The sequence below is a fragment of the Artemia sp. Qi Xiang Cuo genome, chromosome 19 (genome assembly GCF_049724085.1).
Source record: "Artemia sp. Qi Xiang Cuo chromosome 19, ASM4972408v1, whole genome shotgun sequence".
NCBI lineage: Eukaryota > Metazoa > Arthropoda > Branchiopoda > Anostraca > Artemiidae > Artemia > Artemia sp. Qi Xiang Cuo.
The window spans coordinates 11,872,380-11,937,334 of NC_142812.1; the positions used below are offsets into that span (position 1 = coordinate 11,872,380).

The 64,955-nt window shown below is 35.0% G+C and overlaps 1 protein-coding gene across 2 annotated transcripts; it reads left to right on the top strand.

Annotated features, from left to right (window-relative positions):
* The first annotated feature begins 8,493 nt into the window (after positions 1 to 8,493).
* Positions 8,494 to 42,506, top strand: LOC148940504 (E3 ubiquitin-protein ligase NRDP1-like). 2 transcript variants are annotated; one of them, XM_089104893.1, is made up of 6 exons: positions 8,494 to 8,655; positions 25,876 to 26,018; positions 28,672 to 28,972; positions 33,228 to 33,347; positions 36,498 to 36,659; positions 42,356 to 42,506. In XM_089104893.1, the coding sequence occupies exons 1-6, from the start codon at positions 8,566 to 8,568 to the stop codon at positions 42,467 to 42,469; spliced, it is 930 nt and encodes a 309-aa protein (XP_088961019.1). In that variant the 5' UTR covers positions 8,494 to 8,565; the 3' UTR covers positions 42,470 to 42,506. The 2 variants fall into 2 exon arrangements, with proteins under 2 accessions (XP_088961019.1, XP_088961018.1); XM_089104892.1 differs by lacking the exon at positions 42,356 to 42,506 and having other exon boundaries at positions 36,498 to 37,028.
* Positions 42,507 to 64,955: the final 22,449 nt, after the last annotated feature.

Consider the following 64,955-nt stretch of genomic DNA (forward strand, 5'->3'; position numbering starts at 1 on the left):
CCACAGAGACACTAGTTATATTGTTTTAGTCTCTCGTATCTATTTTTGACGCAAGCAAATACCCACAAAACTTGATATTTGGTTTTTGAAAAATAGGGGAGAATTGGATTGAGCTGAAATTTTGAGGATAAGCTCCCAGGCCCCAGCAAAGCTTATCCTCTAAATTTCAACCCGATCGGACTACGTTGCAGAGGGGGTATGGTTGGAAAAATTAACATGGGCTCTTCTAGTACAATGAGGTTTTTCGTAAATATAGTTCGGGAGATAATTCTTTCGGTCTGAAAATATAAACAGGCCCTAACAGGCCGGATTCAACTTCAAATGAGTCCTCATTCACCCGGATCCGTTGCCAACTGTGGCCTGTAGGCGTGGCTGATAAAAAAAAGAGAAATGAACTTTAAGTGGCTATATTTGTTTTTTGGAAAACAGGGAAGGAGTGATCGGATTGAGCTGAAATTTCGAGGATAAGCTCCCGGGCCCTAGGAATACTTAACCTCTAAATTTCAGCCCAATCGGACAACGTTAAAGGGGGGATGTGGTTTGAGGGTCAAAACTTCCGGCCCACTTTTACCCATGAAGATAAAGTCTGGAGGGGGTGAAATTTTGCACGTTTCTTAGTTGGAGCTTGGGCTAAAAAAAGCGATCACTGCTGTCTCTCTGCGACCGCTAGGACCGGAAATCGCTTAACATTGTGGTGGGTCTCCTCTAGAGAGGCACAAGTGTGGATCCTTGATTTTCAATGTAGAAATAAATAAATAAAAATCTGAGAGTTCAAGCCTCAGAGATGAGGATAGAGATTTCGTGCATGGTGTACCAACCAAAGAAGAAACCCAAGTACTGGAACAGTTTTCAACAACAGTTGGAAGAAAACGCAGAAATTAAATTGGAATGAAATTAGAAGCATTGTAAAAAAGGCAATTTCTTATGGAAACAACTGAAGTCTAACTATTCACCAGAAGGCTCCGAATGTAATTATTTCTGTATGCCCTATAATATGGTATTCTGCAACAGTTTCTCTACTGAATAAAACAACATTAAAGGAAATAACAAGAATAATTTATCAATTTGTACGGAAAATAAAGTACCCAGCCAAATTAAAGAAAACAGATTTGAATAGTGGCCAAATTTTTGATGAAAGACAGGTTTTAGTTAGGTTTCTTTTATATATATATATATATATATATATATATATATATATATATATATATATATATATATATATATATATATATATATATATATATATATATATATATATATATATATATATATATATATATATATATATATATATATATAGGTTGAAAAAAGAATGCTTTTATTCGCAGGAACTCATAATCACATAATCAAAGGAACTCTGAATCACAAAAATAAAAGGAACTCAAAATACATTACTTCGACATTTCCGAAGTGTTGCTTCTGCAACATGGACCGTTACTGAAACTTGAGCGTCAACCAATCAGCGTCACGAAACAACTCAAACGTGTTCGCAAAGAAATTTTTTTCCGTAACTGGTGCCTGTGAGGGGTTCTCTTTCGTGGTTTCTGGATATGTCGAAAAGGTTTATCACATTAATCAAAGGACCTCAAATTACAGAAGCTCAGACAAGTATTCCAGATAATGTTGGAAATAGAAATCAGTCAGAGTTTTGACTTCATTTTCCCAAAAAACATTATCAAAAGGTATCCTTTGTATTATTATAACATTTTTTGTCCATAATACAAAGTCACACCATGATAGTCCAGTAATGCCAAGTTGCCCTTGGATCTGATAATAATAGTGGTGGTCTTTTCTCAAGCATGTGAGGTATGGGCATTCAGCTAAAAACTGTTCCTCAGTTTTTTCTCAAAGGCTATATGGGCACTTGACTTCAATAATGCCATTTGGGTCTCTTTTGCATGGGTCAAGCACACATCAATCAGGAGACGTGGCAAGCCAGTACTCAGCTGGTATCACAATCCCACAGTCCATAACCACAACGTCCCTTCCTCTTTTTTTCATAGTTTTTTGTAAATTCAAACAGCAGTTGCTTCATGTGTCCTGCCCCAATTTCCAGCTGTGTTTCTATCCAAATTTCTATCTGAAAATACAAAACTGAGTTTTTGCTCCAAGGAGTGACCCTTTTCACCACCAAACCAAATGTAATGGAGGTAAATTGAAACTCAAGTGCACGGACCAATGTTTCACTATCAATTTTTGTAAGACTTTTTTTTAATATCTTTGGCTTCTGATGCTGACACTCTTAAGGAGTCTATCACTTGCTGCTGTTTTGGATCAGGATTTGTCAACATGTAACTACCTGTACGCCCATACACAGGAAAATCAGCAGCCTTGAACAATGCACTGGTTACAACACTGAGATTGGTTATAGTACCACAAGTAAGATCATCTACTTGTAAATGGTTGGTCAATGTTGAGAACACTGGGCATTACAATAATCTATTCTGAACAAGCTTGGCCTGGAACTATTCTCCTCTTTCGATGCCATCTTTCAAAAGATCTGCAAGAAAATCCTTTTTTAAAGGTCTACCTAACACAAAAATACAAGTTTTAGCATGCCTTGGACTTCAAACTTAAAGTGCTTGCATCAACCTGGAAATGAGAGAGCCAGCAGCGTAGCCAGGATTTCGTTTGGGGGGGGAGGGGGTGTCAGTCTACATAATATAGTAGTCAAGAAAGCAAAAAATGGCATTAATTGGAGTGACGGATCCAGGATTTACGATGAAAGGAGGGGGGGAAGTAAACAGTACTTCCTGGTCTCGAGCAATTTTAATTATAGGCATGGTCATCCTAATTCCTTTGGACCTTAGGAAGGGGCGACGAAAATGTGCGGACTAAGTCAAATCTGTGCAGAAAATTTTGAGGTTTGAAGTGGTAAATATATCTATTTTGAGCGAGAAGATGGGTTAAAAGAAATTTGAAAGCAATGGTTCCTATCTCAAAGCAGCGGAAATTTTAGAACCATGTACAACTAAAAAGTGTACTATTCCATATATTTACTTCTTTTAAACCTATCTTAGAAGATTAAATTATCTTAAAACTAGTGTTGTGTAAAGATTCTAAGTTTTAAGAAAATGTCAAGTAAGAAATGTCATTTTCTATTTTTTTTCTGCTCATAATGAAGTTGGTGAATAGTCAAGGATAGAAAAGTATTTTCTGGCATGAAGCCCTACATTTTTGGATTTACCACTAAAGCGTGCATTTTTTTTTTCTATGAACAAGTAATTACTCTTTGGCTCCTTAATGCCTCCCGCCTACAGGACCTAATCTTCTGTACCAACCATACTATTTTGACGACCATTGGATGGTGACGATTGGAAATGAATTGTCCTTCTAGTGCGTAAAAGCTTAATTTTTCTGTCAAAAATGCATTTTCAAGTCTCTACTACAAAAATCCAGAAAGAAAAATTCCTCAGGTGCAATTTACCAACCTAAACTTAGTTATGCAACTGATGATAAGTTCCAGGGTTTTGGAAAAGTCTGGAATAAGCGATTTAAGGCATTACAAGAACGCCGTTGCCCCCTTTGGACTGGTAAAATTTCCAATTTTATGGCATTTATGACAAACTTTACCAGATTTCAGAGGGAGGGTGAACACCCTTATCCCCCCCCCTCATATACGCTTCGGAACTCGGTAAACAAAAAAGCAAAGTAAAAACATAAGTAAAATTTTAAGACAACCCTTTTTAGTTATTGGAAATTGTTATCTGTTTTATTATTCCTTTGCATTTGTCCTGGTAGTCCTGAAGCAAAACTTCTGAGATGCAAGTCAAAACAGCAACTCACAGCATGCTTCACACATGGAACAGTTCAGCTACTGCATTCCCCAGTTCAAAGCCCAGAAAGCTGCCCAAATGAAGAGCAGAGAAATGCAAAGAAAAAGGTTTTTCTCATCATCAAAATGTTCACATGAGAGCCATCTCAGGATCCTAAGTCCAGGTACAGCTTACATTTGAAGATATAATTTTTGAACAGAAGTTATTGTTTCTGAGAGTAAAATAAAATTGCTTTAGTGAATCAGATTTACCTTTATAAAAAAAAATTAACAAAAATAAACAAACATTATGTAACAGAAACTCTGTCCTATCTGAAAATGCAGATACAGTTGGGCTAAGGGAAGAACTAAGTTGCACAACTTGCAATCTCAGACTGAGACAATCATCTTTACTGACCCGCGGGTCATACAGCTGCACTGTTTTTGGAGTTGACGGTCTTCCTTCCCAAACTTGGCAAATATCAATGACCATCACCTTTTATGGCTCAAGTTCCTGCTTTCTCATGTAATTCCATTGTTGAGGCATCTCGGTGCAGCTCAGGGAGGCAGGGATTTCTTTGTACTCCAGACTTTGCATCAAATTGATAATTTTCAAGAGTAACACCAGGTGATTGCAAAAAACACTTCCAGCAATGCATGAACAAGCACTGTTGATAATCTGGCTGTTACAGGAAAGATAGACTTTGATTGAATGTGGCTTGTCCCTCTTTTTAAAACTGCGATAGCAACTCCCTTTTATCACTAACCCTTTATTTCCGAAAAGTCCTTCCACTTATAAAATATGCACGGTTTACGGGTCAATATATTGCTCCACCAAAAAGCTGTAGCTTCTCTTGAGTTGCTAGCTGGCTGAAATTGAAGCTTTGTAATAATCTCCAATAAGATTACCTGAGATAAGTGGGGCAATATCAAGATCTCTGCACCACTAGCCCTAAAAAATTTGAGAAAATTAGAGCTGACAAAGTTTGTTCTGACATTTTCTTCAAATAGACAGAGGCCTAGGCCTAACCAGTTAAACTGAGGAGATTTGAGCATGGTTTTTGGGTATCAAATTACTATATAAAGTTTCTGCGTGTTTTGGAAGAGTAAAACTACTATGGGCTGCTTTAAATCAGTGGTTGAGGGGGGGGGCCACCAGCTCAAGACTAATAAAAAAAAAATAAAAACTGAATTGGACTGGTATTTACAATCTTGGGAGATTTCAGGGGGGCCAGGCCCCTGGCCCCCCCTAAACATGCCACTACTTTAAATTATGTTTTTAGGAACTTTGGGATGCTTGTGAGTGACAGACATACAGCAAACTTTTTTTTGAAGATATGAGAACAGACAGCAGAGGCCAGATTGCTAAATATACAAACTTATGCTCTTGTGTTTGGTATAGCTTGAGGAAAAGTTAGAAAAAATGCAGGTATCCTGCTGCTGAAGGAAAAGTAGGAGAAAAACAGATTAGGATCAAGGTCCGTTTTCAGGAGAGGAAAAGGACTATTACCATGTGCTGAATTACTGGGAATGGACTTAAATCTCCCTGATAGCTGACCAAAACCAGGGCCAGAACTAGGGGGGCAAAGGGGGCAGCTGCCCTGGGCGCTGAGTTGTGGGGGCACCAAAGGTGTCCCCTGCAACCCTCCAAAGTTAACTAATGTTTCCAAAAAACATATTTCGATTCTGTTCTAGGGACAGAAAATGAGGGAGAGGGATCCTGAGCTCCTCAAAACCTCAAATGGCAACCTTCTCAGCTAGGTCAACTCATAAATTCTCAGTCACAACACAAACATAACTGATTATTTCATTAATATGTGCTCACTCTGCAAAACCCACTTGTACTTTTCATTAGATCCAATATGTTCATGGAACAAAAATCAATTCTGGTAATTGATTAATCAAATTTAATTTCACATTGAATTCATTAAATAAAATTAACTCGATTAATTGAATAATTAATTGGAATTCAGTTTCAAAATCAATTCCGAATAGCTTATATCCTATAAGTAAATCATTCTTTTGTATTCATATATTCAAAATCTAGTTATTGGTAATAGCAAGGCCCAGGAACATAGGCAGGGGCATCACCAAGGAGAGGGGCATGATATTTATTTTCAAATTATTTGCTTTCCTACAAAGAAATCTGAGATGCAAATGAAAAAAATAACCATTTTAGTAGGAAGTAAGAAAATTTTCCTGTACGTTGTACCAGAAAATACCATTTCAGACCATCCAATTATTTTATCTGCTGGCAAATAAGCAAGAAAACAAACTGACAATATCCTTGAACTAAATTTATAAAATTTGATTCTTTGCAGCACACTATTAGTTAATGATTATTATATTTGGATTCAGCATGAAATTCTAAATGGAGATGTAGGTCTATTTCTTAGCTATCTCAATATTCCATGAATGGAAAAATTTACCAAAATGTTACCACATGATGCCTGTGCAGTTGGAGCACAAAATATGAACCTGGCTGGACAGAGAGGAATTTCTAGAAGGGCACTGACACCAAAACCATCCAATTATCATCACCTTTGTAGCAGAATCTAGCCTAAGTTTTCTTGGTACTGATTCACAATGTTAATTTCTAAGGGTCAAATTTTCCTTAAAAACTGGAAAGTCAACCCAGGTTCTTAGGCAATAAACATGTTAGAATTATTGTAGAGACTATGGCGGATCTTTCTGTGTCACTTTTGTTAAGTTCTTTGCCTTTTTTGGCACCTAAATAAATGTTTGTAATTTTCAAGTTGGAGTCCATGATTGGCTGGGCAAAGATATAGCCTAGTACAGGCTAAACCTACCCAAGCTCAGGAAAAATCAATCCAATTGCCGGTGATGTACAGCCTTGCTATTAACAAGATTATCAACAAAACTAACTCACCTGTGCCTTCTGAATTTCAGGAAATTCCATGATAAATTCCACGTTTGCACAACAAACCTGCCAACAATATGGCCGATTTTCGCGCAGCGTTGCAATTCAGGCGGAAAAACGAATAAGGTCTATTATTGTAGGCTAGTTGCAGGGTTGCCACCGATGATAAAAAAATGGCACTTTTTGGGACACCTGACACTATTAGGACACTTTTTAGCAAAAGTGGCACTTTTTTTTGCTAAGTAGCACTATTTTACAAAAAAAGAATTTTTTCCGACAAAAAACCGGAAGGAAAACTCTCAATGTAGATATGCATCGATATCCTTTTTCTGTCAGTTAAGATTCTTATCTTAGCTCCGCGCTCGGCAATTATTGGATGCAAGAATCTTTCTTTGCGGCGAAAACATAAACGTGTTTGTCTCTATCTGTGTGTGAGAAATTTTTATATTCTTATTCTTATCACTGATTTTCGAAGATCATCCTGTGATCTTCGAGTACGAAATACTTGGCAATGGAGAGGACAGAGATAGACATTTAACTGCAATGTGGTGGAGAAGCCTTCAATTGTTTTCAGTTGTTTAGTTCAACTATTTTCTGTTGTTGAAATAATTTGTAGGCTCATAGACGATAAGTCAGTCAAGCAGTTGAGTGGGTCCGAATTCAATTTTTATGTTTTATTAGTTGAGTGTTGACTACAATTCAAAGAAGAAAACAGAAAGAAAAGCTAAGAGTGTATTTTTGCGCCACTATGTTAATAGCTGTTACTAATGTTAACCAGTCACTGGGCCAGTGACTGCTTAACTTTATGTGTCTTTTCATCGATTTCCGTCACCGGAGCTCTTGAAGCCCAGTGACTGAAAAGCTCACTGGTGACATTACATAACGACTCAGCAACGCAAAAACATCGACTGAGCTCACTGGTGTCTCACAAGAATATCTAGTGACCTCTTCAGTGACTGGGCCAGTGACGCAAAATGTGCTCTAACATTTCCGTTCATATTTTTCTTTGAAATCTTGGCAATGGACGAATGAATATTCATACATACCATCATACTAAAAACAAAATTGATACCAAATCTTCCATTATCTTTAATCCTATGCAATCATTAGCAAATTCACAATCTAATTTCACTTTTTTTTCTTACTTAAATTTTTGAATTTGGACGACTTCCTCATTTTAGTTATTATATTCCCACTAATATTTGATTGTAAATGTGCTTTCACACTGATACACTAAATGTTAATTTTTATTATAAAGGTGCTTTCATATTGATACTTAAAATGCTAGTTGACTGTTCCTATGCCCTAGTCCCTGGAGACATCGTAAAGAAAAATTTACTGGGAGTGGCGAGAGTTCTCGTGAAACTTATTATATTCAGGTTGTGATAAATAAATTACATTATATAGCTGTCTTATAGTTTCTTCACTAGTTTTTGAAAAAAAAGAAAAGAAAGTACTCTGTGGGACGAGTTCCCATTTTATACAGTAAGCACCATTTGTGTTTTAGCGGGTTTTTAGGAGGGGGGCTGGAGAGTTGACAAGAGTGTAAGTGCTGCGTGAAGCCGGAAATCAGCACTGCCTCAGTAAAATCAAAAATTCTTTTTTATAGTTGATAGATGGCATTAGATCCGACATTTAATGTTGGAGAAGATAAAGATGAGGGAAACCACGCGGGGATGATCCCAAGCGGATTGGTATATATTTTCAATTTAAAAAGCTTGTTTATATGAGCGCGAGCAACGCGAAGCGTCGCGAGCTGCAAATTTTTGGAAAATGACACTTTTTACACAAAACTTACACTATTTCGCCACCCAAAGTGGCACCAAAAAAACCAGTCGAGTGACAACCCTGCTTTTAAGTGTATTTGGAGTAAAAACTTTATAAGTTTATCCAGACTAATCATTACACTATTGAAAAACAAGGACTTGGAATGGGAATAGATGTGGCTAGATTTTTTGGAGACGTTGATGGAGATCTCCTGTGTCCAATTTGCTCTTTTGTTATAGAAGATCCTATTCAGGTTTGTAGGTTGTGCATAATTAATTGGATACTTACACAGTATAGGTCACCGTTACGGTAAAATTCTACTTTTGGATGTCTTAGAAGGGGATTAGGTTAGAAAAATGAGACTCTCAGGCATGGGTCTACAGGCTAAATTATGTCCTGGGAAGGTATTTTGAAGTACTTACCTCCACTCCTTCTCTTTCCAGAGGGTCCTGACCTTTAAAAATATGTGTTGTAAAAGTGAGATCTTTCAAAATAGATCTTCTGCTTAAATGAAGTACAACAAAATTGTTTTCAGCTTCAAAACTTTGTTATGTCTCAATTTATAAGGTTTTAAAGATATGCAAATACAATTCCTAAATTTTAAAAAAAAACATGGATATGGCTTAAATTTGGTAAATATCTACCAAATCATGTTATTGACTTACGCATTAAGTGAATATACCACTTGATGCCTTTTTTATGCTGATTATGAATATAATAATCATTTCTATCAGAAATGAATTGTAGCCCCCCCTCCTCCCCTATATATGCCAATTCAGGGTATATATTTCTACATTAGGGGGTGGGGTAAAGTTTAAATGGTAAATTTATTCTAAATCATATTATTGACTTACACATAAAGTGAATATACCACTCAATGCCTTTTTTATGCTGATTATGAATATAGTAATCATTTCTATTGGAAATGAATTTCAGCCCCCCCCTCCCCCTATATATGCCAATTCAGGGTATATATTTCTACAACCGAACCCTGAATTGGCAAGTATAGGGGGGGGGGGCGGAAATTCATTTCCAATAGAAATGATTATTTGTAATCAGCTTAAAAAAGGCATGGAATGGTGCATTCACTTTATTCCTAACTCAAAAATATGTTTTGGTAGAAATTTACCATTTAAACTTACCTCCCATTTACATCAGAAACAAAATTTGTTGACCCCCCCCCCCCCCATTAATGTAGAAATATATACCGTGAATTGGTATATATAGGGGGCTGAAATTTATTTCCAATAGAAATGATTATTATATTTGTAATCAGCATAAAAAAGGCATTGAGTGGTATATTCACTTTATGTGTAAGTCAGTAATATGATTTGGTAGATATTTACCTAAAATTCGACTCTAATAACAGGAATTGCTTTTTCAGAACTGAAGCCAGAGGATAAGAAACTGATGATTGAAAATTAAGATAAAAAATTTGTTTTGTCCAAATTCGAATAGGTATAGGCTAGACCTGCCATGTAGGTCAGGCAATTGTTTGGCTTATCTCATCCATTATGACAGTAAAAATAGGGATTACAATTTTGGAAGTTTTGCTGGCTTAAGCTGTCTTGATTGGCTTGAAATGACAACTGTAAACTATTTGAAACTAAATTTGTAGTTTTAGCTAAGCATTAAATTTTACTTGTGAATGGTTGTTGCCTAGACATTGAAGTCAGGCTAGACATGGGATTCTAGCTAGACATGCAGGTGAATGCTGCTTGATACTTTTCTTTGTATAGTAGCCTAATTGATCTCTTAACTTCATAACCTCCTTATTTAGAAAATGCTTATAACACTCAGCAAATGGGGCCTTATTACTTTTTAATCCTTTCAGTACTGATATTAATTCTTCTTTGGCAAATAGACAAAATGTTCTTTTACATTCCAAGTGTCCCAAACCTTTTCATTCTTCTCTATATTTTTCCCTGTAGCTTCATCATGCTTTAGCACATTCTCAATAAGGTTCTGCCTATCTCTTTCTTTATTGCTAGTTGTAGCCCCATTCTCATCTTTTACTGGGACAAGTGTAAAATTTTAGTTTAGCTACTTTTTGCTATTTTGGAAAGGGGTTAGGTTATGAAAATGAAGCTTCCCTCCACTCCTTCTCCCTCTAGAGGGCCCCAATCTTTGTCTTATAAAAGTGAAACCTTGCAAAATTGATGTTCTGCTTAAATGAAGTACAGCAAAAGTGTTTTTAGCTTCACAACTGCTTTATTCTATGCATGAGGTTTCAAAGATCTGCAAATGCATTTTCTAAATTAAGAAAATACCCATTCATGTGACTAAAAAATTCTGCTCAAATGATTGGAATTGTATTTTCAGAGCTAAAACAAGAGGAAAAGAAACTGATACTAAAAATTAAGGTAAAATGTTGTTTTGTCAAGATTTCAATTGGTATAGACCTGTCAAGTAGGCAAATTTCTAAGACTTAGGAATCAGAAAAATATTTACATGGAAGCTTGACAATACCTTCCCAGAATATGTTTTTGGCCTTGATTCATTACTGAAAGTTTCATTTTCCTAACCTAACCCCTTTCCAAGATAGCAAAAGTAGCTAAACTAGAGTTTTACCAGGACAAGTCCAATTTACTGTTCCCTCTCAATTTATTAACATCCCAGTACAATATTTTGCTATTATGCTGTTTACTTATGTCTTCCTAATGTTCAGCAGTTTTACAAATGAAAGATCTAAACCCAAACTGGCCAGCCATGACAATTGCCTTAAATTTCAGCTTGGAGTAGTCTAAGGATTTCTCCTTGTTCAGCTCCAGAGTTGATGATTTGAGTTGTATTCAGGATTTTTTAGTGATCAGGTACACTCTGCTGATCCATAGTTTCCCAGTTAAGTTTACACTCCCATCAAGTCTTCCAGAAGGACCATTTCCATCCAGAAGAACCATGCAGCATCCTGTCTTTTGTTTGAAGATGTCTACAGATTCAGCAGTAAAAGTTGTTTCAGAGAGTTTATTCTTATGTTTGACAATTCTTAAGGAAAAGAATTGAATGTGGACTCTGGATAGGTAGGCTGCTTAACAAGTTTTGAGCGATGACCTCTAATTCTTGAGTCAGGACAAACAGTGAGAAATGATGCGGGGAGTGCATTAGCCCTCATTAACTTATAGGTTAAAATGGTATCACCTCCATTTTTCCTGTTTACAAGTGTTGGAAGTTTCAGCTTTGCTAGTCTTGCTGGGTATGGATAAAGAGAGAGAAATCTTATGAGGAAGAAACAAAAGGACTATGTCCAATAGAAGCAAAAGATTAAACTAAGGCAATACAGATATTTTGCCTGTATAACACAAGGCATTTTCAATGCTGATAAAATAAAAACTAAAAACATAATCCAAAACAAGGATCATTCAAAACATCAGTGATGACTGTGATGAAGTATTGGCCCAGAGTCTAAATTTTTAATAATACAAAATCACTGTTTTTTGGTCTGACCAAGTGTTTTATTTTTAAAGTTATAATACTTAATAGGTGTTTTTCCCAGCAATCTATCTAATTGGAGTTAGGAAGTTGTCAAGTTTGCTGTAAGTGTTAATTTTGGTTTTTAGCCTATCATTGGCTATGATGAAAGTGATAACACTGATAAATTTGAATTTGCTTTTGTGAAAGATAGTTCTGCTGTAATAGATGACTCTGTTGACTTATTTATTCAGATAAATTCTGTTTTTCAAATCTTCTGACTTGTTTACAATTGAATGTCCGTTTTTTGCAATTCATTCCAATATTTCAATTTTGACAGCTTGAGAAGTTACTGCAGAGAAGTATTTTTCTTTTTCTGTTGGATTTAGTAGATTTTAGAAGAGATCCTCTTTCAGGTAGTAGCCTAGCTCTGAGTAGTCTAGGTAGTAGCCTAGCATATAGCCTGATCCTGTTTGGTTTAATTTCTTGAGTTAGTTGCCTATATTATGTTCAGCAAAGCTAAGAGAAAACAGGTAAGCCCAAATAAAGGCAATGACAAATGTGGTGCCTGTTCTAGAGAACTGGATGAGGGTTCCTCTGCCATAGAGTGTGATATTTGTGAGAAGTGGATCTGTGGCAAATGTCTGGACCTGTCCCCTGGAGAATATAAGTTATTAAGCAAGATGATGCAATCCCTTACATGTTCCTGGTCTTGTCCAGCCTGCAAAGTTAACCCTCCCCCCTCTAGTGAGCAAGCTATGATAAATAAGCTAGTATCAGTTATGGATAATTCCTTGAAATCTTTCAGAGAAGATCTTGAGGAGGAGTTTACCACCACTAGTCAGTTGACCCAAACACTTCCGACTGAGGAGTGACATTTCTGCCCAGTTTAGTGATATTGCAAACAGGGTATCACTTATTGAAAATTCACTGCAATCAGTTTGTTCTGTTTCAACAGTTCAGGACCTAGTGGTTTTAACAGTGTCTTCTAACTTGTCTCAACGTCTGTCAGCCCAATTAACTGAATCTGATGTTTGTTGGATAGCATGTTCATAGCACCAGCATTTTGAAAGAAATCTTAAAATTGTTGCATATGGTATTCCCCCCCCCCCTAGACTGATGATGCAGTTTTCCTGTACAATTATCTGTTATGCAATTATGGAGTGGACATCTGTGCCCCCCCCCCCTCAGTCCAAGTAAATTGACTTTCTAATAGCCATCAACAATCTGGTATCCCCCCCTTCTCTTCTCTGTACCATCAACTGAATTTAGAAAGCAAATAATATGGAAATCCTTTGAGACAAAAGGATCAATCAGTTTCTGTGGTGATAGTCCTAAGGAAGATTGCATAAGTGCAAAGCTCCAGTTGAGAAGCTGTATTGCAGAAAAGCCAAGGTAGAGGCAGATTTGATAATTTGTAATGGTGCCATCATTAAAAAAAACTTGCCAGTTGGAGTACTCCCCCCAACCACTTAAATGTCCCACTAATGTCTGTGACTCCATCTACCTCTTATAATTGTTTAAATGTTTATGGACTTGCATCACCTAATTCTGTCTCTCATTGCTCTAGGAGTGAACTTAGTAATAATAGTTCCCTTTCTGATGCTGACACTTCTCTTGTTTCTTCAACAACAACTTGCTTACCTTATGTTTCTTCTTTGTTGTTTCATAGTGCTGTACCCAACCATCTTACCAGTCCTTTTGTGCCTGTATCCTCTCAGATTCCTACCTCTCAGGGAATGAGATTCCTTAGCTCCAATGTTGATAGCCTCCCTAATAAGCTTTCTGAACTTTCCTTTTGTATGAAATCTGAAGGAGTAGATGTTGCAGCAATTACAGAAGTTTCACCAAAAATACATTGTCAGTTTTAACTCCTGACGAAATCAAAATCAATGATTACCAACTATCTTCTAATCTGAAATCCCCGCTTTGACACCAAGGAGTTTGCCTTTATATAAGAGAGGGACTAAATGTTTGTCTCATTCAATTCAATTCTCTGAAAACTGATGGAATTGAGTCTGGATTAAATTACACAATCAAATAATTTCAATTGTAGTGGGTGTTGTTTATAGAAGCCCCAGTGCTTTGTGTGTTATGGACTCTGAATCTAATTTGGCTGCCATGTTGTCTCACAGGATGACCAATTTTGCCAGCTATGATCTTGTCCCTATGGGGGACTTTAATCTTCCTGAACTCCAATGGATTGGTGAATCTGGTTTTTGTAATAAGAAATTCTCCTTTTTTGTCTGCCCTTTCTGATAATTCCCTCTGTCAAACAATCTCACAACCAACTCGTCACAGGGAAGGTCAAGTCTTCAGCATTCTTGCTCTGGTTATACTCAGTAACCCTGACCTTCTTATTGAGAATGCTATAGCCACACCTGTTGGTAATAGTGACCATTTAGTAATTATTTCAGAGTTATGTCTATGTACCAAACAGCCTTCCTCTAATCAACAAAAGTGTTCAAACTACAAAATAGTCTCTGAAAAACTTGCCAAACTCAACTGGAAGGAGCTTATTACTGATGATATTGAGGAGAGTCAGTCAAATGTGAAAACAGAAACTCTGAACATTGAAGTCATGCACCAGAATTTTTCAGGTAAAACAGGCAAAAATTTCTCTTTTTAACTACTAAAGTTAGCAAGCTAATCAATTGAAAACACAGAGCATGGAACTGCTAAAGAAAAAATAAGACCCCAGAAAATTATCTAGTAGTCAAACAACAAATCCTTTTGTAATCAAACAACAAACCAAATAAAGGTGTTGGAGAGAAGGTTTGAGAAAAACCTGGCAGAGGAAGTTAAGGATAACCCTAAATCCTTCCGGCATTATGCCACTCAAAAATGTAGCAGTAGATGCACAATCCCATATCCTGCATGATAGTAAATCAGTTGCTGATCCTGAACTGAAAGTTGAAATTTTCAGTCAATATTTCTCTTCTTTTTTTCTTTTTTTTTTGTCCAACTCCAGTATTGTATATCCTATACCTCCCTTAAATGATGTATCACATAATATGGAACCAATTCTGATTACAGATACTTTGGTTCTAAAGGAACTGACATCCCTCAAACTGAATAAATCTGCTGGTCCAGATGGCATTCACCCATGTATTCTACACAAATGTCATGCAGTTTTGTGTCAACCTCTTTCCCTGCTGTCGAAATTATCATTAAATCTTCTAGACTACCTCAGGATTGGAAAACTGCACATATCATTCCTATTTTTTTAAAAGGTTGAAAGGACCTTACTGAAAATTATTGACCCATCAGCAGATGTTAAGGTTCTTGAAAGAATAATCAATTTTACAGTTGTTAAACACCTTGATGCAAACAATGTTTTACACAGTTCACAACGTGGCTTTTGTTCTGGAAGATCTGTTGACACTAATCTCCTTGAATCATATGATCACATCGCAAAGTTGCTTGATATTGGGGTCCCTGCTTACAGGATTCTGCTTGGCTTTTCTAAAGCTGTTGACAAAGTGTGTCACAATTGACTTGCAATTAAATTGCACGCACTTAAGCTTCAAGAGAAACCCCTGCTCTGGATCCTTGATTTTCTTTATTTGCAAAACCAATGTGTTCAGTTGTTTATGACTCTGGAGAGTGTATTCTTTTTTCCTCAACGCATGTTCTGAGTGGTGTTCCTCAGGGAAGTGTCTTGGGTCCTACACTATCTAATATTTTCATCAATGATGCTCCTTTCATTATCAGCAGTAAATCAGTTCTTTATGCAGATGACCTGAAGCTTCTTGGACCAGCTTTGTCCATTGAAGATCATGCCCTGCTACAAAATAATCTTCAACTGCTGGGTCAATGGGCTGAGCCCTGGCTTCCTGAATTCAATGTTGCCAAGTGTCATATCATTCACTTTGGCAAACAGAATCCTTGCCGCTCCACCCACTCTCGACCACTTTTTCTTAGACCAAACCTTGGGTTTGATTAAGCATACCATTTCCACTTGTTCTTCAAAAGTCATCAGTCTTCTTTATAAGGGACTTTTACGTCCTAAGCTTGAAGTTGGAATGTCACTTGCCTCTCCATATCTTAAAAAAGATATAAAAGTTCTTAAAGATGTGCAGAGACGTGCCACTAAAGTGATATCTGGCATGCAAGAGCTTTCCTACCCTGTAAGACTATCAAAGCTGAATCTCCCTACACTTGTATACAGGAGAAATAGAGGGGATGCCATTTTAGCCTTTAAGTTATTGAAGGCTAATATTCTCCCAGCATTATTCCCTACTGTTAGTACCAATTCAAGAACTAGAGGCCATCACCTGAAACTTGTCAAGCAGTCTACAACATCTAGAGTCCATACTCAATTTTTCTCTACCCATATTGTCAACAATTGGAACAAATTATCTAATAATACAGCTAGTACTAAATCTGTTGATGTTTTTAAACAAAGGCTAGATGCTGAGTGGTCCTCCTGAGAATGTAAATTCAATTGGGATGCTACCAAAGATGGAGCAGCATCTGGTCACCAGGGATCCTTGCATACAACTAGTCATCATTCCAGAGCTCTACAAGGAGAAATCCTTAGATTGCTCCTAGCTGCAATTTAAGGTAAAACAAAGATATAAAAACAACAAATAGACTATCAACATGTACAATTGTCTCAAAAGTGACTGAGTGTCATTGAAGCTAATAGAGTAGCTTCAATGAGAGCACCAAAGCAACAGAATAAAATGAATTTAAAATTAATTATGCTGTTGCAAAATAATCCAGTATGAGTCTAGATAACTCCACATATGGAAACATGCTAAGAAAGCAATTCATGCTTTATAACATGCAGAATAATCGTAATTAGCACATTTTGCATGAAACTTTTTTCTTTACCCCCCCCCCCCTCCTAATTTTACAGTAAATCTAGTTTCATAGTATTTTCAATTTGACTAAAAGTTATATTGCTGTACCATGTGTACCTGGTCTAGGTGAAAAGCTTTAACAGATTTTATGCAGATATAATATTGACGCATGCTTTCAGTCAACTAGACTATTAAGCAGTTTCCTAAATTCTGGGAAGGATTTAACTTGTGGCAATTTGGTTTGTTGAGGTGTATAGAATCTTTTTATGTGTGGCGAGTTTTACATTGGTCAAACTGACCCAAAATTTGTTGAACAATTTATTAAGCCCTGCAACTCATTAGATAAAGGTATGAAATTTAGTAAGCCTTCTAAAACTTTTGTTAAATTTTTGACATAACACATTTTCTATCACACTGTTCATAACATGCAATGCCACAACCATTTCTAACAATAGAGGGTTCACACAGTGGATTAGGGAGGCAATTAAAAAAAAAAAAAAAAAAAAAAACTTCTTACTAATATTTCAATAAACAGAGATAGAGGATACAGGTAATTTGAATATTGATCTGATATATAACGCTCTCCTTATAAGTGAAGATAATTTCTTAAACCACATTGGCCTGACATCACATAAAGAAATAAAAACGAGCAAAAATGGGGTTTTTATAGGCCAAATGAAGATACTGAAAAAACGAAGCGAATATTTCGAGAGGACAAACGCCTCTCTTCTTCAGCGCGAAACGAAACGATGTATTAATAAAAGCCAAAAATTAAAAGAATTAAAACCAACTACCTAACAACCATAAAAGCGAGTTATTCGCCAATATCCGCGATTTGCACAAAATCCAAAAAATATGAACTGCCATCGACGGATACTAGCAAACAACACAAGCAAGCAAGTTGTTTGCTAGTATCCGTCGATGGCAGTTGATATTTTTTGGATTTTGTGCAAATCGCGGATATTGGCGAATAACTCGCTTTTATGGTTGTTAGGTAGTTGGTTTTAATTCTTTTAATTTTGGCTTTTATTGATACATCGTTTCGTTTCGCGCTGAAGAAGAGAGGCGTTTGTCCTCTCGAAATATTCGCTTCGTTTTTTCAGTATCTTCATTTGGCCTATAAAAACCCCATTTTTGCTCGTTTTTCTTTCCTTAAAAGTGAACCATTAGCTAATGCAGGTTTTAAAGTTTTTACAAAATCTCCCGTGGACTAGATCAAATACAATACATGGGAGAATTAAAGCAGTAGTCGCAAGCAATAGGCTAATTATGTAACAGGATAAATAGTTTTATTTTATCCAGTTGCTTTAGTGTTCTCATTGGAGCAACTCTATTAGCTTCTGCAACACTCAGTCACAGTAGCAAAAATTGTAGATATTGATATTTTTTGTTTCTATTTCTTAGTTTTTGGATTTTGTTTGAATTTTGGTTATTTGAGTTTTTATCCTAAGTTTTCTCAGCATTGAAGACACCGTCTTTTGTACAGCCAAAATATTTGTTGTGCTTTAGTTTTATTCTTTTCATTCTACTAGCCACATTCCTGTTTGTATCTTCACTTTTATATTCCTTTCCCTCCCTTTGTTGTTTTTTCAGCAATTTTATCCATAGCCTCTTAATCTATATTTTAGTATAGTCTTCATACTATAGAAAAAAAAAATAGCTAACTAATTTAAAAGCTTAATTTTAAAGCTTTAAAAGCTAATTATTTAATTAGAATAATTGCGTCTTTCGTCTCTAACAGAACGCAAGTCGTGAAATACCTGAATGGATATTCTGATCCCCTCCCAATTTATAATGGTGTGCCCCTAGGAACCCTCTTAGGTCCAATTTTATTTCTTAAAATGATAAACAACCTTGGTGTTTATTTCCCGGATAGATGGAAATTCGTTGATGATCTAACTGTCTTAGAGACATGTTCCAAAAATTCCAAAAGCAACCTAATGTACATCTTGGAATCGATATCAGCCGAAGCTCTTACTGATGATATGAAAGTCAACCCTTTAAAGTCAACTGTTCTTACTATTAATTTCCTTAAAACTCCTCCTTCTTTCTCCTGTCCAATCCCCCCTGAAAATCCCGTTACCACTATGAAATTACTGGGCGTTACCATCTCTAGCGACTTAAAATGGGATTGGCATATTAATGACATCTTAAAACGTGCAAATGCCGCAATTTCCCTCTTGAAACACCTTTAAAACTTTAAATGCCCTAAATTGCACTGTTTGAGGATTTTCCTGTCGTTTGTACGCCCAACCCTTGAGTACGCCTGTCCTGTTTGGCATCCTGGCATTTCCATTGAATTGTCGGACAGAATAGAAGCAGTACAAAAAGGTGCCTATGACTTATCTTCAATGAGGGTAAAGTACCTTATGTTTCCCTTCTTAGGAGAGCTAACCTTGTCTCTGTCACCCTTAAGGAAAGGAGAGCAAAAATTACCTTGCGTTTTGCTAACAATGCCCTTCATAACCCTCGAACAACTCCCCTTTTCCCCGGTCAATATTCACCCCTTCGACCCCGCCTCCCGCATTCTGTGTCAACAAAAATCCCCCTTCTCGCCCCAATACGGGTTTGCACGGAAATATATAGAAGAACCTTTATCCCTTACATATTGGACTTTTTCAACCCCGGCATCTCCGCGGCCTCCCCCCCCCCATCACTTACACGTTCCCTCCAAGTTATTAATTTTAATGCCCATTTTGCAAATTTGGAGGTTTTATATTTATGTGTTTTAGTCACCAACTAACTTATGTTTTTGTTTTAATTCTATTTTATCCCCTTGTTAATTTTACGAGTTTTTGTTTTGTTTTGTTTTTTGGGCATTTTTGCTGACTTGACATTGGCCTTCTAATTTTACTTTACTTTGTACTTTGTTTTTGTTTTTAACGTTTTTACGTATTTGACATTGACCCTTTTATAATTTTCTGTTGTTGTTTGATTGTTTGTTTTTGTTGTTCTTTCTTCGCTGTATTTGACGCTAAAGTGCGAATTGGGCCCTTTTGGGCTTGTGATAGCCATTTTTCAGCAATAAATCTTATCTTATCTTACCTTCTTCCCTGTATATATCCCATTTATAAAGCCTTGTGTCACTCTTATTTCAACCCATATACCTTTAAATTGAATCAGTAGCTATTTTGTTTCAGGAGTTGTTCTTAAAGAATTTGTACAGAAGTCAAACTTAAGTTAATGAGGGAAGGGGTAGCTTTTTTGTATGTTAATTAAAAAAAAATTCCACAAAATAAGTTTTTCAAAGAAAGGTAAAGAACTCCATTAAACAAAAAATGAGCAAAAATAAATTCAAATAATCGACCAAGCGTGAAACTACCACAAATCAGCATCAATAAATAAATGAAAACCAAAACGAACAGAAATTACAATAAATAACCGAGTCAAACTCAAAACGAGCAGAAATTAACTTGAGTGGGGCTCAAAACTCCTATGCCTTCCCAAGGCCAGAACGAAATTTGCCCTTTACTAAAAAAATATATATGGTTTTACTTTTATAACTTTAATAAATCAAATAATATTAACATTTTGATTACTAAATATCAGTATATGTATATTAAACTGACAATGTGCATTCATTTGTATTTTTTTTTCAGTAAAGTGCAAATTTTGTTCTTGCCTTGGGAAGCCATAGGGGTTTTGCGCCCAACTTATGTTAATTTCTGCTCGTTTTGAGTTTGACTCGGTTATTTATTGTAATTTCTGTTCGTTTTGGGTTTCATTTATTTATTGATGCTGATCGGTGGTAATTTCACGCTTGATAGATTATTTGATTTTATTTTTGCTCATTTTTTGTTTAATGGAGTTCTTTAGTTTTCTTTGAAAAACTTATTTTGTGGAAAAAGTTTTTTTAATTAATTTCTGTTTCTTTTAAATTGACAGTCTTTTCAGGGGAAAAGAAAATAAAGTTTAAATTTTTTTTTTCAAGACTTAATAGTTTGGCCTGCCTTTTGTATGGTGGAGAAAAAATTTCAGCAATTTTTAACAATATACACCCTTTTAAAATCTGGACACAAATAGTAGTGTTTAATTTAGTTTCATACCTCCTCTAGTTGACCTGAAATGGAAAACTTGATACCATTTGGAAAAAATATGTTTACTTCCTTTGATAGTCTGAATGCACTTACGCTATTTTGATTTGGTCAAATTTTAAGAGCAGTAGTAGCCCCGAAAGTCTGAACATAATACCCTCAGTCGTTCTTGGGATACTGCTGAGATGCTTTATTGGGTAATACAGTGTAATTTGATTTAATGTTAAGGCAACATTTAGTTTTTAAGCATAATGTGCAAATGGGAGGCTGGGCGTGGAGGGGGATTAGTTGCCCTCCAATCACTTTTGACTGTTAAAAAGGGCGTCAGCCCTATCTATTTTCAATCAAATGAGCCCTTTTCGAAGTTCCCACGACAACTCCCTCGATACGAAGTGTCCTGGTCTAAACAACAAAAAATAATGCATTATACCCACATCGATCTTCACTAAAATAATGTCAAGCCTTCCATTCATTTTCGACTATTAAAAAGGGCACTAGGCCTTTCGATTTCCTATCGAATGAGCCCATTTTGAAACGACAACGCTTTCTATAAACACCTTATATGCCCCCAGGGCATAAATTACAACTTGAAGTTAAGAGAGGAAAGGAGATAATATAGGAAAAATAAAACCAAAAAAGGGTGAGAAAACGAGGATTTTGTCAGCCAGCTTCAAAAACATGAAGGCGAAAAAAAGCAAATATTTCGACAAGGGCCTCAGCCAACTCGTCTTCAGTGCTAAACAAAAAAAAAAAAAGAAATAAAACTAACCTTTTGGAGTTTACTGTAAAAGATACAAACAGAAACCCACCCCTAAGATTGTAATAAATTACAACCCTTACCCTAAGGGCTGTTAGGGTGGTCATCATCTTCTAAGACCTAAGTTCCAAAACTTTCAACTACGTTAATCAAAATGCCTATCTAGTAATTTTGATTGGATGTGTTTGGCGAAATGGTGGGCGTGAGAAGGGCGATAGTCACTCCGATCACTTTTCAACTATTAAAAATGGTAGTAGCCCTTTCAATTTCCGATCAAATGAGCCCTTTTGAAGTTTCTACGATAACACTTTCAATAAAAATCTTATATGCCCCCAGGGCATAACTTACAACCCTTGCCCTGAGGGCTGTGGGGGGTGTCATTCTCAAAGACATAAATTTCAGAACTTTCTACTACGTTGAACCAAATGGCTATCTGAAGATTTTGATTGGATGTGTTTGGAGGAATGATGAGCAGGAGAGGGGGGTCAGTTACCCTCCAAACACTTTCGATTAATAAAAAAGGCACTAGCGCTTTCAATTTCCAATCGAATGAGCCCTTTTGAAGTTTCATCAACAACGCTTACAATAAAAACCTTTTATGCCCCTAGGGCATGACTTACAAACCTTGCCCTGAGGGCTGTGTGGGGGGGGGGTGTCATCCTTAAAGACCTAATTTCCAAAACTTTCAACTACGTTGAACAAAATGGCTATCTGAAAATGTTGATTGGATGTGTTTGGGGAAAAAGTGGGCGTGAGGGGGGGGGATCAATTACTCTCCAGTCACTTTCAACTATTAAAAAGGGTAATTTCAATTTCCAAACAAATGAGCCCTGTTTGAAATTTTTACAACAACTTTCTATATAAACCTTATATGCCCCAAGGTCATAACTTGCGCTGAGCTGAGGGGGTTATCATCCTGAAAAACCTAATTTCTCGAACTTCCGTCTATGTTGAACAAAATGGATATCTCAAAATTTTGATTGGATGTGTTTGGGGAAATGGTGGGCGTGAGAGGGGGGTTAGTTGCTCTTAAATCGCTTTCGACCAATAAAACGGCACTAGCCATTTCAAGTTTCAATGGAATGAGCCCTTTTTAGTGTTCTTACAACATCGCTTTCTATAAAAACATTACCGGCTCCCCGGGCATAAATAACAACCCGTCCCCGGTGGATTGTGGGGGGGGGGGGTTGTCATCTTTAAAGACCTAATTTCCAAAACTTTCAATTACGTTGAATAAAATGGCTATGTAAAAATTTTGATTGGATGTGTTTGGGGAAAAATGGGCGTGAAGTTAGTTGCCATCAAATCATTTTCGACTATTAAAATGGGCAGTAGCCCTTTAAATTTTCAATTGAATGAACCCTTTTTCAAGTTTCTACAACAAAGATCAAGGAGGCACACTTGTGCCTCTTTAAAGAGACGACCCACCACAATGTTAAGCGATTTCCGGTCCTAGCGGTCGCAGAGAGACAGTGGTGATCACATTTTTTAGCCCAAGCTCCAACTAAGAAACGTGCAAAATTTCACCCCCCCCCCCCTCTGACTTTATCTTCATGGGTAAAAGTGGGCCGGAAGTTCCGACCCTCCGACCACAGCCCCCCTTCTGAAATTTAAAGGTTAAGTTTTCCTAGGGCCCGGGAGCTTATCTTCGAAATTTCAGCTCAATACGATCACTCCTTTCCTATTTTCCAAAAAACAAATATAGCCACACACTGTTCATTTCTCTTTTTTTATCAGCCACGCCTACAGGCCACAGTTGGCAACGGATCCAAGTATGAGGACTCATTCAAAGCGGAATTCGACCTGTTAGGGCCTTTTGATATTTTCAGACCGAAAAAAATTATCCCCCGAATTTACATTTACGAGAAACCTCGTTTTCCTATAAGAGCCCATGTTAATTTTTCCCACCACAGCCCCCTTTAACGTTGTCCGATCGGACTGAAATTTAGAGGATAAGCTTTCCTGGGGCCTGGGAGCTTATCCTCAAAATTTCAGCTCAATCCTATATTTCCTTCTCTATTTTCTAAAAACCAAATATCAAGTTTTGTGGGGATTTGCTTGCGTCAAAAATAGATACGGGAGACTAAAATAATATTTCGGTAAGTGTCTCTGAGGTACAATGGTCGCTGTTCCTTACTGTCAGGCGGAAGATCCGGGTTCGATTCCCTGTCAGAGAAAATTTTTTATATAGTGAATTTAAAGTTTAAAAAAGAAACTCAGTTTCTTGGGTTTGGGAGGCGACAGCCCCACATCTTTAACTCCTGAAAAGATCAGCTAACAGTTAGTCAAGCAATAATAAGTAATAAACTGTACAAAAACGTGCAAAAATTATTTGAAAAAAACTACGTTTTGTAAAGAGTTAAAGAGACTGAGTCACAAGTTCGAACCTTAAAACGTACAGGGATTAGGAGGTGCAGTTGGGGGGCTGCCGCCCCCAAACCCCCACTTCGGTATATGAAAGGGGCTGTGCCCTCCTCAACGCCTCGCTCTTTACGCTAAAGTTTGACTTTCTCGCAACTCTTTTTTTAAACAATAAAAACTTTAGCGTAAAGAGCGAGGTGTTGAGGAGGGTGTTCGTATCAAACTCCTTTGATACGAAGTGCCCAGGTATGGAGGGAAAAAATAAAAATTGTGACCACATCGTTCTTTACTTAGGCAGCGCAAAATATTTCTACTTATTTTCAGTTAAAAAAAACTTTTATTTTATTTCTGACTTTTTTTTTAAACCATACTAGGAGATCCCTTTCCCACCCTGGTAAAAAGTGTTAGAAAACAGAGCTGGGATGTTTTGGCCATAAAATGCACCGTTTGAAGTATCTCCCTCCATCTCTAACTTCAAAACAATCAGAGAACCCTGTTGCTGAAGTTTTAGGGCCTTTTTAAATTTTGCAATTTGTCCATTACTGGCACTATAATATCCAAGGTGCCCCCCCCCCCCCAAAAAAAAGGATTTTTTTTATGCCCTCTTTCCCTATTTTTTCGTTTTTTTACTCTTTTTTAAAATAAATTTGTCAGTTATTGGCATCTGTCACATTGCTCCCCTCCCCAAGATTTTTCTCACATTCGCCCTAGTCACAATGGGCCTCCCCTAAGTGTTTGCTCTTGATCCGCCCCTGCCTACATGTAGTATTTGTTATTGGGAACACTCAAACATTGTTTGCAGGGGAGTTTTCAGCAGGGATCAACTTATCTGGCAGGAATTTTATCTATATACTTTCCTTAACACTTATCAACTAAACTAAAAAAAACTACACACAACTCAAATAAAATTCTCAAGTTTCAAAAACCCTAAATTCTGTGGAAATAGATGTCTAGAACCATGTTTGGGAATATTAAGGGGTAAAGGTTGTATGCATAATAAGCAAAGTAATGATAATATTTTACAATTTATGTTTATTTATTCTTTCTCCTCTTGATCTGGTTTCCCAGCAATGGAGCCTTTTGGCAGGAGAAGGGATGTGCTTTTTGTGATAAGTAAAAAAGTAAGTAAGTATGACGACACTAGACCCTTAAGGTCCAAACCGGCGGTGCTGATCTCCGTTTCGTGGCCCTCAGCAAGGAAGTGCAATGGGGGGCTGGGGGCCAGCCATCCTGTAAACATGCAAAAAAACAAATATGTATACAAAGCAAAAAGAAAAAAATTACAATGCAATCCTTAATTTATACTTTGCAGCATGCTGCTATTGATAAGATTATTATGTTTTCATCCAGTATTATCTACATTTCAAATAGTGCTAATTGGTAAATAACTGGAGTTCCATCTTCACTCGCTACATCAAATTATAAGAGCAAGTTCCAACTTTTATCCCCACAAATAGACCATAAGTTGCCAGTCCTACAGTCTTTCTAAGGCTATAGTCCAGCCTGTTTTAAATTTTGGAATATGTCTTACACCCTTCTTTGGAGAAGGATAGTAGCCTAATCAAAGGAGTTCCATATAACAGGAGGCTGGGATGTTTGTAGCTGCCAACACTTGTCTTTCAACTTTGTCATGGAGGCATTATGCTGACCTACAAGAATGATGTACAACTAAATAACCCCCTTTACCAAACATTCAAGTCAACACCATTCAAGAGGCTATACCAAAAAAAATGCTAAAATGTCCTGATAATAATCCATAAATGCGGCAATATATCTTCTCTGAGCATGTTCTCACCAACTAAAATAGTATCAAAACTGAAACCAACCTTTTGCTCAGACTGCTGCTGTCAGGGCAGGTATTGAAACGTGCTATAAAAAATTTGAAATAAATGGAACTCACACTCATAACCTCCTATAAACTCGAAGCACAAACTTCTCCATCATCCCATCAAAAACCTTCATAGGCAATTTATCCAATTTTTGTCACTTTGCTGCTTATAATAGCAACAGTCTTTTTTATCATTGGGAAAAACGATTAAACTTTACTTCAGTTCTGAATGTGTCCAAATATGCCTCTACACATTTTTTTTTTTTTTTTATTCAAGGCTCCAACATGTGAACATGCGTTTTGTAATAGATGCATTTGTGAGTGGTTAACAAGAAACCAGACTTGTCCTATAGATAGGACATATATAACAATTGATGCTCTAAAGCCAGCTCCAAGGATCCTGAGGAATTTTCTTTCAAGGTATATATTTATTTCTCTATATTTCAAATAGATGAAAACTGATTTATGAGAGACCAGAGACAGGATGAGTTTTGCAAAGTTCGTTTTCGTTTTCTTCCTTGCTGCTACCAGCAGTTTCCTAAGGCATTATTTTCATGTGTCAAAAGCAGTTGATACAGGTGCAAAGTATTCAATTCTAATTGTATAAACTCATTGATTCCATAATCTTTGATATTTGTTGGATGTATGCCTGCCTGTGCATTGCCATGTTTTTCAATAATATCTGACATTTGTAGATAATGAATTCATGATCTAAAATCAAGATTATACTAGGTCTGTTGTGAAATTGTAGCCATCATTCTTTAAATGGTAATCAGTGACTTTCGCCATATTTGGAGTTAATTGTTTCCCTACATTCCAAGCTATCATAACCATTATTGTGGAGTATTTTTCAAGAACTAACTAAAGAAGAATAGTTTTTGAGATGGAAGTAAAGAGCAAAGATGTAGCCAAAGATAAAAATAATTGTTTTGCAGTTTATGTAAGATTTATTTGCATAATCAGCTCAAATAATGTGGCTTGTCATATATCCTGAAATTTATGAAAAAACTAGCACTTTATTATGCAGTAACCCAATGTTAAAAACAGAATGTTTCCTTAGAAGTAAAAAGCCCTTAAGTAGCATTCAAAAGTAAGACTTATTTTTGTGGCTCTGCTTAGCCTCTCACAATGCCTTAACAACCTTGATGTTGGTACTTTTCAGTTAATACTTAAAATTTTCAAAAAGAGATGGCAGTTTCAGAAGTAGCGTTTGTTATTCCCAATTCAAATTCAAAACGTGCTTCTTAATTTTTGGATTCTAGAGGACAGGGATTCAGGAGATATTGTTAACCTTACCATGGTTATTATGGTTTTTGACCATGGTGATTATGTGGTATGCTTGTTTTGCTTCCCAGCCTTTCATATCCAGAAATGGAACTAAAAAGTGTTTTTTGCAACATATTACTTTACAATGATATTATCAAGAAGAACTCACAGAAGAGCATGCAGATATGATCAGTGTCTTTAACTGAGTCATTCAAAATCCCTTATGATACTGTGGTAGCCTGCTTGCCCTGGCGGGAAAAAAGGAGACCCGCAACTGCTAGCCATGCAAAAAAAATCTGTATTTTCAGGATGTGAGCTCGAAACCCAGAGTTAGGGGGTTTCAACAATGGGAAATACAATAGTGCACTTTTCATATTTATCTGCCGCCAGTTCAAGGGGATTTGATCTCTTTAAGTTCATGATAACTTCTGTATGCAGTGAATTTGATAAATGAATGAACCTATATAATTGTTATCATTTCTGTATTGCTTCTAAACAAAAAAAGAAATTTTTCATGGAATTTTTTTTCAAAGTGTGGTTTTAAACTTTTGGTTACTATGTACTGTGTTTTGCTGTGTACATGTTGCAGCTATTGGTACAATCATGATCTAATATATATGAGCAAACAAATCCATAACTTAGTCAATCATATTACAATCACATTGTCAATCCATAACCCATGTAGATAGTGAATTTATGGAGTATTTTGCAGTTACCAAAACCATAGTTAGACAACCACAACTATGATTGGAATACATTTGGGTGCTCAGGGTACTTCTGTCTGAAAAAGTAACTAACTAGATGTGTATATGAACGTCACTCTTAGGATCAAATAATTCTACCAAGATTCCGTGAGTATATTTTTGTCGGTAATAGTGATTATTTTGATGAATGTAACGGTATTTTTACCATTATGTCACTATTGAGTTATTATAAGGACTTCATTTCTGCTGGATTGATGTGGCTCTTTAATTAACTTCTTTCTCGGTAATTTTTTGTTAATTAATATCATATAGACCCATTTAAATGTGAGTTATTCTTTTGCTTTTCATTTTGATTTTGTTTGTGTAGCATTTTATGTTTTATACGACATAGGATTATATCCAATTTGAAAAAAAATGTGAAAAAAGGAGTTGCGAAACTCCGAATCAAAAGACTGCCGGAGGCATGCCCACCCACAGCTTTCATTATTCACGTACGTAAAGGACCTTGGGTGATTATTTTACGTCACGGATTCCTCGTGTGTATTTTTGTCGGTTATAGTGATTATTTTGATGAAGGTAATGGTATTTTTACTGATACACTACACATTAGCCTTGACCCTCTATTCCACGTATTATCAAGTCAAGAATTGTTGAAACCACACAAAAACCAAAAAAAGAATCTTGAATTTTTTTTGTTGCTTTTGAAGGGAGATGAGGGGAATGATTTTACATGAATGCGTCAATCAAAACTAGAAAAAGTTTTAAAGCCACAAGAACTATTCAAATATGCATTTTCTTTCAAGCAGGAATGGCTATTTTTCCAACATTTATGTTGATAAAAGAAATAAAATAAAATATTTAGTGGTATAAGACTTAGTAAGCTCCAAGTCAGTTCAACAGTAACTATACAAAATATTTGAAAGGTAATTTTGATAATATATAGGGCATGCAAAGCCAGAACTTTGAGGGGGAAGACTTTGCGATTATCATAAGTCATAAGTGGCTTTCAAAGTTAGATTTTTTGTTATTGTTCTAATGTAGTTAAACTTTGCTATCCTGAATAATATCATTCTACTTCTTAACATATATTTCTTTTAACATAGATTAACCTTGAGCTGTAGCAACCAGACACATGGATGTCCTGCCATTTTGACTTTGGAAAGACTTGATGCACATCTTTTACAATGTAATTTCGACCCCAAAAGACTTGTTACTTGCCAATCAGGATGTGGGTTTACTATACCCTTTGAAGAATTAGTTAATCATAGCTGTGTACAAAGTTTGAAGATCGAAATGGAATCAAAATTGGCAATAGTTAAAAAAAAAAATGAAGAAAATGAAGTAAAAATTTCAAAGTTGCTGTCAGAATTAGACTTGCTCAGAGAAAATCAGACAGTAAATCAGGTAATTGTTTATTGTTTGGTGGTGTAAGTTCGTGGAAGTTACGAGGGCAGGATTTTTTTATTTTTATTTTTCAATGTGGACAATTTCGTCTTTTTTTAATTTTTCTCTGGAAATATTAAAAAAAAACTGTTCAATGAAAATAATACAACAGGATTTTTATCAAAGTCTTATAGAGGGAATCTAGAGGGGTGAAAATTCCCCTTTTCTTCCTGAATTGAGCCCACTGTTACTGTTTGCCTCTGGATGTTTAATTACTTATTATAGTTGTCATGAAATTGAAAACCTATTGAAGAGTAACCTGTTTTCCATACTTATTGTAAGAAATTAAAATAAAAACACATATTTATTACAAGAAATTACAAAAAAAAGGCATAGGTGAAACAAATTTGTCTGTTATTACTGGCTAAAAGCAACAAATTCCGATGATGTTGCAATTATCAATCAATGCGACCACTACCTGCATTTACGCTTACATTTTACATTGAGTGCGTGAAAACGCGCATGAACTGATAAGTGGACTTTGTAAATATACTTTAGATACGCATGCAAGGATTGGTTCTAAAGTTCCTAGGGGTGAGCACTCGCCTACGAGGGACAGAAGGGTTTTCGAAAAAAATTGCATTGTTTTGAAAACACAAGAAATTTTCCATTTTGATCACTACAAATAATTTGCTCTTTTTATAATTTGCTCTTTTTACTTTAATATTTCTGATAAAATATATCTTTTTCAGTAATATATCTTTTGTAAAAATATACAGATTCCTCCCAACCCCCCGGCTAAAGGCATCGCATCAGGAAGTCGGTACCTGTGCAATGCAGACCATCAGTCAGCTTTTGAAACAGTTTTTTTAAGTGTATAAATACCTTTTGAATCAAGTTTTTCTCTGCTGCTATCAATGTCCTGTTATTCACTATAGAAGCAAATATAACATCCTTCTAACAATTATAAATATCGCAAAACTTTAGTGCAACATGACATAATAGGAAAGAGTGCCTTCAAGATGTTGGGTGGGGTAGATCCAAAGGCCCTACCTCACTTGCCCAGTCGGAACCATTGACTTGCCTCTGGCGCAAGTTCTATTCGTACATTTGTTCACAAACAATTTTAATTTTGCAATTATTATTATTTCTTTCTGTCTTCAATGAGGTACTCACATCCCTGCCTACATGGTCAACTTGGTTTGGGAAATTATGGACCAGTTTTTGGGTGTCATAATTATTTTAGTCTATGATTTTAAGAAAAATCAGTGTCCAGGAACCTTTTTTAGTCAGGGTTGAAAAATAACGGTACGAGTTCTAGTAAAGCAGGAAAGGGTTATGGGCGAAATAGAATAAAATTTTCAGTTAAAATTGAAAATTTACAGTAGTGGGATGTTGTAAAATTACCTTAAAATAAAAACTTGGTAATTAAAATTGGTAGAAATAAGGTAAAAAAAAAAGCTACTCCCTAGAAAATATAGGTTAAAATTCGTGTTTTAGAATTGGCCTGTAGCTACAAGACCAGTTGAGCATTTCTTTTTAAGCATGACTTTCAGCTTTTAATGAAATTTTGTAATGATTCTAATTTTCCGGGCTTAAAAAAAGATGATGCTCCTTCATCTGGAGTTTTATCAATTTAATTAACAGTCTAGTTTATCCTTTTGATTGGCACACATTTTTGATGCGTTTCTAAAAGCCTCCCCCCCTCCCTCCCAAACAAAAGTCCTGGATACGCCCTTGAGGGTTATATATCAATTTCTGCCTCCCTTCGTCTCTCCCTTAGAACTTTGGATTCCAAATTGACTGAACCCCCTCCAAAGTTTATTCGACCACACCTTCCACATGAAATGTCTCTGGGAAAATAAAATACATGAACTAATATTAATATATTAAGCCCTTATGGGTCTTTACTATAGGTAATGCTATACGATTGCCTCTGACTTAAAAAGGAGAGTAGAAATTTCAATGTTCCTTCTAATGAAGTGGAAGTATCCAAGGGGAAAATAGGGCGATGGTCAGTGGCGTGATTCCTTAAGCTTAGCCAGTCGACCCAGCTTTAAATGAGTACCTGGAGAAATCTGGGGAAGATAAGCAGGAAGGATATGCGAAAGCACAAGATGGCTGGTCCGTAACCCCCATTGCACTTCCTGGCTGAAGAGCCACGAAACGGAGAAAAGCAACACCGGTTTGGACCTTGAGGGTCTAGTGCCGTCATACTTACTAATGTATTCTATCGCCCGTCACTTATCTTTGTGGCTATGAAACCGGTTTTCTCAGATCTTACATTCAGATCAAAAACTTGAGTGTGTTCTGGAAAGTACCAAGAATTCTTACCCGATCTTGTATACGAACAGTCTTTCATTTAATCTAGCTTGGTTTGCTTGATTCAGGCTACGCTTTGCATTCCATTTCTCAATAGAGGTCCCTTGAGAATAACCAGTCTGGCGGGTTTCGTCTCTCGTTAGTATATAGCAGTGACCACATAAAGCACCAGTACATCTTTAATTCTTTATCTTGTCTGTCATATGTCAATCCTGCTTCTAGCCCTGTCTGTCTTCAACAGCTCACAGAACTAATATAATTTCATTTTAGCTAATATTTCACCATTCCAAAATTATAATTACCTGTCCTATAATCTATAATACACCTTATTGTTTTAACAAGAAAAGACTGAAATCACACGACGACCTTTCAATACAGTTGATGTAATACAGCTATTCACAAAGAATATCAATAAATCATATCCAAACCTGTTTTTATTTCCCTTTTAAAGAGAAATTATTAATGCACAGTATAGCATGTTTTGAAACTGTGGAAATCTCAAGGCGTCGTAAAATATGTCTGTAAAATATTAAGATACTGGTAAACTAAACTACGTAAAATAGGTAAAATACCAATTATACGGGGGTCCGTAAAATTACAGTAAAACACGTAGAATACCCAATTTTAATCAGGTGTATTTTAAGGTAGCATAGAAACAATGACTTTTTGCATTGGATTTATATCCAATGTTTTTGTAAAACATGGTTTTTATATGATTTTTTGTAAAAAAAAAAAAACAAAAAAAAGGGGCAGGTGGTGGAAAAATTAAAACCAAATTTTCAAATTAATTGTTTTAAGATTTATTCCTCATAGGGAGGGTTGCCCCCTCCTCATTACCTTACTCTTTGCGCTAAAGCTGTTTGCACTTTTAAAAAAAGCTTGATCAGGTGTGTAGGAATGAAGGTGAGTTTGAAGGTAACATTATTAAGATAGAAACAATGAATTTTCGCATTGGATTTATGTGTTTTCTTCCAGCTTACGCAAGACAGCATTTTTTTTTTAGTAATGAAACAAAATCCAAAAATGTTTGCAGAGGGGGGGGGATACTAGGGCCACTTCGTTGATACTAGGCGTTCATTTGTCTTTCTTTATACCAATTTTAATGGATGAAACTGCAGTTTGGAATTATCTGTTTGGAGTACAGTTTGGACTATGAATTGTCAAAAATTCAAACAAACCATGATAATGAGTGTGAACTAAGGAATTAAAAATTAGTATCTTTTTGTTGTAGCTACATTTCTCATTCTAGAGAGCTACATTTCTATAGCTTTACCCAATTTTCCATGCTTTATCTTCTCTTTGAACAGCATTGTCTTCTCAATTTGCATTCTTCAGCTAAATTTTTTCTAAAAAAAAAAATTGTACAAAAAAAGTTCTTTATTAGCCGAACTAAATTTATATTGTAAGTTCGTGATTTTTAAAAAATAATTAAAAAAGAGCCACGCTAAGGTATAAGGTGATTTGAGCCTATAAACATGCTAGACTCACCATTCTATGCAGAGCAAATACATTTACATTTGCTGAAAGAAAGTTCCAGTTAAAAAGATGCGTGCACTTGTGAACGAATGTTACTAAGTTAAAAAAAAATTATCATTTTAGGACACAGTTTTTACAGATGGTAAATTAGATTTTATTGGATATTTTAGTATTTTTTATAACTATTATAACTTCTCTGTCACCCATTTAAAAGCATCGTTCTTTTGCTTCTACCAAGTAATTGAACAAAATTCAAAATATTTGTTGAGGGTTAACAACCCTTAACAAAGCTACTTTATTGATTGCAGGTCTCCATCAAACTGAATTACAGTTTTAATTATCTAGATGGCAGGATGGCTTTACAGTTGTTTTTTTGTGGCCTGTAAGCATACTAGATTGATCAAATACATATACAAAAGTTTGCTTTTATTTTTTTAAAATAAAAAAAAGCAGCTAATGGACATTTTTATGTTTTCAGGGTACTGTATTTACAGACAGTAGATGGCTAACAAACTTTGAAATGGTTACCGAGAATTCAAACTTGTGTCTGACTTCAAGTTGGAGACTTGTGTCAAGACCTGTTCATTGGATGTTAGAGGTAATTTTGTTCCTTAATTATGTCAATAATTTTTCTAAATCTTCAACCATTTCTTCAGAAATCCCACATGCAAAACACGCATGTTCATTAAGTTCATGCCTGGCAAACACAATTTCAAAGACTATAACCTCTAAGATTGCTCCTATGAAACAAAGAAGAGAAAGTATAATAAATAAATAAAAAACAAACGAAAAAGCAGAGAAAAATGAGGGTAGTTTCAGACAGTGGAACAACATGAAGAGAAAATAAGCAAATATTTCGAGAAAGACCGCCGCCAAGTCGGCCTTAGTGCAAAAAAAATATTTGTAGACTTCACCTTTTGAAGACCTTTGAAGTAGACTTCATGAGAGACAAAAAGACACTAAATAAAAATATACCCGAATAAATCAAAGATTCGTTCACCAATTGGATTGCGGAAAATTCTCTGCTTAGCAATAGACTTTGCTTCCTTACAGACTCGATTTTCATTAAAAAATGCGTACAGTTGGTCTTACTTTACGAGTGGTTGTCAGCCAGTGGAACAACATAAAGACAACATAAGTAAATATTTCGAAAAAAACCTCCACCAAATCGTCCTCAGTGCAAAAAAAATTAACATTTTGAAGTAGACTTCACGAGAGACAAATAGACACTAAATAAAAATAAACCCGAATAAATGAAAGCCAATTCACCAATTGGATTGCGCCAAATTCTCTGCTTATCAATAGACTTAGCTTCCCTACAGGCTCGATTTTTTTTAAGAATACGTAGAGGTGCTTTTACTTTAAACTGAGGATGTCCAACTTAGAATAACTTAATTTTAAATGATTCAAATAAAAAATTTCCCAGTTTAAAGTAAAACCACCTGTGCGCATTTTTAGTGAAAATCGATTCTGTATGGAAGCTAAGTGAACCCCACTTCTAAAGGTTTTTTTTTTTTTTTTTTTTACTGAGGACGACTTGGGGAGGTCTTATTATCTCTTCATGTTGTTCCACTGGTTGACTCCCATGTTTTTTTCTGCTTTTTTATTTTTTTGACATAGATAATTTTGGAGACCACACTGCTTTTCCATGACGGTAAATAAAACTTCAAATAGGGACAAATAAATATATTTTTGTAGAGATTTGAATTTCCCAATTGGACTGAAGTGTAAATAATAGCTTAGATTAAGATTCTTAAATAAGAGAATATTGTTTCGTTCATCAGCAAATTAATCTGATTAATAACTTTAGTGAATTAAGATGTCTTCCTTCTTTATGTCATTCAGAGACATTGTTTTAATTTTTATTCCCTTAAGACCAATAAATAAGTAAATATAGGGCTGAGGAATTGGCTAGATAAATATTTCTTTTATTATTATTATGAATTTAAATGAATATATAAAACGATAATGTATTAAACTCACTGAAAAATAAAACATCTGAAACAAAAGCAAAAATGTATTCGAGACAGAAAAACCCTTCTGAAGCATAATCGGCAAATTCCAAAGAACAGATAATCATTCAAAATTCAAGAAAAAATTGATTATTTTTAACAAACTAATAAAGCAAGGCCGTATCAAGGAGGGGGGAGTTAGAGGGTTACAAAAGGATTATTTTGGGGGTTGCCGGGGTGGGGGGTAAAAACGCATCAAAAACGTGTTTGTATCTATTTTTGTGACGTTTTTACGAGTCGGACAAACATTTCGGGAGGTGGGGGGGGGTCAAACCCCCTAACCCCTTTTGATACGGGTTATAGCGCTATAAATCGAGATTGAACCACTTTTTGCACTGCTTAAGGTATGAGATAGGGTCGGTCAGTCTGGTATCAAAACAATCCGCAGGGTATGCAGTTTATCTGGAAAACACCAGTAGGAAGTTTGAAAAGGTCTGAGACTTAACTACACATAATTATTGAATGCTATAGCACAAATTACCTGGCAGCAAATATCAAATGTATATTTGAAAGACTAAAGACAAATAAAGATATCGAGGAGCTATTTACAGCCAATTATAATGCAACAGATGAAAGATACTTGTACAAAAGCGTAATTGATTTTCTCGTGGATACTAATATTGTTTGAGGAGAGCGAAGTGAGTGCAGAAGAGAGCGAGAACGAGTAGGAAGAGCCGTGTAGGTACCAGCCGGCCTACAAGCCTTAAATTGCTGGGAACAGGCGGCTTGAGTACTCGTACTTCCCACAAGCCATCCAATTCCATCGTTTACTCTTTTCCTTTTGTAATGTATTATTGTGTTTGTTATATGAAAAACAAGAGTATTTATTATATTCCTTAACAATTGTAGCAATATATATATATATATATATATATATATATATATATATCTTGACTCTTGAATCTATATATCAAGACTCTTGAATATATATATATATATATATATATATATATATATATATATATATATATGATAATGGTAATAAGCTTACCTTAAGCTACGGATGTCAGGTATTGTGTTATCTTGGAACGATAATTTCGACAGGACCTGTGCCTGTCATCATCAGGTTCAAATTCAAGACTGATGATGACAGGCACAGGTCCTGTCGAAATTATCGTTCCAAGATTACACAATACCCGACATCCATAGCTTAGGTAAGCTTATTACCATTATCATGTACAAGAGTCAGGTTGGCCTCAGAGAATATATTAATATATATATATATATATATATATATATATATATATATATATATATATATATATATATGATTGTCTTGATTTTCGATGCATTAATTGTGTATTTAGAAGAAACCTGTTGGAAGCAGAAAGGAGTCTATTATAGATTCCAAGGTTCTGTTTTCCGAAAGATGACAGGGAATTCATGGATATTATTTTTACCCTTATTTTTATAAGATGCGACATTTTTTAATGTTTTTTATAAGATGCTTGTTTTTATAAGATGCGACATTTTTTAATTGTCATATGAAAGTTAAAAGAAAAAATAAATTGCTTTGTATTCTATCGCTTTTTTATTTTTCGTTTGTTAATTTGCCTTAAATGAAATATACAAAGTTTTGAACTTGAGTTCGAAATTTCCTTATTCACATTGAATTTCACCTTCAACGACCTTTTTTATATATATGACTTTACAACTAACTGTGCGAGAATAGCAGTCAGGACTTGCTTCAAATGATTTATTTTTCCCAGAATCTCAACGGATTTTTCTTTTTCCAGGTAGCCAGAGAGTGTCTATCCAAATCTGGATGTCCTTTGGAGATGGTTAACACTCTGATTCAGAACTCATACGCAAATCGATGGCCTCCTGGGCTACGTTCCAAAAAAGCTCGAAGAGCAAACCGGGATCGATTAACAGCATATCGCTGTCGGTATCATTATGTATGCAGTCGGAAGTTCAATTTTGATTTAAATATTATAATGGCATCGGATAACACTCACATGGACCAACAGATTTTTGTTATAAATCCTGGATTTTTAGTCCTGTATTATAACATGTAGAAACGGGATTTTTGTGTCCGGGCCAATAAAACATGAGTAAAAACTTAGCATAAAGCTTTTGTGTTTCTCCAATTAGTTTAAATAAATATTCATAATTACTTTATTTTCTACAGTCAATGTAAACTATTCATGTAGAAGAAAGTATATGAACCTCCTTCCTGAATATGTATTAGGTGGATGGGGTTTGAAAAATCAAAAAGTATTCAGAAAATCACAATTTTCACAGGTTTAGAGATGAATCAGACGAAATTCTAGAAAACAGGAAGATAGTACTAAATAATTTAGTTGGAAAAACTGGCTTCCAAAATAAATTCTATTACCTGCTTTTTTATCACCTGCATATAGCTGCGGGAGGTGTTCCAGTCTACCTTTCAGTGTGTCAGTATTGTGACATGGAAAAGTGCGAAATACTTGTTTTCTAGATTTAACAACATTTAGAAAAGCATAAAGCAATACGTCTTTATCCTCCTTCTTCAGTACTCTCCCCCCCTCCCAATAAAAAAAGAACACAAAAAAAACTGTTTTTCAAACTTCTGACAGTACTCCAGTCGTCGTAAAATACAAATGGAATTTTCACTGTTGATATCTTTGTCACTTAAAGTTATTTGTTTGTCCTTCTTCTCCTTTTTTAACTTTAGAGAGAAAAAAAATCACTAGGGAAATAAGTTGCCAAAACTCAAGTGGTGTATACATCATCATTATTGAAAAAAAGTATACATGTCTTTCTAGGTGAAGTTCATTTTACGGTATTCAGGAGAGGAACTAGACCCTAGGGAAAAGCTTGAGATCCTGACTCGCAAATGCTTATTTGATAACAAGTGTCACCAAACAAATGAGAAAACAGAAAATTTTTAGAAGTGCCAATTTCCAAAAGTGCTTTTGACCATTGTTGAATTCCTTGGAGAAATGTTGTCTGGAGGTGATAAACGAATGTTGAACAACAGACTATGACATAGCATAGCTTCAATTTGGAAAGAAATGTATATTTCTAGTGGGAAACTTTAAAAACTTAAGAAAAAAAAAATTTGTTATGCTGGAGAGCAAAGGAAAATTTTTATGATCCATTTTTATTTTGGAAATCAGTAAGTAGGAAACGTCATCCTCAGCTTTCCCGGAATGTTTCATCCTTTTAGTCTCTAGCCTTTTAGAGACCCAGGGTTAAAAATGCCCCACTTTCACAATAATACAAGGCGTATGTAAAATTGCATAATTTACGGTCCTTGTCCCAGGGGATGTGGGGGGAGGGGAAAATTATCCCTGGAGGCATACTTATTTGACTTTTCGATTAATTTGAACCAAATGGCTATCTCAAATTTTAATCGGACGTCTCTTGGGATTGAGGTGGAGGACGCCTAGGAAGGGCCTAAGACGGAGGCTCATTGTTTTCCCATCATTTTTGATTCTTAAGAAAGGCACTATGACTTTCGATATTCAATCGAATGAGCCCCCTTCAACGTTTCGACAACAACACCTTCCAATCGAATTAGCCAAGTAATAAAACTTATTTTTTGAAGCAATATCGCTCTTTACTTAGGCAGTGCTATTACGCTGATTGACCTTCGCTGCACTAATGGCTGAAACTTAAGTTTGGCCTTTGCATCGTAACAGCGAAGATCGGACGCCCTTCTTACTCATTTTGTAGGGATTGACGTATACGACTTATTTTCACCTTCAGAGGGTTGTAGTTCAAACCAGTAGACATTATCGCTTGTGCTTCTCAGCAGTTGTGACCCACAGGTTACAGTTGCTGCAATGTTTCATAGGCCCTTGATACCAAAACTTGTTATTGGTTATCAAGTGTCTTCACTAGATAATCAAGTCTGTAGAGGCTAGGCTTATTAATTCTGGTATGTTCGTGAGGATAAGGCCTCTTCATCAAAGTTCACAAAAATCACATGGAATAAGAATTTCATGATATTTTTCTATTTCTAGGGATTTTTATTCACAGAATTCGAGATTTTTCTATTCTTTGTTTCTCTGAAAATACAAAGCGTCACAATATTTGACAAGTTTCGAAAGAAAAGTGTTCAACACATGATCCAATTTTACTGAGGATGGGTAAAAATAAAGCACCCAACTAAAAGATGGATAAGACTGCAAAATGACAAATTAATCCTGTTTTTCATCCTATTTTATGGAAGTTTCTCCATTTTTCTATTTCTTATGAGTCTATAGGTTTAAATTCCCCTTTAAAATGGCACCCCTCCTAAGAATACTTTTACTGCATTTGAACATTTTAATTATTTGTATTTTGATTTTCTATACAAGGATTGTTTAATAAAATATTAAATATTTGGCTCTATAGCAAAACTGGTCAACCATGAAAAAAAAACGAAAAAGTAAATACTGGAAGACAACCGGTCTATGCCCTGTAGGACGAAAAAGAAAACAATCATTCTACTATTTCGCCCGTACGCAGAAAGGCGTCATCACCGTTGAAAAATGGGAAGAATTAAATCATAAAAAGTAAAAAGAAATTTTAACTGAAAATAGAACAACAAGAATGTGTTTTAATCTTTTCTTTTTATCTGTCTTAATTTTAGATTCCTTACTTTTTTTTAAGTTATTACGATTTAGGTACTTTTCTTTTTTTAACGCTGAAAACACTTTTTGTATAATGAATATAGTTATAGAATTACTTTTCTTCAGGGGGTGAATCCAGGACCTGGATCCACCACTACTCTTCTTCTTCTTGTTGTTGGGTTTGTTGTTCTTCTTGTTTTTTTAAAAATTTTCCTATTGGATTTTGAAGAATCAAAGACTCACTGCTTTTTTGTTTTGTTTTTCAATATTCTTCTTTGACTGTGAAAAGCTTCTCACAAGAATCCCACTGTAAAATATCTATAAAGATTCTAAAAACGTTAATTCAACGTTAAAGACTAAAATAATTACTGATTAAAATCAAGATAAGAATTAGAAGCAAAGTAGAAGTCCCCGATGTTGAAAAAAGGGAAGAATCTAAATAAAAGAAACTAAAAAAGAAGACGGATTCTTAAATAAAAAAAGAATCACAAAAATGTGTTTAATCTTTTCTTTTCATTTGTCTTAATTCTAGATTTCTTACTTTTTTAAGTTATTACAATTTTGGTTCTTCTTTTTGTCAACACTTTGTTGCATATTGACTATAGTCGTATAACTGCTGTTTTTCTTCTTCTTTTTGGCCCTTGATTCACTTTTTTTAAATATTCTTCTTTGTGTAAAAAACTTCTCAAGCAACAAAACATGTGAAGGCCTATTGTAAATATTAGAAACATAAGAAAAAGAATTAAGTTCTGAATCGCATAAAGTATCAGTTTATTTCAGAAAATAAACCTTTTCCTTCAAAGCAATAAAGATTAATGAAGACACATATACGACTAATTGGACTAATGTTAAGAAAACTATCAGTCGTATAAACTTTTTCTCTCCCGAGCAAATGATGATACAGATGCATCATAAAGCGCCTATAAATGACGTTTTTATTATGACGTTCAACGCAATTTAGAAATCGTGGAAAAACTGACAGAAAATATATTCCTCGTTTCCCATGAAAAGGTTTATTTGATTTTCTAATTTTGATAAAATTGGTTGTGTAGAAGTAAAAAAAAAGCCCAAAATGTGGCCTGTTAAAATCTTTGAGGGGATAGATGGCTAAAAATTCGCACTTTTTTTTTCTTACTCTTTATTTACTAGCCGATGTTATGTTGGTTGAGCTAACACTAATCATTTTCTCATCAATGTAATACATTAGAAGGTTCTTTTTTTCTTAGAGATTTCAACAGAAATTAAATAGACATAGACATAGGTTTATTAAGATCGAACAGCGTAGCCATGGCTAATTTATGTCGTCTTTACAGCAATATGAAAAAAAAAAAATACAAATAACACTATAAAAACACTAACACGTGAATTCAAATAACACTAAGTCTTGTTGTATGCTTCAACGAAGAAGGGGACAAACGTGTTTTTGTAGCGGCTGGTCCTGCAGACAGGGGGTTAGGTTCTTCGACTGGGATCTGGTTCTTTGGTTAACAGGAGCATTAGGTGGGAGGATCAGTCTGTGATGGGGCGAAGATAGCAGTGACTTGCCGAGGGACATGATCAGTGATAATCGTCTGTCGCTGAGAGATTCAAGGTTCAGTTCTTGCAAGAGCCAAACTCCCTCTGCCTCCAAACTTTTCTAAATGCAAGCTTCCGTTTCAGAAGCCCTCTTGAGGAGGTTTATGACCTTGAAGCTTATGGATTAAAGCCCAGCTTTTTTTCATGCACTATTCATCGTAAAAATTCTTACCAAAAGTTTTTGAAATGTCTAATTGTGAATAATCCCTTTTTTTCATGTAGAATACAAAGACGAGAAAGTTTTTCATATTCCTACTGTGTATTTAATGACCCTCTCATAACAGAAAACCCTAAAATATTGCGACATTGGAGTTTTCATGCATTAAAACTGTCCTTTTTTACGACCTTAACTATTTTACACTGAGAAGATACTCAGAGCTTACACTGTCCGCGCATTACTATGTTGATGATTTGTAAAGTATATAAAATCATAAATCAACCCATGAAAAGAGGAGAGCGATGCTAGAAGAAATCTGGGAAGCTGATCAAGCCACAAAAAGTGTCAAAAGTGGCTATATAGCTCTCTTGGTTTATATATATGGCTCTTTATTGTTCAGATTTGTTCAGAGGTTGGCTGGCCCCCAGCCCCCCATTGCACTTCCTGGCTGAAGGGCCACGAAACGGAGATCAGCACCGCCGGTTTGGACCTTAAGGGTCTAGTGCCGCATCCTTTACCTTTACCTGAACAGAGCGTTGATTGTTCGGTAATTAGTACCCTATTCAAGTTGTCATATGGGAAAATGAAACTTATTCTCAATGCTCAATTATATATACAACGTGATGATAGTATTTGAGGGGGATTTTTACTAGATTTTAGGGGAGTATTGACAGTACAGAAAGGAATCGTTAGCAGAAACTGACATCAAAAGAAGGTACGTGTAACTGATGCAGCAGTTAGAGGCTGGAAGATTTGAGGGTTTTACCCAGGGACTCAGACTCGTGAGTTTTTTTGTAGTTTTACCAATCCACGAAAAGCGAGAGTTGCAGACCACGATTAAAAGCTGAGCCGTCACAATTATCAAATCATTCCATTTAACTACCAGAAATTGTACAATGGGTCTATTGGATAAAGGGGTACAAATTGAGTGGTTAGGGTGGCAAGGGCTATTTTGAGGAGGGTAATTACAATCCATTAAATTTAATCCCTGCCCTTAGACCTTGAAAATACCGTTTTTCGGTTTTTCATCAAAAATTTTATAAAGCAAAACTGCCCCCCCCCCCCCTCCTAGATTTGTAAAAATACATTTTTTGATATATTTATTTTTAGAAAATGACAAGGAATCTTTGACACCCCCAACACTCTCTAAAAATGGCACCCCTGGTTGGAGGTATCACTGATGGTGGATAAAAAAACTGAATGCAGCAATTTCCTGGCCTTCTTCTGTAGGCTAATCACATTCCCCGGTTGAATACTATATGTCAAGGTTTTTCAAACTTAATTTACCACAAGCCTCTCTTGACTTTAATTTATCTTTCAGGACTGCCATCACTATTACTGTACATGTATAGCAGCTAGAACCACACTATACGGTGAGCAGACCCCTGATGTGCAGCTCATAGACGTGTTTGAGGGTTCTGAGATTACAGTTTAAAAATCCCTCGAAAGTTACAGGATTTATTCGAAAGCTACGTGGCAAATCTTGGAAAATATTTTGGTAAACATGGGGAAAAGAAAACTTTTTGGCCAAAGCTGACCCCCCTCCTTTCCCTTCATAAGTGTTTGCCATGAACATTCATGCTTTGAGAACTAGAATAGGGCACGCCCTTATAACTCTAATCGACAGACTTTTCAAAATCAAGGTAAACCTCAATAATTTACCTATTTGATAATTTACCCTTTGGATCCCTTCCTTTTTTCATACGTGCGTATAATCGTTCTTATTTTTCTGATTGGTGGTGTGGCAGGGGTGGGGGGGTGGGTGGGAGAAGAGGTACAATTGTCCAAGGTTATAGTAATTGATAACACGCCAGTCAGATATTTTTCTTGCAAAATAGGTATCCTAGTATTGTTATGGGGGAGGGGATCAATAACGTTGCCTCCTGGCGTCGAAAAGCTTACCTATATCTTTGATTTTTATTTATCCCTTTTCTGATTCCGATCGCTTTTAGTTTTAATTTTCATAGAGACGAAATCTGGTTAGATAAGTGTTTGAAAACAATATACAAATTTAAGTTATTTGGTAGATTTAGAAATTTAGATTTGGAATTTTTTATATTCGGTAATTCATCATGAATTGGTTTAAACGCCTTATATGCTAATCTCTTTAAAGTGTCATACAAACTCAAATGAATAATTACATTGTTCGGGAACAAACTATCAGGAAAGATGAGGCCTCATAAACTTCTTGTGGCATAAGCTCTATCGACAGTGGCGGATCCAGGGGAGGGGCGAGGGGGGCGTGCGCCCACCTAAAATAGTCTAAAGTAGTGTAGTTTACTTAATTAACGCAAGTTTGCGTTAATTAAACTTGCTCCTAACGCAAGTTTATCAGAACGCAAGTTTATATTTTGCGCTCCCCTAAAAAAAAAACCTGGATCCGCCAATGTCTATCGATGTTCATAGCCATAGCTAAAGAGAAGGTCTGCCAGGCCTCCTCCTTCGCAATGGGATAAGTTTTTTAAAGTTCTTGAGAGGGGAAGTAGTAGCCAATTTTCCCAATTCAACTGAAAATGACAGTGAAAATGAGAAGTGAGCCATATAGCACTATAAAAGCAAATGTATGCTAAAGAGAACTGATCTGTTTTTGTGGATGCTTGAATTGTTCAGGCCCATCTCAGTTTCGATAAGATTTTTGAAGACGCTAAATTTCGGGAAGGGGGCAAACTGGGGTCTGGGGAGGCAGTCCCCCCTGCCCCATAGTAAATTGAGTCCCTGCTCCTCCAGTATTTAATGTGAAAAATTGTACCTTACTGTTACTTGATGGCAGAAATAATTCACGTGAGTTTTATCATAGTTGCCCCCCCCCCGCACTGCAAAAAAAAAGCATTTTCTGAATCACTATCCTGGGTTCAGTCTGTTCAGCTCATTAAAATTTTCTTTCAGTTGAACTGGAAATCAAACTAAATATAGAATGAAAGTATATAAAGATTCAGAACTGATTTATATATTCTTACACTTTCTTATAAGATACTCATCGTAACACAGGTTGTAATATACTGCATACAGGTATACTCGCCTGTATTGTCAAATGTAAATAACAAATGTTCAAACATAAATTCTAAACTTAATATCCATATTTTTAATTCTGAAAGTTTTTTTTGATTTTCCGACAAACTTTTTGTTACTTTCATGGAGAATATTGGCAATCCTGGACTTGGTCATATAAATAGGATAGCATCCTTATCTAACGTCAGAATTCAATCCGCACTCATAAAAATGTTCAAAGTTGTTCGTCCCATTTCACTCATTATGGCCAAATACTCTTGTTCTCATCTGCTATCACCTATCATTCCTAATTTCTAACTCGTAATTCTTCATAAGACTCTGCATTCATTTCATCAGTGAGCAACACCCCCTTATCACTTTTAATTACCGCTCGGATTCCAGAGTTTACACCTACAGCCATTTTTTTCTTTCAACGACTCTTTCGTTCAATGAACATAACGGTGACTGAAATTTTGCGTCATTAAGTTTATTTTTATCGCAAAGTTTTTTTGTTTTTTTTAGTGATTAGTAATTGCAAATAATATATTTTAGAATAATCATAGAAAGTAAGTAAGCCAAAAAACAGCACAACTTTGACCATTAACAATCCCTAAGTGGAAAAGAGAAAACGAAACAATATTAGGTAAATAAAGAACAGGCTTCCAATAGCCCAATTTTAAATAATGAAGTTTCTTTTTATTGCAACAATTTTGTTACTGAAAATTAATTACATAGATTATATTTTAAAGTGATTATAAGAAAGATACGTAAGCCAATCCACAGCATATCTTGCTCCAAGGGAAAAAAGAGACGAAGGAAAACTATTAGGTAAATAAAGAACAAGCTTCCGACAGCAAGGTTTTTCTTTCCCTTATTAGTCTGTTTTTGTTATGCTCTGAAATTCATTTTACGTATTTTGTGTACAATTATTTGTTCCTTGGTTTTTCACCTTTATCTTTTATTCCATGATACACAACTTTAAATTCGAGATTTTTGAAAGAAAGGCAAATTATAGAGAAATATAAGATTATTAAAGGAAAAGGGAAAAATCCGGTACTAGTGCATTAGATGGTCTCTTTTATATACTATACAAGGAAATCAGTCATGCAATGACAGACGAAACCCGCCAGAGACCCATAAATGACTATACATACATGACTGCAAAGCCGTGGGGTAGCTAGGTTAGGTTACGTATTTTATATATGCTATGCTTTACCCCCCACCCTAATGTGCAAATATATATCCCAAATTTGTTTCTAAACTTTTATATATTCAACCTATTTTATTTTATTTCATTAGCATTAACCAAACTTGACTTTTTAGAAGTGACCATCTAATGCATCAGTGCCAAAAATCCTTATATTTTTCAGGGTCTGACTGTCAGCTAATTGCCCGTCATAGAAAACAATGCATAGTTGTAAAATATCAACTAACCGAACCTTTACAAATGTTACAGTGCCATCTATTTAATAGTTAAATGAGCTAATCTTGCTCCAAGACTACCCTTCTAAACTTCCTACAATACCAGGAAAACTCTTACTTCATTCTTATCAGAGAAACTGTAATTAACTTATTTTTACGCTCCTTTCAGTTTAATTGCATCCCTCCCCAAATGCGTGGAAATAGAACTAGGCTGAACACCAAGTTTCCCGAATTATTTTTTCATTTTTTTAAAATAGCTTTACAAATCAACTGTTGATCAGAAATAAGCACAAACAAGAAAGCAAACGAATACAATCAGCAATCTTCATGATTAAGTCTAGGGCTATATCCATGTATTAGGGTAGGAGGAGGAGTATAAATAAACTATGCTTAAACCTCAGCCAAATAAAGTTTCGTACTGCACACGTTAACGGGCTGTATGTAAAGATCGATTCATGTTAATTGAAGTAAAAACTCTAAAAACAGAAATTTTGACAACAGTAGATATATTAAGCGTGGGATCCGGGAAAGGATCTCTCCTAGATATGATAATTACTGTTAATTTTAAATTGTAATGTCGTTCTCAAATTTCTTTCTGAAATTTTTTCTCATTTCATTACCTATTAAGACTTTTGTTAGAGTGGTAGTCTTGCAGCAAGGGGTACTATTGCATTATGCGTTAATACAAAGTCAAGTTTGGTTAATACTAATGGAATAAAATAAAATAGGATGAATATATAATAGTTTAGAAACAAATTTGGGCTATATATTTGCACATTCGGGGGGGGGGGGCGGTGTAGGATAAAGCATGACATATATTAAATACGTAACCAAACCCAACCTAGGTACCTTCCCCCCCCTAAACCCCCAAAAACACAGTTTAATAGTGTATACACAATGAAAACCGCCCTATTATTGCGTACTCTATAGCGGTTAACACGTCAAAACGGGTTTTATCATTGCCTACTCTATATCGCTTAACCCGAAAGGACCGCATAATGCAAGAGTACCCAGAAAGGTTACCGAAATGAAATATAATTCCTTAATATAAATGGCTTTACTGTCGTGCCTACTGTCGTGATGGAGATTATTATAGAAGGATTTAACAAACTGAATCAAGTCTTAAGCCATAAAGACAACATTGGTACACAATTTGCTTACCACAAGAGGCAATGACGATTTAAAAAGTCAATTGAGGCTATTCAATTACAATAACAATTACTCAACATATTGAATGCCGTGAATTCGATTAACAAAAGAAATAAAAATGATGGAGAGCAGTAATTTGAATACCGTAAACCTAAACTAGTTCACCCACCAAAATTATTAATTTTGTGAATTTGTGACCCAGACGAAGAGTCAGCAGGAGCAAGCAGAAGAAGCAGCTGAAGCTAAGTTTTGAATAGCACTATCTAACCTTATTGTTTACTGCTGAAGGCAGTGAAAAAGAACCCACACACTTTGGAAAAGCGATAAATTGCAAATATTGTATCAAACGGTTCGTGGTAACGAACTGTAAGGAAGGAGCGATGCGGCTCAACAGTAACCGAAACTTTAAGAAACAGAGTCTTGATAACAGTAGATACATTAAAAGAATCCAATTTTGATGATAACTTAAAATATATAAAAATAATCAAGTTTAATGTTATCCCTCAAAAGCTACGGGCCTTAGAAAATTTGCCCAATTTCTGAAAAGGGAGGAAACAGTCCAAAAACATCAAGTAATCTTATTAAAAATTAAACAATTAAATTCAGCATATCAGAGAACCCTACCGTAGAGGTTTCAAGCTCCTATACACAAAAATGTGGAATTTTGCATTTTTTTTTGCCAGAAGAAAGATCACGGATGGGTCACTGGATAGAGTATCCAGGTCACTTTCAGGGATGGGTCTATTGGATAGAGTATGTCCCAGGAAGGACATATTTTGAAGTACCTACATCCACCCCTTCTCCCTCTAGAGGGTCCTGACCTTTGATGACCTTTAAAATCTGTGTGTTATAAAAGTGAAACCTTGCAAAATAGATTATCTGCTTAAATGAAGTACAGCAATATTTGGTAGAATTCTACTTTAGCTACTTTTGACTATTTTGGAAAGGGGTTACGTTAGGAAAATGAAACTTTCAGGGATGGGTCTATGGGATAAAGTATGTCCCAGGAAGGTATTTTGAAGTACCTACTTCCACCCCTTCTCCCTCTAGAGGGTCCTGACCTTTGATGACCTTTAAAAATATGTGTGTTATAAAAGTGAAACCTTGCAATATAGCTCATCTGTTTAAATGAAGTACAGCAATAATTTTTTCCTCTTCATGCTCAAACCTAATTTATAAGGTTTTAAAGATATGTAAATATATTTCCTAAATTTAAAAAAAGAATAACATAAATTTGCCAACTAGTTGACTAATAACTTTTCCCCAGCAAAACTTTTCTTTTCCAACTAGTTGACTAATAACTTATCCGCAGCAACACTTAAATTTGCCAACTAGTTGACAATAAATGTTGCCCCAGCAAAACTTTCTTTTTTCAGCTAGTTGACTAATAACTTCTCTGCAGCAAAACTTACTTTTGCCAACTAGCTGACTTATAAATAACTTCCAGGGTTGCCACCAGACAAAAAATTTTTGTAACGTCCAACTATTAAAAACGTAACTTTTTCGTAACTTTTGATAGGAAAGTCTCTTTTCAAGGCAGGGTGCCTTAATTTCGCTATCAAGAATGGTACTTAAAGAGGGGATGGGACATTTGTTGCCTGAACAATTTTAAAAATATATTTTGACGTTTTCTCATTAAAAATTTTCCCTCCAACTCTTAAAAGGTTCCTAAACAGTATACAATCATAACAATGCATGCGTATTTCCCTTTAGTAACTTCTTAGGTACTAACGGGCCCGTGCTGCTGTCATTGTAACGTCAGAACATAAAGACCCCCCCCCCCCCTTTTGCCTGGATAAAATACCATCTACGGTTGTTCTGATCTTGTTGTTGTTGTTTTTACTTTTACTTATTTTATTTTTTAAAAAAATTGTTATGAGGTATAATTAAAAAATAAACTTAAAAAAAATAAAAAAAGTCTATTATGATTTTTTAAGAAAAGAAGAACAACAACTAGATTTTTTTATTGTTAAATTTCAATAAAAACAATCGTAATAAATTCAACTTTTTAAAAAGACCCAAAAAATCCTTCTTATCGCTCCCTTCCCGTCTAATATTTTAGATTGGCTCAGTTTCAGTCTCACCTCCTCTAGCTTCAAATTTGCATCGGTCGAACATGAAGATTTAAGCAATTCCGAGTGACAGAGTTTTTGTTTTGTTTTTATTTTATCGAACAAAAAATATTTTAATTGCTGTCTTCAGTTCCTATACGAAACAACAGTTATTTTGCATAATGCGAAAAACGAAACGATTTTTGCCCCGAATATGCAAAAAAATCGATTTTTTGCCCCGAATTTTCACTTATATTTAATATTTCCAAATTTTTAATTTTCACATTTAAAAAAATATTATGTCTCATCCAAGATTACAAACTAAGTTAAGACAGCCTCCGGTTGTGCTTTTACCGTTGTGCTATACTGATAAAAGAGTGAAGTAACTGAACATTCAAAAATGGTTGAAAAATAGTCCACTCCACAAATTAAAAAACAAATTGTGACAAAAAAACAAAAGGAAGTTGGAACAAAAACATCAGTGAGTAAAAAATAATGAACTGGAAATGATTTAATTAAGAAAATTAAGGGGGATAGTAAAAAAACCCTATAATTTAATAAAGAAATGCCGAGAAATTTACGTTTTCAGGGGGTTGGGGCCCCAGTCCAGCTTGCATGGTCCCTATGAATCAGTTTTTAAGTAAACTGTAATCCTACCCTATATAGATACAAGACTCTTATCTTCTTCATAAAAATGGGCATTACTCTAGTTGTCGTTTTCTAAAGTCAAGTATTTAGTGATAGTCCCTTTCTGAAAAAAAACATGCTATACACACAAGCAGTACCACTAAATTATTTATTTTGTACTATTTCCAGATATCATGGTCTCTTTTCTGAAAATACACCCCCCCCCCCCTTGATGGTCCGGGATATAGCCCTAGGAATACATTAAAAACAAATCGACCAAAAAATTCTTACTTTACCATATGAAAAAACACGAAAGAATGTAACAAGAAAGAATGTCATCACAAGATTTGCCACTACGATGAAATGTATTTATACAGTTATAAATGGGACCGCAGATTAGGAGGGGGGTATAACGTCAAAAAAGTTCCCATGATATTTGGAAAAAAGTTTAGCATAATATAGTTTTTAGCAAATGCACAGAATAGAGTGAAAGAAAAAAAATATATATGCTTGACTTTGAATAAATTAGATATCAATATAGTTTTTGCTTTTTATGATTTACGAACGATTCTTGTTTGATCTTGCAGCTTGCATAATCCAACAAATAGTAGTATATGCCTTCACAACGCCATAACAGTTTCCAGTAAACCTGGGAGGTAGACCTAAGCCGGTAAGAACACCTCCAATACTGCAATTTGATGATGTAACAAATGGGTAAGTTCCTGAAAGAAAATATATCACTTTAATGTATTTGTCTGGTATACCATACAAGGATAAAACCTTTACTAAAGCCCTTCTATCAACAGAATCGAACGCTTACTCATAATCTATAAAACTGAGGACCAAAGGTGTTTGAAAAATCAGGCAGTTCTCAATTATTAACCTAAGAGTGAAAATTAGGTCGACACATTCTCTACCTTTTCTAAAACTGCACTGCTCTTTTCTTAAATCTTTGTCTACAGCATCTCTCAGTCTAGAAACTATCATATTACTAAGTAATTTACTAACTACAGAGACCAGACTAATCCCTCGATAATTACCACAATCACTTTTATCACCTTTCTTATAAAGTGGTTTAATTAAAGGTTTCCTAATATCGTTAGGTATTTCCCCTTTTTGAAAATCATATTCATAATCTTCAATAACTTATTTCTAACCTCAGAGCCACCATATTTAAGAAACTCATTTACCACCCTATCAGCACCTGGAGCCTTATTATTTTTTAGTCCTTTTAGTACTGTCTCTAATTCCTCCTCACAAAACAAATCTTCCTTCACATCCAAGGTATCACAAACTTTTTCATTGTCCTCTATATCTCTTGCTTCAAGTCTATCTCGGTTAAGCAAATTCTCAAAATTTTCGGCCCATCTCTCTTTAGTTTTTTCCTTATCGTTAATTGCGGCCGCATTCCTATCTTTAACTGGGCCAAGTCCGCATTGACTACTCCCTCTCAATTTGTTAACATGCCAGTACAATGTTTAACTATTATGCCGTCTAGCTGCATCTTTCAGATCCTCGGCAATTTTATCCATGGCCTCTATTTCACACCTCTTTAGTTCATATTTTACTGCTTTCTCCATTTTCTTTACATTCCTTTTGTTGTCATATGATCTATCACTAAGGTATTTCTTGAACAAGTCCTTTCTCCTTTCTATCAAACATAAAGCTTTTTCACTAATATTCTTAGCTGCAGTTCTAGCTTTCTTCCCTAAGACACCTTCAGCAACTTCACAAATTATTTTTCTAAAATTATTCCAACGATCTTCCACATTATCAAATTTTAAAATCGCAAGTTTAGTATTCAACTGTTCCTGGGAAGTTTCTCTCAAATTCTTATCCTGGAGTCTACCAACATCATAACTTCCCGGCAGGTAGTTACCATCCGATACTTCAGCTTTATAATTAACCCTTGACACTACTAGATGTTGATCTTTAGTCTTAACATTAATAACGGCAACGGAGACGGTATTCTATCAAGGTGGTATCCAGAGGGGGAGGGGGGATAGGGAGGTTTTATATTTAGGTGATAATATTTCAAATTTATTAACTTTTTTAAGCAGAGATGCCAAAAGTTAATTATTTTTTTAATTTAAAGAAGAGACGGTATCCTATTAAGGTGGTATCCAGAGAGGGGGGTGGGGAGGTATTATATTTAAACGATAATATATTGAATTTTTATCGAAAGCAAGGATGCCAAAAAGTAAAGTATTTATTTTTCAATTTAAAGCAGGGACGGATCATACAGAACATTATATGGCTGCTTCAAAAACATACAAAAGGGAGTGTGAAGAGAGGTGAGAGACTTTTTCAAGAATATGACAGTTTGGTTGCTACCAGTAACTATTAGGTGGAATATTTTGTGAAAGTGTACTGTCAATGAGTAGAGAAAGTAAATTTTTAAATTTAAGCTGTGATTTGAGAAACACTGATGAAAACATTAATGTTTGCAGTCAACATTGACCGTGCCGGCGGCGCGCCTCTGACATATTACCGGCAGCGTGCCGTCGCTGCTGTTTTTGGCCCCGCTGTCGCCGGTCTTCCCTCATAAGCGCGGCGTTGGGGTCTATGTATATCCAAGATGTCAAACAATAGTCTGGAATCTTGGATTCTAGAAATCCTACTGATGAAGCCCAGGGTTAAGTTTATCAATGGACTTCAGGTCATAAAATTCTGATATATCGAAAATTAAAAAACAATTAACGAAGAAAAACAGCTGCACCTCATATTCACGAAGCAATTCAGGCGATGGAGTGCTTAGAATCTGAGATGTGTTTGAAAGTGAAGGCTTTTGAAATTTTCCCCCCAGTTTCTGTTTTTAAGTTTGAAATCTAAACCCTTCAATTTTGCATTTTTAAGAGGAAATTTGCCAGCATGGGCGCCCATAAGCTGGATTCCATGGGGAGGGGGTGGCAAACCTCTTCTAATTGGCACTTTTAATGCTGTATAATAGAAATCTCAAATAAAAATATAAAAATAAGACAGCATCATTCAGTCAGGGGGGGAGCCCAACCCCCTGCCCCCCCCTCCCATATGGTTACCCATGTTAGCCAGTTTCAAAATACTAATTGGGTGGTCTGTAAATATGGGATGAGCTGCTTACAATGAATTCTGGCAAATTTTAAAGCAATTAACTTAGGATTTTTTCGTTCGTATTCAAGGGAATCCAAAACCAATACAATCTACGTCACTTCAAAACGAAAATGACGTAATCGGCTACCGATTTAGTTATAGAATTATGTAAATTAAAAAGTGCACCTCAAGTTGGACTAGGGCTGCCAAGAAAAAGAAAACTTATATAACATACGATAATTAGTTTACAAAAAATAATATTGTGTTAGTAGTCTTCTTGTCAGGCAAATTATACAAATTGAAAAGTAAGAAGAAAAATATTAAAAAAAAGTCGCACTTAAAAGGCTATAATCGTCCTCGGCCCCATCCGAATTTAAAGTATTAACTAGTGTCAAATTCTGACTGAAGGGATCTACTTGTTTCCATTTCTTGATAGCCCGAGCCAGTCATGTACTCCACTTGACGACCTGAGAAGAAGCTGCTTTGTTTTCATCAGGGACGAAACACTAGAAACTTAACCTATTCCGGTTTTTAGTTTTGATGACTGACAAAATCAAGAACCGTCTCTCTGCTCCAGCACTTGAATAGGACAAGCTGCAGAGAGTCAGAAATAACTTGGGCAAGTATGGAAAAAGTTCGTTTCCAGCAGCGTCTTTAAAAAGAGACAAGGCTAACTAACAAATGTTGGAGCTGTTATAAGAGTCTGGGAAAATTTTCTGAAAATAAATTAAGCCGGCATACCAGTCCTGATTTTGAATATTTTGCCTTTCAAAACGAGTATCAAGAAGAAGCCGAGAGAAAAGTAGAGATTTTTAAGCGATAGGATTGACGTGAAATCGCAAAAAAGAGAGCAATAGTAGCAATATTATTTAACATAATCGAAATCAGATTTTGTAATGAATGGACCCTAGTTTTTTTCCCGGAATTCATGGAAAATAACAAAAGTTGGTTTAATACAAATCATGACTTTCTACTAGATTTCGGGAAATTTACTAGATCCTCTAAATTTTCTAGATTTTTTTGTTTTACTAGATCTAGTAAAATCCTACTGACCGTTGCAACCCTGCTAGTGACAGAAGAAGAAAAGCTGATTTCGTACTTTCTGGTTGGCTAGGCCTACTGATTTCTGCCTATTCAATGTTAAAATGAATACAATCAATTTGGTAGGGTTTTTAGAATTTTAATACTACTTTTGTGTTTCTAGAAGTTACCAGGATGCAATTATGGGTATATATTAGCAAATTAGGGGTTGGGGGTATATACTCTGTTAAGATCACAGTTTGGATATCCACTCTTTGACTATTGGAAAAAATTAGTTTATAAGCTTATATAGCATGGTACTATCCAATCTCCTTATAATAAAAATTATTTTAGTCATCTAGTTGGAAAATTTAACCCATCTGTATAGGAAAAATCTAAATTTGCCAACTAGTTGACTAATAACTTCTCCCCAGCAAAACTTTCATTTTCCAACTAGTTGACTAATAACTTCTCCCCAGCAACACTTAAATTTGCCAACTAGTTGACAATAAATGTTGCCCCAGCAAAACTTTCCTTTTCCAGCTAGTTGACTAATAACGTCTCCCAAGCAAAACTTACTTTTTTCAACTAGTTGACTAATAACTTCTCCCCAGCAACACTTAAATTTGCCAACTAGTTGACAATAAATGTTGCCCCAACACAACTTTCCTTTTCCAACTAGTTGACTAATAACTTCTCCCCAGCAAAACTTTCATTTTCCAACTAGTTGACTAATAACTTCTCCCATGCATACTCTTTCTCTCTCTCTCTCTATCTCTCTCTCTTTCACTATTTCTGTAACACTTTTCTCTTTTCAAACTACTGTCTTCCTATTAGTGGCTTATATTGTTTTTTTTTTTTTTTTTAGGCAAAGAAAACAGCTTCATCTGCTGCTAACTTAGCTGCGCGAGCAAAATCATCATTAAATGGCTCCATTAGCTCCAAATCTCCACTTTTGAATTAAAATCAAAGTAAAGAACCATTATCTCATTCAAATGGCGATTTTATTGACATTCCTGTCAATGATTACAATGAAGTTGGCACGGATTTACCCTCACCTAGAAGTATTTCTTCAAAAGATGTTGATAGAAATATGATTGTGAAAAGTAAATTTAGTAGTGATATTAAATTTTTACAAGAATAAAATTATATGTTTCAGTTTATTGCTGTAATTTTATCAAAGCTTCTTACTATTCCGCTACAACTTCTGTCTCTCTCCATGTCTCCTTCTTAATGGGAGATGTAATTTGAGTTATATATTGGGCTTTGAAGCCAGGGATTTTTTTTATTAATTCTCAGGATAATTAGTCTTTATGCTTTATTTGTATTCTAATGTGAATATTTATTTTAGATAAAGCCTGAGCTTTTTGGAAATCAAATTATTCATAACATCTTTTTGGATCCATTTTAAATTATTTTTTAACGCATTTTCGTAAAGTACCAAATTTCGAAGCCAGTTCAATTGTTTCCTGATACTAACAGCTCAAACCACCAGAATCGAAACCATAACTAGTCAACTAGTATTTTGGGGGCTGTATGGAGTATAAGACAACTTTGATACCAGTTCATCCTAAAGTGAGATAAAATCAGAACTTAAATTAGGCCTAAACAGTATCAAGGGAAGTGCTACGTAGCCTAAATGGCTTTACATTATTGAAAGAATATGTGAAAATGGTTTGTGTTTGAAAAATATATTAAAGTTTAAAAACCAAAATTGTTATGTATAATTTATTCAAGGCATTTCTAACCCCGGATAATAAATGTTAAATCAACCGTATCACCCCGATAAATTAAATTATTAATGGGAATTAAATTTCAACTCAATTAATCAAACAGTTTCTAATATAACTTTAAATCTAATTTAAGCAAAAACAATAATATAATACTTAAGCCACTGTGGGCCAAACTAAAATAGAAGATGCATATAAAAATGAGGGTGAAAAGAGAATTTTTTAGTCTTAAAGACAAAAGGAAAATAAGAGAATAGAAAGGATAAATTCCAAAAATTTATATCCTTGAAAGAAAGGCCATGGCATATATTTGGCCATAAATATGACCATAAAGAAAACAACTGAGAGTATATGCACAGAATGACTCAAAAATGGCAGTATAATAACCATGAACAAAATTAAAAAAAATTGTTGATTTAAAAGTAAAATATTTAGAGTTGGGGCAACTCTTCTCAAAATAGGAAGTATTGTGGTGACGCTTTCTAATTAAGTCGAATTTAGAATTTAGAAAAAAACATTAAGACGCAAAAATAAAGTTTAGAAATAACACTTTTTTTTAATATAAGGAACACGTCCTGGTAAGTGTATGCTTAATAAGGAATTGAGAAATCACCACTTCCTAGCTATTTGTGTCAGTTAGTCCCGATAAGATGTGGTTGATGAAATGTATAAGAGATACATTTTATGGAGACAGGCAGCCTGATACTAATTTTATGCCGGAATGACCTCTCGTCCGTTGATTTAAAAATACCTTCAAATAGTGTTGAATTAATGTAAGTGTTCAAGTATCTTATTGTATTGTACTTAATTGTAGATTTCTTATGTTTGTTTGACTCCCTGGGACAACCAGTCCCAGCGGAATATATATTATCAAACCTTGTACTGGTGTATGTTAGCTGAATAAAAGTATTGTATTATAGCCAACCACTCTACAGTCTAAATTTAATACCCCGAATATTTTCCAGCTGGTACGCCTGATTATTAAGGTCAGAGCCTAAGGCACGCTACCAAAGTTTAATTACCTTAGGGCCATAATTATCTCCCCTATAAAGGGAGAAATATGGTATAAACTACTGTCTCACCTTACAATCATAAAATCACTTCACCACACTATTATTCTATTATAAAATATATTCAACTTTCACTCTAAACCATAATTGTAGTATTTGCAGTATTGATTGTACGGGACAGGGCGGGCAAAATTTATATTTATCCCCCCCCCCCCCTGAGAAAAAATAATGCAAGCTAACAAGATCGAAAAGAATGTGTATATAGCCTGTATCGCTATCCATGCATTATGAGGTGGGTTCGGAAACAGTTGTTACAGTGGTAAAGATTAGGCATAAACTTAAGAAAAGAGTTCAATATGAAACTATATTGGGGAAATAAAATTACTTGCTTGTTGTTATTTTAGCTACTATGGAAAAGGTATCTTGGAACAAAACTGTTACACTGCACACTCTGTGTCCGTTTTTGCAAGCTTCAACGACCCAACTAATTTAAATTTCATTATGGAAAAATCAAAGGCTTACCCATTTTCTACCTTCTAGTAACCTCAATTTTGCCATACAGTTATACCACACTTTTTATTGTTCGCAAGTTTATAAGGTATTTTAATATATATATTTTGTTTACTTCATTTACTGTTAGGTCTTAGAGACAGACCCATAATTACGGCATTTTCATATTCTTTAACAGTTATTCCAGTACCTTAGCTACACTTTATAACCACTAACTCATTTCACTACTTTCTTGAAAGACAAGGATTGCTGAACAGAACTTACAATACAAGGGCTGCAATGACACTAACTGAATTGTGATGCACATAGGCCTACCACCCAAGATTAAAAAAAACCTTCTTGGTAATTTTACAAAAAAAGAAATTTTTCGGTATGTTCATAAGAATGTGCCCTTTAGGTTTTAAAAACACAATCCTACCCCTACGCCATCATGGCTTAAATATTCCAGAGTTGAAGCCCTTGCGCAATTTCTTTTTTAAGCCCTTCTGATTAATTTATCGCAGCTCGAGCCGCATAAAACTCGAGCTTGTTTCAAGTGGTGAAATAAATCCTCTCCTTTTCAGTTCCATTTATACCGCACATTTTTAATAACTCCTCATATATATGAAAGTTTTCATCAATCCCTCGTACAAATATTATGAATTGTTCCGTATCCCACACGTCTGTACTTTTATCCATCACAAGAGAAAAGTACGTAAAAGACTTGTTTTATCCTCAAGTTAGCATCCAAGTCTTCGGTGCAGCGGATGCAAGTTCTAGCAGAGAGATTAAAGTTTTCAAATATTTTTCTTTTCCGGGCATACTTCCTCCGCAGAAAGCTAAGACAAATCAATAGACTCATTGACAAGTTCACTGTCGGTAAATGGGCGACCATTCTTGGATATTATTTCTGCCCCTTTGTAGCTTGCACGTACAGCTGATTTGCTTTTGTCTGTCACAACTTTGAAGATTTTCTGCTGATTTTTGAGTGACGATTTCAAGTTGCTGATTTTGTTTTTTCGAGATTCACATTCAAGACCACCAAATTAAGTTTTGTGTTCAATATCGTAATGTTGCTTCAAGTTATATTCCTTCACTACGGAAATACTCTTTTGAGATATTCAACACAAAAGTTTTTCTTTCTTCAATAAAAAAAAAAATATAAATTTGTCCATGCTTCATTAAAAATCCGTCTTTCATCAATGATCTTTCTGTTTTTAGAAGCCGTCTTGGGCGTGCAAAAGCAAAAATAAGAAATAAAATATAGGCCTAGGTGTATCTATTCGTTTTTCTGGAGCCTACCAGCCAGTTTATCCCTATCTCTTTGGCATAGCTCTAGTTCTGAGTGATTGTCTTGTTGTTAGCTGTAGCAAAGTAGTTGATGCAGTCAATGTTACATGCACTGGCAATTGTAGGTACAAGTTCTTGGGGTTTCAGTCGCAATCAGTCACAGTCAGAAGTATCTGCAGTTGCAAGTAGTCACATATTCAAACAGTTAAAAGAAGTTACAACTTGAAAATTCACATTAGCAGTAATACTAAGTGCATAAGTAGTAGTTGCAGTAGTAGTAGAAAAAAATGACCTTCGATTTTGTAGATGGGTGTCATCTGGTACATACTGGGATATTTTCCAGTGTGTACCATTTTTTACAGTCACACTATATACCAGATGGCACCAATCTACAAAATCGAGCGTTATTTTTCTTTTGAATATTTTGCCACAAGATGGCAACATAACATGACCAGGTAATTTGGCTTTCATTTCGTACCACAAGCACTAAATTCTACTGAACTGAAAAAGAATAAACAAAGAAAATCAAAGGCAAAATGTTTTTTGGGGGTGTTTCCAAAACTTTGAGGTAGGTTTACTCCAAAAAAAGATTTGTAATATACCAAATTAATTGCTCTGGGGGGTTGAACATCAAACTAACTATGCTAGATGGTGTTTACGGATTTATTTCGAGAATGCAAGATGGCGCCCCCCTTCCACTTCGTTGTGTATTGATATGGTATGTAATGTGGTCCACCAGGTGCGGTTCGGCGACAATCTTGCCGGCCGCACCAAGACGCCCGCGGGTTGCCGACCCATGGTCTATAGTTACGAATGACCAACCTGTCTTATTTAAAAATATTATCTTCTCAACTTGTTTGGTGCTATCTGTTTTTGCCTCAAGTTTGTTATCATGTCCCAAAATGAAACAAAAATACTAAAATGTACAATTTTTTGGATATTATAAATAAACAGGGGGGAAAGTAAGCTTCACAACCTATATGCAAGAATGATTGTATATTTTAGACAAAGGAGATTAAATAAAAAGAGGCCACAGCTTGCTTATTTAAGTTTTAAATATTACATTATATTTTATAAATTTTTAAATTATATATTAAAGGCTATCGTACTGTTTGAGTTTTAGCTTCTTTTATAATTTAAATTTTTTTCAGATAGGATCAATAAGTGCCCTTTGAAGTTTGAACAACCCAAGCTTGTCATACTATTCATCACTAAACAACCCAAAACACTGACCGATAGATATTTTCAAAAATATAAAAAATTAATATAAAGAAATACATATATATTTTTTTTTTTTTTGAAGACTATATAAGAAACTAAAGACTAAAAATATTATTTAAGACTTGAAAAGACGAAAAAAAGAAGACAATAAGACGAAGACAAGAAAAAATGAAAAAAATTCTAATAATGAATAGACGAATAGACTTCAATACTGATCTTCTTGACGTCTTGACTTGAACATTAAAAGAACAATAACAGAACATAGTACACAGAACAATTCAGATAGGAAGAATTAAAAAACCTAACAAAGAAAAAACCAACAACAGATAAATTGAATTTAACCTGGAGTCAAACTATAAGTTAGAACTTAATAAATTTAAAATAGACAGAACTTCTTATACCGAATAAGCAAGCAATAGTTTAATAAAAAAAAAAGAATAAGAAACTTAAGAAAAGAAAATCGAGAATGGGTTAAAAGGCTTATGAAAATGCTGGAAGAAACAAAAAGAATATTTCGGGAGGACAACCGCTCCCCTCCCCCCGTAGAGAATCCCCCGGAAAAAATGTCCGTATCTTTCTCAATAACATCTGCTATGTGTAAAAAGTGACAAATTGCAAAATTTAAAGCCCTAGGACCAGTGGAGGTCACATCATCCCCAGAAGCGTATTTATTGAATCTGACCTTTCAACAATGCTGAACCAAATGGCTATCTCAAAATTTCCGTCTGACGTCTTTGGGGAAAAAGAGCGTGGGAACGAGGTTAGTTTCCCTCCAATCTGTCTGGTTACTTAAAAGGGGACTAAAACATTTAGGTTTGTTCGAATGAGCCCTCTCCGGATCTTCTAGGATTCTAGGCTTTTGATGCAATTTCAGGTTTTCCAAAACCTGGTGGTTCTGGGCTGCGTTTATTAGATCATCCTTTGCCATTCTCCGTTGATAATCTAGCATTTTATATTCATAATAGCTCGATGTACCGTATTTTCTAGCATCGTTATTTCTAACAAATTCTGCCCCTTTTAAAGTTTTGCTGTAAGTACAATTCTGACAAATTTCTGGAGAAACACTTTTGAACTGCTCTGCAATTTGACTGAGGAATAAATTTCCCTCTATGTAGACAATAGCGACACCTGTTATTGCCCTACTTATGGCTTCCAGTAGATCATGAGTTTATATACTCGACCGATGACTTTCAATTTCCGTCCGATTGAAGTGAAACTATATTTGTCTTTAACAACTTTAAAAAGAGCTAATAAATTAAACTGAATATTTGATGATAATGATAGTAATTGCTGAAAGCTCAAAGCTCATCAGTTCAAAATGTTACTATAATTTTAATGTTTATTTCAATATTAAGTACAAAAGAAAATATTTGTGATAAAACTGGTCTTCAGTAAAGCGCCAATGACGCAGTAGGTTTTAGACTTTTACAGTGGGAGAAGGTGGTCACACCCAAACTCTTGTTTGTCGTGATTTTTGTTCGTTTCAAGCTTTATTTGCATATTCAATTTAAGTTTCAAATTATTAAGTTAGTGAAGAAAGCTCTACCAGGGACTGGGAAAACTTATTGCTTAATATTGATGATGGTCAATGTGTTTTTGGAACTTTTGCAGTTGCACAGGGATCAACCAAACAGATCAAAAGAACTAATAATTGTTTTTCAGGTTAGTAAGAATACAATACATTGGATTAGAGAAATGTTTCGGCAAACCCTCAACAAACAAATAGAACGACAAAGTAACAACGGAAAATAAAAAGCTAGTTTGAGGGAAATTCTGAAACTAATAAAATTTATTGGTGGCAGTGACTTTATTGATATTGAGACACAAGAGGTTTTTCAGGCTGCAGAATATGATGTGGAGACAAGATTTAAAGTGTTTCGTGATGATTTATTGGGATTAATTGGGATTTTGTAGTGGTTGATGACAAAAGTAGAATATTTGAAATTCGTAACATAATTGCCAGGTCTAATTTCTGCTGGTTGACATCATATTCGGACTTCCCAGTACAGTATATGGCTGGAAACTACATACCCCTACACATACACTACATATATATGATACTTGTCACTTTGTAAATCTTACAGATAGCCTGAGATATACAGGCAGCATACACAGACTTTTAAAGCAAGTTTTAGCAACAGACGATATGAAGAAAGGGTGGATTTATGGAATTGATTTTAATCCAGGAACTCGAGTTGTTGGAGAAAAACCGCAGTTTATTTGTGTAAAAGACTGTAACGCAATGAAAGATAAAGTACATGAGCTGCTTCGAAAATTGAATGAAGAGGGAATTAAGAGAAATGAAATAGCTGTTATCAAAACTGGGCTGTCAAAGGATGTGATAAGGGATCTGTTGCAAAAAGATTGGAAAAGCAAAAAGAAAAGCAAAAATATGTGATAAATATACTCACTAATTTTTATATTAAGCTTTGAAGATTTTATAATGAAGAATATGAAGAATTTTTTCTCATCTATGATGAGTAAAAGGGAATCGTCATAGGACAATAGTTCGTCATAGGGTTGTTGTATGATATTCAATAAATTATCAACTAAACTTCTCTCCATTTCCGTAGCGGAGGCAGTGCTAAGCAGAATTGATCTCTGCATAGAATCTTAGAATTTTTTAATTCTAAAATTCATTAGCAGCAAAGTGATGAATTTTTTCTAGAAAGCGTTTCGCACTTGAACAGACCTCGAATATCTGTTTCATCAGGAGATTATCTCAAACAAAACTGTTATTTATCGCTTGAAAAATATAGCAATCGTATATATCGTATTTTATAAAAAATTCTTCCCTTTTATTTGTTTTGCTGTAAGCACAATTCTGACAAATTTCTGGAGAAACACCTTTAAATTTTTCTGCTATCTGCTGAGGAATAAATCTCCCTCTGTATAGACAATAGTGACACCTATTATTGCCCTACTTATGGCTTCCATCAGATCATGAGCCCTATAGAATTCCCAACATCTGCAATATCTTTTTAGAATCCTTTGAATGAAAAACTCTGTCCTCCAGAATTCTTTGTTTCTCATTTCTTCTCTGATAGCTTTTAATTTGTGTTTGTCTGTAAACGAATTAGGCAGCTGGGTAACACATACAATAACATGGGACAATTCTATCCCTCGCAGTGAAAACCCCATTTGTTGATCAGCTTCATGAACAAAACACAAAGAGTGAATATCTTCTATGTCAAGAATGTCATCACCAACTTCTAAATTACTCAACAGATTACTTGCCTCGCTCTGGAAAGCTGCTGTCCTGGTCCTAGAATAGACAATGATATAGAGCATTAGATTCTTACAATATATATTTATATACCATAGTTTTAAAGCCTAGTGCTACCCTCTCTTAAATCAATCGTAAGCTAAGCAGTTCAAAGGGAAAAGCCTTTAATTCTTTTAAGTCAAATAGTTATCATAGACACATAATTTTGCATAAAATAATGGTTTCAAAATATATCTAGAAAAAAAATGTATTAAAATACAGAAAAAACGCCTCACAAAGTAAGTAAAAAATTTCCTAATGTACATATTTTTATGGTAATCAATTTTGTATTTTACTATTTTAAACAATATTTGCAATCTTCAATATTTGCCCTAGTTGTTGCTCCTTCAAGTTCTTGTTTTTTTTCAGTTTTATTGCAACTTTTGATAGGATTGTGATTTGTATGACTTAATTTTTAAATAAAGTAAACTAAAATCGAGAGAGTGAAGTGCAATATCTAATTGCTTGGAGCATATACAAATAAATTTGTCCATTTGGTCATGAAACTCTGTCATAAGAAAATATAAATGTTAATTGTGTTTCTTTTTGGCTAGAAAATTCATTTAAGAAAATTTGTTTTATTGTTTAATTATTTTAAACACTTTTAAATGTAGTTTCTGTTTGTTTTCAATATCTGACCCAGGGTAACTTTTAATAAAAAAAGGATCTGTGTTCCTTCTTCATTTAGGTCTATTTGTTTTGTAAATAAATATAGAATTTTCATAAAATAAGAGTGATTGTTAAACAGCTTTTCAATACGAAGTGTTCAAACCCCGATATGTAATTGTTTAAGCGAACTCAAATGAATATGCCTTTTTAATCAGGAAGCATGAAGCGCTGCCAAAATTACAAATGGAAAATTTAAAGCTTTAAATAATATTAATTATTTATTAGTTTTTCTCATGAAAGGCAGCAAAAGGTCAAATAATATTAAAAATATCCTGTGAAAATCCCTAAAAATTTATTTATTATCTAATTTTTTTATTGCGAATATATGTAATCGTTTTTTTTTTTGGGGGGGGGCACTACTTTTGTTTGAGATAAACTCCTGATGAAACAGATATTCGAGGTCTGATCAAGTGCGAAACGCTTTCCAGAAAAAAAATCATCATTTTGATGCTAATGAATTTTAAAATTTTAAAAAAATCTAATATTCTATGCAGAGATAAATTATGCTTAGCACTGCCTACGCTACGGAAATGGAGAGAAGTTTAGTTGATAATTTAGTGTCCTACGCCGATACCCTTTTACTCATCATAGATGAGAAAAAATTCTGCATATCCTTAATTATAAAATCTTCAAAGCTTAATATAAAAATTAGTGATTATGTTTACTTACAGATATTTGCTTTTCTTTTTGCTTTTCCAATCTTTTTGCAACTGATCCCTTTTCAGATCCTTTGACACCCCAGTTTTGATAACAGCTATTTCATTTCTCTTAATTCCCTCTTCATTCAATTTTCAAAGCACCTCATATACTTTATCTCTCATTGCGTTGCAGTCTTTTACACCAATAAACTGTGGTTTTTCTCCAACAACTCGAGTTCCTGGAGTAAAATCAATTCTTGATATCCACCATCTGTTCAGATATCCATCAGATATCATTTCATCTGTTGCATAAACTTGCTTTAAAATGCTGTGTATGCTGCCTGTATATCTCAGACTATCTGTAAGATTTACAAAGTAATAATAATCACATATGTGGTTTCTAGTAAAATCAAGTCCACGCTGTACTAGAAAGTCCGAATATGATGTCAACCAGCAGAAATTAGACCTGGCAATTACTCTACGAATTTCAAACATTCAACTTTTGTAATTAACCACTATAAAATTCCAATTTAAATCATCAATAAACACTTTAAATCTTGTCTCGACATCATATTCTGCAGCCAGAAAAACCTCTTGTGTCTCAATATCAATAAAGTCACTTTCACCAATGAATTTTATTGGTTTCAGAATTTCTTTCAAACTAGTTTTTTCTTTTCTGTTGTTAGTTTGTCGTTCTATCTGTTTGTTGAGGGTTTGCCAAAACGTTTCTCTAATCCAACGTACTGTATTCTAATTGCTATGAAAAACAATTATTAGTTCTTTTGATTTGTTTGGTTGTTCCCTGTATAACTGCAAAAGTTCCAAAAACATATTGACCATCTTCATTATTAAGGAATAAGTTTTCCCAGTGCCTGGTAGACCTTTGATCACTAAAAAGGGATGCCCCACTCTACAATCACTTTCTTTGCAGGGGTCAAGAATATGGCTGCTACCTCTATGTTCATTTTCGCTCTTTTCTTTTTTCTGTACTCTTCATCTAAGGCTTTCTTTATAATTTGTTCTGGTTTCATAACATCCCACTGGTAATTAGTTTTTATATAACTAATGTGTGAGCCATAGAGCCTGAAAAACCGATAATGAGATTAAAGACAAAAAAAAAAATAGCTGCTTCAATGCAAACTCAAGATTAAGATAATGATGATTCTTAAACTTTAAAAAGCTTAAAAACTTTTTGTTTTCAAATCAAACTGGAACAAACTTTTTGTTTTCAAATCAAGCACATCAAAACTGGAAAAAATTGGAAATCGAAATATCTTGAGATC

Coding starts and splice junctions, on each gene's coding strand:
- LOC148940504 (XM_089104892.1), top strand. CDS start 8,566: ATGGGAATAGATGTGGCTAGATTTTTTGGAGACGTTGATGGAGATCTC. Junction 8,656..25,875: donor TTATAGAAGATCCTATTCAG/GTTTGTAGGTTG, acceptor TTTTTATTCAAG/GCTCCAACATGTGAACATGC. Junction 28,973..33,227: donor AAAATCAGACAGTAAATCAG/GTAATTGTTTAT, acceptor TTATGTTTTCAG/GGTACTGTATTTACAGACAG.